General features: G+C 36.0%; 2 protein-coding genes and 2 long non-coding RNA genes across 8 annotated transcripts in view; 2 read left to right on the forward strand and 2 right to left on the reverse strand.

The window, feature by feature from the left end:
* Positions 1-7,773: 7,773 nt before the first annotated feature.
* LOC136832909 (melanoma-associated antigen B4-like) lies at positions 7,774-8,472 on the reverse strand. Its single transcript, XM_067094567.1, has one exon. The coding sequence runs from the start codon at positions 8,470-8,472 to the stop codon at positions 7,774-7,776; it is 699 nt and encodes a 232-aa protein (XP_066950668.1).
* Positions 8,473-11,050: 2,578 nt separating this feature from the next.
* wus (TM2 and DnaJ domain-containing protein wurst) lies at positions 11,051-41,230 on the forward strand. 5 transcript variants are annotated; one of them, XM_067093666.1, is made up of 8 exons: positions 11,051-11,071; positions 22,744-22,846; positions 23,999-24,145; positions 25,422-25,569; positions 27,604-27,799; positions 31,064-31,331; positions 32,734-32,816; positions 36,267-41,230. In XM_067093666.1, exons 2-8 carry the CDS (start codon positions 22,757-22,759, stop codon positions 36,418-36,420), a joined length of 1,086 nt encoding a protein of 361 aa, XP_066949767.1. In that variant the 5' UTR covers positions 11,051-11,071; positions 22,744-22,756; the 3' UTR covers positions 36,421-41,230. The 5 variants fall into 5 exon arrangements, with proteins under 5 accessions (XP_066949767.1, XP_066949765.1, XP_066949766.1 ...); XM_067093664.1 differs by lacking the exon at positions 11,051-11,071 and adding an exon at positions 16,415-16,625; XM_067093665.1 differs by lacking the exon at positions 11,051-11,071 and adding an exon at positions 16,745-16,780.
* Positions 41,231-45,376: 4,146 nt separating this feature from the next.
* Positions 45,377-51,035, forward strand: LOC136832585 (uncharacterized). The gene is made up of 3 exons (XR_010851264.1): positions 45,377-45,468; positions 49,981-50,025; positions 50,811-51,035. It is a non-coding gene; the product is annotated as an uncharacterized lncRNA (long non-coding RNA).
* A 908-nt stretch (positions 51,036-51,943) lies between these two features.
* LOC136832586 (uncharacterized) overlaps positions 51,944-72,089 on the reverse strand; it is a 20,917-nt gene continuing 771 nt past the window's right edge. Inside the window, exons 2-3 of the long non-coding RNA XR_010851265.1 lie at positions 53,909-54,018; positions 51,944-52,074 (exon numbers count right to left, since the gene is read on the reverse strand). This is a non-coding gene — a long non-coding RNA (uncharacterized lncRNA). The remainder of the gene's footprint in view (positions 52,075-53,908; positions 54,019-72,089) is intronic.

Below are 72,089 nucleotides of genomic sequence, written 5' to 3' on the forward strand. Positions count from 1 at the left end.
TACAACCCTTTAGCCTCAGTAGTTATTATTTTATTTAAGGTTAAAGTTAGCCATAATCGTACTTCTGGCACCGCCATAGGTACCAACAACACGTGCCATCACCGGACCGAGACTGAGTTTCATGGGCTGCGGCTAAGAATTTCATGGGCCATGGCTAAGGCCACCACTGGACCGTGGCTGAGTTTCATGGTCCGTGGCTGTACAGAAAACTCGATTGCGCCGAAGAAACTTCGGCGCATTTTTTACTTGTTTCTTTTGATTTTGTTCTGAAATTGTAGCACAGAAAATTTCCAATTTAACCAATTTTATTTTTGTTACCTTAAGGTCTTTTTGTCAATAAGTTTTTGGCTGTCAGAGTGTTAATGGAATCCCTTAAATTACTCTGGCACCCAACATATCTGACACCCAGCATATCTCACATACTGTAGAGTGACCCTTATGCGTTGAATTGCCACCATACTTTGAGTAAGGTAGTTTTTAAGGAAATCTTCTCTTTAGCTTTTGTTTTCATTGATTTAACACTTGATGTCTTTTGAACTTTGATTCCAAAAGCTTCAGTAGATAGTGACAATTTCAACTCAAGTTGAATTTTTCTTATAAGAGACCCTTCCAGTTGTCTCGAGCTCATTTTCTTGTTGTAGTACTTCATACCTTAATTTCAGTTGTTTCTGTTACTTGTAATAGTACATACATCTCCCACTTTTAGTTATGCCTTAAAAGTAAAACTGCTATAGTTGTTGAACGTCGGCTTCAGATTTAATTTCTAAGGAGCTTGTGTAAAGAAGGTACTACCACGGTCAGTTTCAGTAATGACCAAACGAGCTGATTGTCAAAGGGTCCTGGGCTTTAGACCCCGGACCGTACAAGTCTGAAAGAAATTCTGAGTTTATGAACAAAATGCCCGGTCCTGGTCGTTTCGGCCGTGGGTCATTTAGGCATTAGCATCCAAAGCAAGGTAAGACGTGATGTTTATGGTATTTACTGTCATTATTTTATGTTTTGCGTACATCCCCAAGGGGCTGGTACTAAACACGGCGCCCATTTTACAAGGAAACGTGCTTAAGGTCTAAAGACAATTATAAAGACAATTATAAAATATAAGAAGCACCTTATTTTGACGACGGAGAGGGAACCATCCCTGTGGAGGGCTGTACATAAAACCAAACAAAGTGAAACAAAGTGAATGACTTACAGGAAAAAACCTCAGTTCTGCTCTTTTCTGGTTTGTGTGCTGACAGTGCTTTTAGACATCGCTTTTCATATTGTTTGCCTAATCCAAGTTACTGGAGAAGAAACTTCTAATTTTCTGCAATTTTCTAGCATTCGTGAAATCACCTTTAAATGCTGCTGTAAGTATAATGTTTCCTTACAGCCACGGCTTGCCTATGGTTATCAGTATTGTTTAGAGGTTTCGCGCCAGCCCTAGGAGAGCTGTTAATCAGCTCAGTGGTCTGGTAAAACTAAAGTATACTTAACTTATCATAATGTATACCAACGTTAACACGCACGGTCTGCCTTTTAGACGTTCTTTACAATCTATTTCATCGACGTGTCTTGACACCTTAACCTAATCTAGTACTCTCGTGCGGGGCACTGTAGGCTTTACTTAAAAGGTTCTTTGCAGCGTGCCTTCGGCCCCTAGGTGCAACCCCTTACGTTCCTTTTACTGTGCCTCCTTTGATATTCTCTTTCTTCCGTCTTACATTCCACCCTCTCCTAACAATTGATTCATAGTGCAACTGCGAGGTCATCCTCTTGTTACACCTTTTAAACTTTTACTGTCAATTTCCGTTCCAGCGTTGAATGGCCTCATTGGTCCCAGTGCTTGGCCTTTGGCCTAAATTCTATATTCAATTCAATTCAATTAGGTTGGTGGGTAATCTAGAGTGATTCATTGAATCATTTATCGTCTGAACTGAGGTAGAAATATGTCCATGGGCTCATGTCAGTCCAGTCATCAAATGGAAGGTCTCGGGAGCGCGTGAGCGCACAGGTAACAGAGACTAGACCTCTGTCAATCCATCCCTAGTGCATATGAATCACTGAATGAACATCACCCTCTGAAGTCACTCCGCTCAAGGGGAAACAAATGCTAGCCTATTAAGTGCAGTTACAGAGTTAATAGAGGACTTTAAAAGTGTAAAGGGACAAGATTATCTATTGAGTTTATTGTAATGCATGAAAGGGTTGTGGAACCAACTCTCCTTTATGTAAGTAAAGTTTAGTTGTTGCATACGAAAGAAAGAAAATCGTTTGAATCTGTTAAGATGGACTGTCTTTATAGTATAAGAGTCTCAGAAGAATTTCTTGGGGCGAGAAATGTGGCGATATGTAGGGTATGTGGTAAAATGTTAGCATAGGTGAAAGGTTGGATAAGAGTATTATGAGATGGTTCACTCATGTGGACAGAACATTTGATAATTTGTTGGTGAAAAGAGGTTGAGTATTTAGACATGTTAACGGCCTGCAAGAAAGAGAGACCTGAAAAGGGTCAAATAGATGCAGTGGAAGAAGTTTTGATAACGGTATTCCTTAATTTCCAGGAAATACAAGAATGTACGCAAGATAAAAGGAGAATGGCCAGTGTGTGTGTGTGTATGTGTGTATGTGTGTGTGTAAGGGGTTGGGTGTGCTTATGAACCCTCTCAGTAGGTGTATGAAATATAAAATATATGTTTGTGTTTGCGCGTGCACGTTTGTAGCCAGTATGTTATGTTGTTCCGACGTCAGGTAAAATGGTCGTATAATTTTGTGAGATCTCCAAATGAATATTGTATTAATGCAAGTTTTGATTGGTCATGAAATGTACATCAATATCTTAATGCCTATAATTTTAAACTATGTATGTGAAATACTGAGATTTAGGCTTAATTGGGCTGCATTTTTGAACATACATCTAGATAGTAAAAGAGTTCCCTCCCTCGGTCGTTGACTGCGCTCCTCTCCTTGTCACGGCAGAGTGAGTTATGACTGTTGAGAGGAAGGGGTCCCACGCGCCCCCACCCCCTCCCTGGAAAAAAGAACAAAAAAAAAAAAGAAATAAGAATTGCATCTCCCAAATTTCTGGATCCCAAACCAGCGGCATTCATCTTGACTGGAATTAAAAACGCATGAGAGCGAATTGTTAAATGACCGGATCAGAAGAGCCGGCCGAAAAATGAGCCCAAGATTTACATTATTAAATGAAGCAGCCCTGTTTCAACATCGTTTGCATAACACTCATCAGAAATGGTAAAGTTCCCGCATAGTTAATGAAGAAACCGCAAGTCCCTGATGAGAGAAAACTGGCGGATGGCGGGGTTGGGTCGTGGGTTGGGGAGGGCGTTCTAAAGCTGAGGACTGGGAAGGGGTCGGGTTCTTGGGTTGGCCTCTGGATTTTGGGGGCGGGAGGAAAGAAATACTAGATGAAATGGATGTACAGTATGTCAAGTACTGTTATGTATTTCCGTGCTATGTCCTTTAGCATTTAGGTGATGTGCCTTTAACAGAAAGCGTATTTTTTCTCATGTTCGTTTCCAGCAGATTCCTTTCTTCCCCATTCTTTTCCTAATTATGTTTTATAAATGAAAGATTACATTTCAAATGAAGAAGTGCCCTCATCTATCTTCCACTGTATGAGTGTATTGAACATTAAGAGTGAACGAGTCCTTTATGTCGAGTATTTTGTTAATAAGAATGGTGCTTGAACATATTTTTGACGGATGCCTGATAACTAATTACACCCAAAAGTTAAAAACCGTAATTAAAATCAGTATCAACATTCATTACCTAAAAAAGATCATGTGAATTATATTTATTAATTAGTGATGACGACCACGTCTGTTATCTTTATTATTTAGTGACTAATTTTCCATAATGTAAAGTGACTTGACATTTGTCTACTCTTCACATATACTTGAATTTGTTTTTATTCATGAGAACGGATGCTGAATAATATACTATGGCTTGATTACGAAAATGTTTGACGTTTTAACGAATGATACAATGCCCCTCACTGCTGTATGTGTGCTGTTTTCACATTTTTGAAAAACATTTTTTTTTTTCAGTCAAGACCATGAGTTCAACTGAAAACATCGCTGTACATTTTCAAAATTCGTCCAATGAAAGATTTCTAAGGATAGTAAGACCGCAAATAAATGCTATTCATCGAATTTCCAGGCAGTGGTTCGCTGGAGTTGCACGTAAATCTGTTATTTATTTTGCAACTATTCACAAACACCCTTGATATGAAAACGAACAAAAACTGAAATTTAGAAAAGAGAAGCAATGGTTTGATATTTTAATGAAATTAGGTCCAGTTGTTTGCGTTTCGTTGCATCTAATTGTGACATTTCAGAAGTTACAAAACCACCTACTGATACTAAAGAATTAGACATCTGTTTTTTTTTTTTTTGATAATTAAAAATATGAGACGAAATAACAGTTTTGAAGGGGGCAAAAACAAATGGGTAGTCTCCCCAGTTTTCGTTTGGACTAGAACAATGGGGAACTTACCAACAAATCAGAAATTTGTTTATTTTCGTTTCTGTTTTACTGTATTTTAAAACAAATTTGTACAGCAAGAGTCGATGTCAACTGAAACCTCTGTCGATAGCCAAGAGGTCAAGACGACCATTTGTCACTGCATCCAAAGCAAAGGCCCAGGTTAGACTCCTGGCCGGGCATATGCACCTAGCAGTGGTAATTCCCTTTGTGTGTAAGTCATTCTTAAGATATAGTTAATTCGATATGAAGTGGTATTTGTGGCTTAACATGCAGTGTTTTGTGTGTTGCACATTGCTCATACACTACAAGAACACGCCCCCCTCCCCCCATCCACAGCCTTCCTATTGCCAGACGTCTGGCTACACCACGACCTTGATCTTTTCGGAACCATTGCATTAATGCATTCAAAAGTACTTTGCAAAGTTTCATTCTCCATTAAGGTCCGTTGTTTTAGCTATGTTTATTGACCAGATATCTAACATATTCACTGACAAGCTAACAAATGCCTTTGCAGTGTATTGAAATTTACTTAAACATGATCCAAAACGAGATAACCCACTCACAATGTTGCTTGTTTTCATATAAGGCTTTTTTTTTTTTAGCTTCCTTCACAGTACTGTCAGGTAGCACAGCCGTACAGAAGGTCTCACGTTGTTTTTACACCCTGCTTTGGCTGATGCTACTGTAATAATTGGCACGCCTGTTTCCGGTGGCATAGAGGAAATGCATATGTATAAAATTCAAGATGAAATAATTTTGTTCAGAAAGTTTCGCTAAAAGCTTGTGGTATCTGTGTTCCTCTTTCTCAGAAAATATGCACGTATTGTCTCCCTGTTTTTATACACTGCATTTGTGTGTGTGTGTGGGGGGGGGGAAGCATACAAGGTGAAAGCCAGTCCAAACAGAGTTAAGCTTCGTCAAGGAAGGACAAAAATAATCGAAGATATTAAGATGGCCAACATGCACCTTGATGACCTACGGCCGGAAGTTGCGGGAAATAATAAAAAGACGAGAAGTTCGAACGTAAAAGTCAAAAGAGGCGGGGGGTAACTTTGTCACCATTTGAACACAATGGATATTTGTGTGGCTGGACTATATATGTTGACAAAAAAGAGACAGACAGAGATAAGGAATGTTTAGAATGTGTGTGTGTGTTTGTGTGAAGTGGGAATGACCACTTGTTTGTTTGTATTGTTTGTTAAAGAATATGCTCTAGAACTCTGTGTACCCCTAACAAAAAAGTGAATGGAAAGAGAAACCCACAAGATTCCTGTGTATAACTTGTTTAATTGTAAATATTTACATATTACTTGAATCTCGAGTACTTTCAGGTCCTAATTGTGACCCTTTTTTCAAGAGAAGTGAAGGTGGTCAGGCTGGTTCAAGGCCCAGGAATCTTCTTGAACCAGCCTGACCACCTTCACATCTCTTGAAAAAGGGTCACAGTTAGGACCTGAAAGTACTCGAGATTCAAGTAATATGTAAATATTTACAAGTAACAAGTTATACACAGGGATCTTGTGGGTTTCTCTTTCCATCTTCAGAAGAAAACTGAAAGAAGTTTTCGTTTGGTTTAAAAAAGTGAATGAGGTTCAAAGAAGACTTGAGAGCTATAGCAAGATATCCGGGATTTGATTATTCGCGGTGTAGAAAAGAAATGAGCAAAGCGTACAAAAAGTTGGATTAATAGTTAAAGAGGGGTACCTTCGTTCGAGCTTCGGAACGGTACGTATTGTCCCTGGAGTTGGGATTGGCCGTCCCAACCTTTTCATATGGTGCCGCCCTTTTTAGCGATATGGGTATTCTGGTTATATATAAATATCGTATTCACGATTTGGAACAAAATAGTATCATACTGATCGAGAGATTTCTCTCTCTCTCTCTCTCTCTCTCTCTCTCTCTCTCTCTCTCGTAGTCCTGGGAAGTTGATAGATTTTTTTCGTCCCCTATTTGTTTCTTAAATTATAAATTGTGGATGAATTTTTTTGAATTGCTAATCATACTGATCGTGAGATTTCTCTCTCTCTCTCTCTCTCTCTCTCTCTCTCTCTCTCTCTCTCTCTCTCTCTCTCTCTCTCTCTCGTAGTCCTGTGAAGTTGATAAAGATTTTTTTTCGTTCCCTGTTTTTTCTTAAATTACAAATTGTGGATGAATTTTTTTAATTGCTAATGATGTTGCTCCTATTTGCATATCAACACACTATTTGCTGGATAACGTGTTTAACCCAGTTTTATTTTTTAGTAAATCTACGAAAGAGTGCAACTTTTCAGTTCACATGCAGGCTTCGAAATATCTGAAGCGTCATCCAACACATCCGCTGATATGTTTACGATAAGATTCCAGAAATAAAGGAATCTTTGTTTGGGACGATAAAGATTTCCTTGGCATCAGATATTCCTTGTGTTTATTGTTCAAAATAATCAGTGCAAGAGATAAGTCTTGTTTTAATGAATACTGAAATTTATAGTCATTTCCCGTGCGGAAACATCAGGTTTTATTACGTGTTTGCGTAGGCACAGGTAAGAAGAACGATTGATTTAACTGAGTATCGACATTGTGAAAAGTGCTTGTTTACAGACACGCTGAATAGATGTAAAGAAACAGTGTTTCCAGAGGGAATTGTGAGAGATTACTCTTAAGTTATATTGTTATAATATCTTTATTGTATAACTTTCCCTTTCCGTTTTAATAGAAAAGGTGTAAATTGGGAGACACACCTTCTTTCTTCATTTCCTTGCGTTTGCAAATCGGGTCAGTAAGTAAAGGTCGGCCATGATTCTGATTTGGACGGCTGAAATGAATAAATCGTTCACTCAAACGCATTCACCGTTTGTTCCTTATTCATCTCCATTTGTCTGTTAGCTGATTTATGTTTGTTGTCGCAGTCGAGCAGAACATGAAAGCAATTTTGTTCATTTCAATAACGGCTTTTGGTTTCCCCCCCTGCCTCGCTTAACCATAACTCTACGGGTTAAATTACAAGCTATATATTTCGAGCAGCAGCTCGGATACCAAATAAAAAGGTATTAGATGAAAGGCGGAACGTCATTCGTGAACTCCCCGTCAGAGTGTTCTATGTGGATGTCTGCTCGTGTTTTGTTTCGCGCAACTATCCCTGAAAATAATTTTGTGCACGCCGGAATGCATTTGATTTTATGGATCCTTCAGTGAAAGACATCCCCTGGAATGCATTTGATTTTATGGATCCTTCACTGAAAGACATCCTCTGGAATGCGTTTGATTTTATGGATCCTTCACTGAAAGACATCCTCTGGAATGCGTTTGATTTTATGGATCCTTGAGTAAAGACATTCTCTGGAATGCATCTGATTTTATGGATCCTTCAGTGAAAGACATCCTCTGGAATGCATTTGATTTTATGGATCCTTCAGTGAAAGACATCCTCTGGAATGCATTTGATTTTGTAGACCCTTCAGTGAAAGACATCCTCTGGAATGCATCTGATTTTATGGATCCTTCAGCGAAAGACATCCTCTGGAATGCATTTGATTTTATGGATCCTTCAGCGAAAGACATCCTCTGGAATGCATTTGATTTTATGGATCCTTCAGCGAAAGACATCCTCTGGAATGCATTTGATTTTATGGATCCTTCAGCGAAAGACATCCTCTGGAATGCATTTGATTTTATGGATCCTTCAGTGAAAGACATCCTCTGGAATGCATTTGATTTTATGGATCCTTCAGTGAAAGACATCCTCTGGAATGCATTTGATTTTATGGATCCTTCAATGAAAGACATCCTCTGGAATGCATTTGATTTTATGGATCCTTCAGTGAAAGACATCCTCTGGAATGCATTTGATTTTATGGATCCTTCAGTGAAAGACATCCTCTGGAATGCATTTGATTTTATGGATCCTTCAGTGAAAGACATCCTCTGGAATGCATTTGATTTTATGGATCCTTCAGTGAAAGACATCCTCTGGAATGCATTTGATTTTGTAGATCCTTCACTGAAAGACATCCTCCGGAATGAGTTTGATAAAGGAAGTATGGTGTGGATTTAAACAGGGAAGGACTTGTTCGGATCAATTTATTTTATGAAGAAGTTACGTGAGAGAAGTTTGAAAGTAAAGGGGAAAAAGCGTTTATGTTGCCAACTTCCAAATGAACCATAAAGCATTTTTATAGCAGGTAACACTTGCAGGCCATTTTTTCTCTTGTTTAGTTCGAATTTCTGTTGAAATATTTATTTTCACTGGGTTCCGTTTTCTCATATGCATTTCCATATACCATGACTGAATTCACACCTTCATAACAGTGATGTACATATTTCAGATCTGTCTTGGCTTAAAATTTCAGGTAGTTTGTGTCTGCCAGTAGATGCAGGAAACATGTCGTAAACACACGTCGGAAACTTACTGCACACACATTACAAACAGGTTAAATACAAGTCAACGACAATGATAGTTCTAACCTGCACTTCATACCATTATCCAGCATTTGCCAAAGGCTTGTTCTCCACTGACGGTTATCGACTTGTTTTCAACCTGTTTGAGGTAAATATGTGACAAGTTGCCGACTTGTGTTCATGACACGTTTTACTATAGTGTGCACTCCAAGGCTGCTTTGTCTTTTTCATTTTCCTCAACACAAGACAGAAAAATTTCGATATGCAAAAACATCAAAGTTCAACCATTCTCTGATTGAAAGAATGTCATAAAAATACATCTGAAAGCAGTGCTCTCTCTTTTTTTTTTTTTTTGGCCTTGTGTCAAAGCTACGATTGCCACTTCAGTTTAGAAAGCACGGAACAATTATGTCAATTAATTCAACAAAGAGTATGCTGTAAACCCACGACTCCAAAGCGAATTCCCATGGCCTTTTCATGGTAGTCTTTTTATCTTTAGAATACAATACTTTTTTAGTTTTTTGTTACTATTGCTAAAACAAATGTATTCACAGAAGTGTGACAATTGATGCAACAAAGGTATTCACAAACGTTGTCGTCATAATTCGTATTGCACTTGAATCGGACAGGTCTTGTACAGTTCTCGCAATGTTCTGCTCTGGCAGAAACTTCCTGCCTTAGTTATTATCAGTTTTGCCAACGATGTCATTACAGTATAATGATGATTCAGTAACGATACTAGTACTGCAGTTACTAAGGAAAGTCCCGAGATGGGGAGGGAGGGGTGGTAGGAAGGGGAGGGAAGGGGGGAGGAAAGGGAAGGGGGAGTGAGGTGAACCAAAGAGTTTTGAATAGTGAAAATGTGAAAAATAAAAAAGAAAACAAGTACCTTAGACTTGGCATTTTTAATTTGAGCAGCGGGAATGCCTGATACTCCTCGTATTTGTATGCACTATTGTAAATATCAAGTCTTTCAAGAAATAATGTCACTGCACAGTTGCTTTTAGTACAAACTAAGTAAAGGGTTCATCAGAGCGCCTTTGGTAGAATAGGCCCAGATAAAAAGTTAACTGTAAATAGCTAAATGTAATACATTTTCATATTGTTCTGTCGTGTTTTAAGGCATGAAATGTTCATCGAGGGTGTGTATGTTTCGGGGAGGCTTTGCTTGAATTTTATGAATTGCTTTATTAAGAAATGATGTCAGTCAACAAAAAAAATTGTCAGAAATGCCCCCCGACGGACCATTGCTTTTGCCTCATATTGCACATTACATGACTGCACCTACAACTCCCAGTATGCCAAAAATTTATTGGAATTGATACAGATATCTGTACAAATATATTCCTAAAATATCTGCTCATATATTTTTAGCGTCATCTAGTATTTTAAGCTGTACGTATACCCCAGTCTCTACATATTCAAACAAACATTACAGATTGAAAGTATTAACTAATAGCGTCTGGTTGAAAGTATTAACTAATAGCGTCTGGTTGAAAGTATTAACTAATAGTGTCTGGTTCTCCAGTGCATACCTTTTGTACCAACTATCGAATAGGAATGAGGCGAGAAATGAAAGAAAATACTACGCAGTTTTAAATATTAATTAGTTTTTTTAGTTTTCTGTAAAAGAAATCTGTTGTGCCGGCTTTGTCTGTCCGTCCGCACTTTTTTCTGTCCGCACTTTTTTTCTGTCCGCCCTCAGATCTTAAAAACTACTGAGGCTAGAGAGATGAAAATTGGGATGTTGATCATCCACCCTCCAATTATCAAACGTACCAAATTGCAGCCCTTTAGTATTAGTAGTTTTTATTTTATTTAAGGATAGGTCACCACCGGGCAGTTGTTAAAGTTTCACGGGCCGCGGCTCATACAGCATTATACCGAGACCACCGAAAGATAGATCTATTTTTGATGGCTTTGATTATACGCTGTTGCGGCTGTACAGAAAACTCGATTGCGCCAAAGAAACTTCGGCGCGTATTGTTATTTGTACGTTATCAATGCAGATTTTTGGTCTTTAACCTATTTGTTATTTTTAACGTGTCATCCATTATGCAAATAGACAAGGAGTATAAGTAAGATTTTCCTTTTCAAAATACATCGATGCTGAGTGAAACTGATGCCTCTCTCAAAGGAAGAACTTTGGTCGAGTTGTCTTCTTTAGAGTCAACATCTCTTGCAAGACATATTTCTCACCAAGATCATCGAGGTAAGTCCCCACTCAGCAACGCTATATTATTTGTAGCATATAATGCATTCCATATTTCATCTGTTATATATATCTCCTTTACCGCCACTCGTTCATAATTTATCATGTGTGCTGACAGTGAGTTTGACTGATTTTTTTCTATTAAATTCTCTAAGGTCAAGAACAAAAGATTCAGGTAATAAGCGGAATTTGATTTATCCGGATTTTTCATTTTGCTGGTGCATTTCCAAGAGCTCCCGCTTGTCATTTAGAAATTTTATTTAATTTGACAAGTATTTATTAAGAAGGAATGCGTCATAACCGAACTTAACCCAACCTAGAGAGGCGCGCCCAACCTGGGACCCGTTTGGTGTTGATGTACCCGAGGCTGTTTTGGATATCCTTGGCATCTCTGAACCGTAATTGTAGTTTCACACGAGAGAGAGAGAGAGAGAGAGAGAGAGAGAGAGAGAGAGAGAGAGAGAGAGAATATGCGTGTATTCCTATCTCTTCCAAAACCAAATCCCTTATTGACAGTCAAGAAGTCCATCCGTTTGTAAAATTCTCATACAAATCCACATATAACTAATTTTATAATCCTGTTAAACAACAGACTTGAAAACAAGCAAACAAACAGTTAAATAAGCAAATTGATAAAAAATAAATAGCCTCTTTCTCCTCTCATTTGTATCCTCAGCATCATTTGCAGAGAAGTAACACAGGCTGCCATCTGCAAATGACTGGAACTTCACCCTTTGTCACTGTAGAACATAAGACAGTTCAGTTGCATATATACAAAATAGGATTGGGCCTACAACCTTCCTTGGGGTACTCCACTTTTTAATGTTTCATAAAACGAATGAGTTGCCAGTCTCTATACAGTACTTTTTGTCATGCGAGTACAGTAGTCATCCACATACTCGATAATTCCTGAGTTATTTAGAGGTAGTTCATGCACAAGCGAATCAAAAGCTGCTCTGAGCTCGAGTAAGACCAGGAGACCACATATGTCCTCATCCATCAATGCCAATAAATCATTTACAACAGAGCATATAGCAGTCTGTGGTATATAATTGTCTATATGCTGAATTACTCTTTTTGATAAAGCATTAACCCTTTACAGATGTATAATTAGCTATTGAAGAATCACACGTGCTAGCATTTTGGATATAAATGATAATTTCAAAAAAGGTGTGTGTGAACTTAAGTTCTAATAATCAAGTGCACCTTTCAAATCTTGTTTAACAATAGCCACTTTCTTATATAAATGAAACTGGACTCAGAAATACTGATATTTATAGCTATGACATTAAGGTATGAAAATGATCTTCCTCAGCAAATTGGCATCATATCAATACCATGGTTCGTTTATTTTGTATTTTTAATAATCCTACTAGTATCTTAATTATTTTTTTAAATCGAGTACAGCAATGACTTGATATGGCGTTTCAGCGAAAGTCTTATATTTTCAGTTTCGTTAAAAAAAAACAAAGAAAATTATAGCTCGATCTTGATTACTTAAACCAAAAACGGTATACGTAGAAAGTCTTCCAAGATTTTTGGAGACCCGTCTATCCCGAGGAGATGTTTTGATTCTTGTAATGTGTCTATGTTTTGATTATTGTTCCCCTGTTTGGTCTTTAGCACCTGACTCGATCTTCAATTGTTGGACAGAAAAAAACAGATTTCTATTTTATTTTTGTACCCCTGGTCTTGAAATTAATCTCTGGCACAGTCGTTCAGTGGTAAAAAATAGTTGATAAGTCTGATCATATTTTGCATTCATATCTTCCTAAACTTTACCATCTGCTACGTAGTATTATATATGCAGGTAATTCTGCTTTTTCAGCCTGGGGTGTAGTTCAGCTAATAATAATAATAATAATAATAATAATAATAATAATAATAATAATTGGTGTTATATCCGTTTACCAACAATTTTGTAAAGTACATTTTCTTATTTTAAACGGCCTCGTTTTCTTTTACGTCTATTTGCATATACTCAAACAAATGAAACCGAGTTGCTAAATATACAATTATAAATATCTGACACGCTAAATCTCAGTCACTAAAAAATATATGTTGCCTTAAATATGATACCGATAAACTCAAATGATGGTCTGTAAATATTGAGGAAAATTTATTCACATTTCTGCAAAACTAAATTGGAATATTTCGTTTGATATGATGCAGTTTATGGAGGTAACTGACAATTGATTTGTTAGGCCACGTCATTGTAAGCAAGGTGAAGGACATTAAACGAAGATGAGATTCTACCAGTTCTCATAATGAAAGAGATAAGTTTCCACTTGTCATAAATTTATATTGACAACGAAAATAATGTTTAATTTTCCAGTTGTCATAAATTTGTTTTGACAACAAAAATCATTTTAAAAATCACTATGCTTTTGTGTTACTTTTCTCTGAGAATGATTACTAGAAATTAGCGCACATTAGTGACGGATTTAGGGGGTGGGGGGGGGGATTCAGCTATGAATGGCGCCCCTAAGAGTGGATCATTATCAAACATCAATGTCAGCAAAAATCAAAACTTATATATAATAATAATATTAATAGTAGTTGTTGTTGTTCTTGTTCTTGTTGCTGTTCTAGCAATAGTAGTATAAAGAACAAATTTTAAAAAATCGGGTGTAAAATAAAAAAAAAAAGAATCAACGATGAAACAACGGGCTTAGAGGGACCAAGAATGCGAGAAAGAAAGAAGAAAGGAGGGGATGGGGGGGAGGAGGAGGAGCCTTTCTTGAAACGGACGCGTACAAGTCAATGTTTATAGTAAGTCTTTGTTAGATATCTGACACACTCTGGACACACACTGTTTGAGTTTCCAATTTCAGTAATTTTTAAAGATTTGCTTGTGCCTGAGGATTTGTTATTTTCTTCTTTGAGCTAATAATGACGATCTCGGTATTTTTCTTTGTACTTTACTGGTAAATTATGCACATTGCTTCATTTGCTTAACTACTAGTATGCAACAAATGCAAGTGTAGTAGAGAATTTAACATTTGTGGTAAAGAATGGTATGCATCATCTATATTTCAGTTTGGATCAATAGGTATTCTCTAACTATTGAAACTGGAATGTATTATATATCCCAATTTCAGTCAATCAGTAGAGATCTGTCACTGGTTTCCATCTAACAAGAATTATTGGTTACAGGTTATACATATTAATCACCATAAATGTACCAAAACTTGTCCCAAAATGCTTGTGAAATGTTGTAAAGCATTTTGCTCCGGGGGCTCCGCCCCGGATCCCGCTGGGGAGCTACCGCTTACCCCAGACCCCCTAGTTTATTGCCTCGCTCCCGCCCCCCATTCCTAAATCCTGGATCCGCCACTGGTGTACATTCATTATCTTTATCAGCATAAGTAACAAAATGACATTCCATACAGTTTTTGGGTCAAATTAAAATATTATTTTGAAGAATCTGAAGCTATTTGATTTAAAAATATAAAAGTAGCGAAAATTCCAACCTTTCTGCAAATAGCCCGACCAATTCGTTGAAGAAAAGCAACATTTTTTAAAACTGAATGCAAACAAATAGTATATAGTTTCCAAATATTTCCTCATATTACATAAACCAGTGGCGTATGGTGGTTTTGTCAAGGGGTTCACTTTGCTACCGTTCTGAAACTCTTTCACATGACATAATTACAACTTAAAAATAACGTATACTATAGACTACTTTATTTTCTTTCAACATTATGAATTGCAGACTGCCGGTTATTTGAATTGTCATGCATAATTAAACTGAATTTCGTCATTATATAAATTGCTAAATGGATGAATTTTACATGACTCATGAATAAAATAAAAGCACCAGATTTTTCTTTGCACAATTGATTTGCATGCCAGTTTATTCTTCATTTTTAGATGTAATGTGTTCTGTAACCATATCAAAGGAGTCTGTGCATCAGATCACGTTTTTCAAAAGAGTTAGAGGAAGCTTCTTGATTGGATTTTATTTTAATTTTGGTGAGGAGAAAATATTAATTATGTGAGTTAAGTAAAATTTATAAATAGACAGATGCTCTTTGTCAGTCAGCTTACTTAAACTTTAAGTTGGCTGCTTTCTGGTTCCACTCCTCCGAAGGCGCTCGGTGGGACCTTCGACCTCATTTGTCCTACATACAGCGTTGCTGAGATTGTCTGAGAGTCATATGGCATGCTACATATTAATTGTACCATCCACACTATCATAACACTTGGAAAATGTCTTCAATTTTTCTCTTGAAAGACTTTATGTTTTCAGTTCCCCATATTTCATCCCCGTAGGGGGGTAGTGGCATCAGTGCCCCTCATGCGGTACACTGTAGGCGCTACTCAAGTTTCTTGGCAGCGTCTCTTCGGTCCCTAACTGCAACCTCTTTAATTACTTTTCCTGTACCTCCATTCATGTATCTTTCTTCCATCGTACTTTCCACCCTTTCTGAACAATTGTTTCGTAGTGCAACTGCGAGGCTTTCCTCCTGTTGTACCTTTCACACCTCCTTTGCGCTCAGTTTCCATTTCCATAAGTCCCAGTGCTTGGCCTTTGGCCTAAATTTCATAATCCATTTCCAATTCCCGAGATATATCACACGAGAGCTTATTTTGCAATCTTGGGCCTGAAGAATTAAAACCAACATTCAAGGTGCATCTAAGCTCAAAATCTTAAAATCATCTGTAGCTAGTCTTGTGTTGGCTCCATTTGTCGGCTGTATTATGTGTAGCAAGTCTCCAATATTGTTGACGTCTAGTCTTGATAGTTTGATGAGTCATAACACATATTTTAAACATTAGTCTATCTTTGATAGGCAAGTGGTGCAACTCATGCAGGTGTAATCCTATCCCGAGATGCCACACCCTTTATTAATTGTGATGTTCTCTTTAGTATATTTTGCAACATCTAATAGGTAGACTTTCAATAGTCCAATCTAGTATTTACACGATTAATCACAAGTTTTTTTTTGATAGAACATTCATCAAAAAATTTTAATAGCAATATTTTAAATGATTGTAAAAGACTATTTTGTTCGAAAGGTGGGAGGTCTTTTCTATCGCCTCCCATGAAAATGCCTCGTGTTTAGTTGATAAGTGGTAAACATTCCAAATGAGTGTATTATATTACAATAATTATCTTTTTTCAATTTGAATTATTCAAGGTACTTGAGTTACTTAGCGGTGGAACGGAAAAACGCTATCTCACAGGAAGATTCTAGTAAAGCAACAAGTAGTGTTTGGTAAGCGTTATGCAAATACCCCGACTTCCTCCCACCTACGTTCTCTTTCCGCTCCAAGCCTGCATTTTTTTGTGCAAATTGCAATGGATAGTCGATAGCAAATATTCGAAATATGAAGTGCTCACATGTACGAACGGTCTGTAAGCTTTTGCTTTCAAAGCTACAGTGAGATTCTCCATAATACACACAATAGTGTAATATTTTTTGTTAATAGATAAGACAAACATAACCCAAACAGATAATTAACACGCCACGTTCTTGTGATTATGCAAGATAATTACAGCACGGTCGAACAGCCGGGTCTGACACTGCACCCGCCCACCCACGTTCAGGTACGGCACAACTTTCGTAAAGTATTGAATGACGAAAGGTTATTGTATTGATTGTTTTGAATGATTAATTAGCTTCCCTGACCCAAAGCTTTAGTGTTAAACAAGCTCTTGCACCGGTGCGGGGATCCTTTGCCATCCATGCAGTGTTGATAAATGTTAGTAGTTGTGTTGAATGACACGTATTTTGAACTGTTTACATTTCTTCTTCTTGCTAGAAGTGAATAACCTGCCAGTCGCAGTCACTGACCCTTACTGTCAAACGCGGTACCGACGGTACCGTTAGCGGGTTTGTTTCCTTGTGCAAATTAGCAGTTAGGTCGTCAGGGAATTGTTGACTGGAAGTTTATTGCATCACATATGCCTCAGACGACTGAATTTGAAGTAGTAAACCCAACGGGTTACATAGCCGGAGGCGATTTAGATTTCAAGAAGAGGCCGAGACCAAGGTGCGGTAGCCTATAGCGTACAACTAAGTCTGTTCGGTGTATGTTTGTTCAATCCCGGCAGACTTGTGCCTTTTAAATAGTGTTAAGATAACCATAAGTCTTTCATATGAGATTAATTTGCTGTGTGATTTAATTTGGGGTGGACTAGGCTAGACAGCTAAGCTCATAGACAAGTAGCTTAACCTGCTTGAGCTATATCTGTATGTTTGTACTATAAGTAGGCTATACCCTTTGGAATGCTTAATTGTTTAGCTTGTTTTGTTTTGAACTAGGGAAAATTTTACCTTATACCGTTATTACATTCTGGACTTGAAATTATTTTCCTATGTTTGAATGTAGGCTTTGAACATTTCTGATGGCCGTTTCACTTGCAAATGACCCAGCCAACTACACATTATCATGCATTTGGGTAAGGACCTGATACCCTAGGTTAGGTTAGGTCTGATGTAGTTGATTAGGTCATTTGCAAATAGAACAGATGTCAGAAACATTCAAAAGCACACACTAAAACAGAGGAAAATGATATTTTGAAGTCCTAATTGTGATAATGGCTTAAAGTAAAGTTTTAATTTGAATGACTTCCATTTAAAGGCAAGCACTTATCTAATTTGGGCTATGGAAGTTTAATGTTAGCTCTTCATGTTTTAACCTTGATATTCCAGTTATGAACCCTAGGCTAGCCTAATAAATATGTAAGAGGGAATTATCAAATCATGTCAGTAGATAATAACCCTCTATTTCTGTAGTAAAATTGTGGAAATTGCTAAATTATTCCAGCATTAAAATGGGGTTTATCTGACAGGTGGTAGTTTTTGATGTTTCGGATGATTTTTGACTGTAGTATATTAACTTCTTGTTCCCAGTGATGCTTGACATGAAAGGCAAACCAAACAATAAGCAGGCTGAAACAGATTTGGATACTAAGGAGACTGAAATTGCATACGAAAGTACGATGATTATACACAAGCACAGAACAATCTGTTTTGCCATAAGCAATGGACATGAGTCATGGTATGACAATGGAGCTATATCAAAAGATTTTGTAGATTTGAGAATGAAACTTTTGATAAGAATTTTGGGAGTCAGATGAAAAGATAGTTGGAAATAATACCATGATTGAAGTTACTGAAATTCATTACATAGATGAGATAATGATGACAAGGAGATGGAGGTGGGTTGGGCATGGTCTTCGCACTACTTGTGGGTGCAGAGTAGGCTGTATGATAGCGTCAGCTGGACACCTGAAGTTAGAAGATCCAGACCTACTGGGATGAGATCCTTGAGATTTGACACCGGAGATGAGGGGAAATTTTTGGAAGATAAAAGCACAAGTGGTGGAATTTCACGGAGACCCTTATGTCACTTGGTGCTGGAGGTGAATACAGGTGCAATGATACTATAATATTAGTTAGATATTAAATATTTAATATCTAACTAACACCAAGTATCATAACAGATATGGTTGAATATAGGTCATTTGTTTCTCAGGGGCAAGTAATTAACGAGTTTGATGTTTACCTGTAAAAATATACAGGCTTGCATCAGTTTTCTACAGTACAGTTTTTTTGCTTTGAAGGCATTCCATTTTTTGTTCATGGACATAGAAGGTGAAAGGTGCTGGTATATAGTTTATGCGGTATTCATGAGCCCTTGTGGAACCCTTTTTTATTTGGTTATGTAATAATTACCTACCATTTTTAGGAGGTTTTTTCATTTAAACAATGGCTCCATGTCATGTCAGAAGTGTTGAAGATTTCAAGTAATATATTCAATGGGTGTAAAACAGCTTTTATGTATCTGGAAGTAAGTCAATCCCTTCCACTGATAAATGTCTCTACAATATAAACCTTGGCTGAGAGAGCCAGTTACCAAGATTTGGAATGGGACAAGAAGACATTGTACCTTCCAGCTGTGTACCCCCTTACCTTTATGGAAGGAGTGTGCTACCTCCATACCTTGAGGTAAGGAGTTAGACAGGGATGCCTCCCTGGCTAGTTAGGACCTCATTTGTAAGGATAGGCTGAGATGAATTTCTTTATTTCATTTTATTGATATGTTGTCTTCTAGGTTAAGTTAGGTGTGGATTTTTTCCCCAGCTAGATTGGTCAGGTTAGGTGGGGGACTCAGAGATGAGTGAGACTCCCAGCTAGTTGAGGATTCTGAGTCCCATGTTAGGTTAGGATGCATCCTTTTACCTATTCCTGCTGCATTAGCTGCTTTGCATATGTCTGCTTCAGTTGGACCACCTGCAGAAAGCTGCTTCAGATTGTTTTTTTTGTTCATATTTCAACAGAGGTATGTAGAGGAAGATGCAGTGCTATCTCCTTGCACAGCACATGCTTGGTATCCAGATCGTGTGCTTGCATATTGGGAGTTCATGCAAGATGGATCACCGCACACAATACTGTAACGCAACATGCATGTGATCATGAAGGCCCTCTGAATGTTCCTAGTTTATCCAGAACTCCCAGTGTACTCATGCATGATAGCGAGCTTGAGTGCTCACTTGTCCCATCTACTAGTTTTTCTTCAGTCAATTGTAGGGAGTCCTAAGGAAGGGTTGACATGGTTTGAAGCATGCTTGTTGTGCTCATGATTTTAACTCAGGTGGTGGTTCAACAATTGGCACCACCAGGTCCAGTATTTTGTGTCGGCTGTTCCAGGAGTGCTCACCAGGGTAGACTGATGAGTCGGCCTATCTTTAGCAAGAAGATCTAACACATTCTTTTGGGGGATCTGTTAAGACCTAGAGGGCTTACCCCTTCAGACCCTCTTCAAACTCATTTGTAGTGGCACTTCCAGCAGGTTTTGTAACTCATTAGTGAGCACATTGATCTCAGGGAGGCAACTATAGCACTGTCTTTGAAACCTGTCTTGTTGATAGAGTGTGCTTTTCAGTTCACCCCAGAGATGATTCCATTGTCCTTACTACTGTAGTCTTGGCTTCTCTGTGGTGTTTATGACTGAGTGAACAGTCTGGTCTTCGGACCAGAAGGTTCTTGTATAGCATGATTCATGCTTTTATAGCAATATAAATTGTATTAGACATGTATAGAGTAATGTTACTTTCATATGCAATTTCAGTCTGTTTAATTTCCTAATCTTACTACCCATTATTTGATTTTACTTTTTTTCAGTCTTTCAGTAAATATGAGCTCAGGAGAACCTGCACAGGAATATCATTGTTTCTAAATATTTAAGAAATTGAACCTGATTAGGCTAATCCTTCCTCCCTAATATGTTATTTTTTTCCTTTGTGCATACTTGCTTCTATTTTTTTAAACAAGTTTTGTAGATCTTGTGAAAATAGTAGATTAAAAGAGCACCGTTTTTTTTTTAAACAAGTTTTGTAGATCTTGTGAAAATAATAGATTAAAAGAGCACCATTTTTATATTCTAAGTTAAGTTTCTATTTAATTCCAATCCAAATCTTCTCTTCCATCTCCAACTGCCTTTTTTATTATGAAATTATGAAAAGGATAAACAGAAACAATGAATAAATTCGACAAGATCCCATCAACATTAACTTTCATCTACCTCAAACATGGTAATTTCAGTTTACTTTACATATTTATTGTGAATACTATAGTGATGCAAGATCTTCCTTAGTAATTATTTCCCTTTGAATGCTGTGAAGTGACTTTTTTAATCAACAAAACCCATCAGAAGGGGATTTTTAAATTCCTTTCTCTGCTGTGCAATTTATTAACAGAAAATATTTAATTGGGCAGCTGCTGCATTTTCTAAAACCAGCCTGTTAATTTCCAAGCATTTTGTCAATCTTTTTCCCAAGCCAGTGGAGAATAATCATACTGAATATTTTTATTAGACATACAACTAACATAAGTACAATGCCTCAATAGCTGCCACATTCAGGTCACATATCTTTGATGCCTCCATGTTTATGAAGAAAGAGAGAATGTTGATAATGATTACCCATAGTTTGAAGGCATTTCCTTCACTGCTATGTCTGGGAGATAGGAATCTTATTAGTCTGACTCACCGCAGTCTTTAGGAAGGTGTTTGATTGTTGAAATCTTATAGTAATCAATCTACAGGAGGATGTGTTACAGTAATCTGTCTACAGGAGGATATGTTTGATGCTTGAAATCTCAGAAAAAGCCATTTGTTAATTTTATGGCTGTGTACAGTATACTGTATTTGTACTATGTTGATGGCTGGAATTTGGATGTTGATGAATTTTTTGTGTGTTGATAGTTGTGGTTCAGGCACTGATTGCAGAATTTCCTTCTTGGGATTTCTTAGAATAATTGATTTTTCTTTGCCAGACCATTCCCTGAAAATTTCTCAGGTAATTTGTTGTACCTTGCAAAATTGTTCGTGCTGCTAAACTTCATGATTGTCCTTATTTACAATTGTGTATATTTCCTTAGCCTTTGTTTGCATGGTGCCCACACTCATAGGGACTCATGCTGATTTTGTTACGCATCCAGTCATTAAGCTTCTGTTCTATCTTGTTAAGGACAGGAAATCACAGTGCTTGTTTTCATGTCCAAAGATGAATTTTTGGCAGTGCCTGCCTCAGTCTTGTCTTTAGCTGCACAAATCATTTGTAGATTTGTTTTGGATACACTGGTGTCTGCCACAATACCTGCTGTGCCCTACCTTTCATTGCCAAATTACAGTATATCCATTTTCTGTTTCAAAGATATCGCCTTGGGAGACCTCTTGGCAGCATTGAAGGCTTGGGATTTGGAAGCAGGATGTTTGGTAGACATTTTGCCCAATGCAGGAACACAAACCACGGCAGTATGGCTATTTAAAACAAACTGAACCTTCATGCCATTTGCTATTGGCTGCTAGCAAACGCAGAGCATCATGGGAATGGCCATACCAAAATTTTACTGTTTTTATTTGGCAGTTGTTTGTTGTTATTATATGAATTGCTCTGTAAGTTAAGAAATTTATAATGTTTCTTGACATTTGGACATTTATTACTTATGTGTTGTACCAATGAAATCTCCAAAAAAATACCCAGTAAATTTGAGACTGCAATAATGTATAATGTTGTAATATGTGATGAGGTATATTACAATTGTCTTCTGGAAAGTGTCAAAAACTTTCCATCTAATAAATGACTTTGCTTATAGCTACTACTGTGTATTCATTTCAGCTTTGTTGTGAAAGCCATCTCCTTGCGCTTGTTTGCAAGATTAATGCAGGAACTGCTGTTAATAGCTTGTTGATTTTATGCCTCTTTCATACTCTTGTTCTTGTATGCATGTCAGGTTTCACTGTCCCAGAGATTCCATGTGGAAGTCAGAAACCTAAGTGTCAGCGCATGAGGTTCACTTCCAGTGTGGAAAATTATGCAAAGTCTTATAGAAATGTTGAAATGGCAGTTTAATTACACTGATTGTTTTACATGTTTCCACAAAGTTTCATGGTACTGCACATTTACTAATAATGCCCCTTTCATTTATAATTTAGCTAAAGTTGCCGTTCAACTTTATTGGCTTTTACATTTTAATAGAATATTGGAAAGATTTTTTTGTGACTCAAGATAAATGTAATGTAACTATTGTCAGGTGGAAAAAATTAGGTCAACTCAGAGGTTAGATATGGCATGATAACAAGTACAGATTTTAAATGATCAAATTGAAGAATTTTCATTTGTAAATTAATCTTTTGCTCTTGTGTTTTTCTTATAGAGGAAGAAGAGAAATGGAAAAAAGTCTTTGTGTTGCATACCTTGCATGGCTTTTTGGTGGATGGCTTGGACTGCATCATTTTTACCTAAGACGTGATAGACAGGTAAGTTGATTAGCCTATGCCGATTTGATATGAAATTTTAAATAATGATAATTATTTAGTGTGCCTTGCATTGTGTGAACATTTAGGATGGTTTTATCGAGATCTTGATAGACTAAGTATTTAAAATGTAGCATAAGTAAGGAAATCCAGTTTCAGATTTTCCAGCTTGATGATCGTGTTCTTCTTTGAAATATTTTAACCAAAGTAGCCTATCAGGAGACCATTTCAATCTTAAACTTAACATGCACTTGATAATCTATTTATGCCACTGGAGATGAAAACTTGAAAAGAGATTGTCCATATATAAATGAGTTTTGCTTTTGACTTGGCTATACTACTAGAATACATTTGGACTTGATAATTTGTATTTTGAGGAATCCTTTTTGCAAATGCATTTTGTCAGAACATGAACGCTGTTCATATGGAACAAGTCTACATGAATAGGGTTCATGTTCTGACAAAATGTATTTTCAAAAACTGACTTTTTCATTCAAAAATAATTCAAAATTTGGTTGAAAGCTAGATTTTAAAATATGTACGTAGTGTATAGTACATTACTGATAATAAAATTTATGACTAATAAGTGACTGATAGTGTAAAAGATTTCATTTTCCTCATTGAGATGTACTTTTACTAATATTGCCGTTGTTGTTACCACAAAAAGGGATTTAGTAAATACTGTGTATGCATTATTCTTTTGAACCTAGGAATGTCAGTTACCTCCTAATATAGACTTATATCTTGATAAAGAAAATATGAGTGCTTGCAGTGGGAATAATTGAAAGATGGAAATTGTTAAATTTAAAGTGTTGCAGAAATAAGTCCAATGCAACACAATTGAAAATGAGTGGACCATTTTCATATTAAAACCTTATCTGTATTGTTAAATTTTATTTATACTTTCAGTGCTTCATTATATCTTATGAAAGTTTGCTAGTTTTCCACTCGCTATAATTACTGTATATACTCTACACTGCAACATTTGAGTTGAGGCAGTCGTTTGAATATTGAATAAACGTAACCTGAGCTTTTCCAAGCAATATACTGTATATGGTATTCACCAAATTGTTTGCAGACTGAGAAGTCTTTTAAGTACAGTTCAGAAATGTTTCAGTACCTTGTAATGGTTTTATTATCTTCAATTTTCCTTAGGCCTTCACTTGGTTTTGCACTCTTGGGGGTTACTTTGGAGTAGGTTGGATGAGGGACTTCTTCCGACTGCCATCCTATGTGAGAGATGTAAATAATGATGATAGGTACGCTGCAGACCTTGCACAGCTGATGCTTCGTCGTTCAAAGGTATATTTAATACAATGTGTTGTATTTCTAATGTATACTAGTGCTTCTTTGTTTATTATATAAGGTACAGTATGTTTTGCATTAACATATCCCACATTATTTGTCTTCAGGTAACTGCTTGTCTCTGCAGTTAACTAAAATTGTCTGTATAATGAAAAAAAATTCACTACTGTATACTGTACTAGTTCCACTGAATAGGTTTAGAGGAGATGGACAAGGGAGCTAATTGGCAAAGGTGATTGAAGGTGATGCAATCTAAAATCTAAAAATTTATATACAAATAATTTTATGCAACATTAAAATTTGCTCAGTGGATAAAATTTAAGTCTTAATGACCTTTCCAGTGATAAATTTACCCTTGCACTTGGATGAAAACATTTTTAGGAGGTAATTTTAAACAGAACAAAAACAAACAAAATCCTTAAAATGGTGATATGGACTGTCAAAGATTTGTTTTAAAATCATGGTTGCCAAGTGCCAACATGTAAAAACACACAAGAATGATGTGGAGGGTGGATATTTTAAGATGAAGGGAATGATATATATGAATGAAATTATTCATGAGGTAAAGGCTTGGGACGTTGTAAAGATCCGCAACCCCAGAGTACCCATGTAAAGATTGGCTATCCTCAGAATGAACTTGTTAACATCAGCCACCCCCCCAGTACTGAACACGGCGAAGGGACATTCCATTTGGCCGACAACAAACAGATGCACCGCCAGTATCAGAATGAGCTTGTTAACATCAGCCACCCCAAATATTAGCTTGTTAAGATAAACAACCCTCAGGTACTCTTGGGTTGCTGTTCTTTACAACGTCCAAGGCTTGAATTAAACCCATAGGGCACAGGGTTTCCCCCCCCCCTCCTTAGCAGTTTTAGCTGTTCAGTTAGCAAGGGTATCAGAAAACAATATATTTTTTTTTATGGATTTAGAAATTCCACACATTATGCCATATCAGCATTTTGTGGTCTCTCATTATGTCAGTTCTGCTCCATTGACAGTAAGTCCATGTTACCAGGGCCTGTTTACAGAGGGCTTGCATTTTGTGCCCCTGTGGTCACAGCAAATGCCGATTGGCATTCACTTCTGATAAGTGTTGAGTATAGCTATGGTCTCATTAGTCATCTGTATAGAAGCACAGTAAAGATATACAGTAAAAGGAAAAAACTACAAGCTTTTAGTTGCATCATGAAATACTGAATTAATCTTTTTAATTTTTTGTTATTGGTAATTTGTCTTGATGCTAATTACCTAATTATTATACTTTGAACAGCCTCCTTTCAGTCCAGCAAGATTTACCGGGCAGATTCTGGTGGCAAATTCTTGGAGTTACCTTATAGCAGCTGCAGTCCCAACGGAAGAAATTTTTGGCTACTCAGTATTATGGCTTGTATGCTTAGCTCCAATTGGCACAGCACTAGGTAAGAGATATAACATTTACATTTAAGTTGTGAGATTGAAAGCTTTCTTTAGTTCTTGGTTCATTTTTGGTCAGTACGGTACTTTCACTACTGTTTTTCTCATGTATACTGTAACCTTAATTTTAGCAATATGCAAGATTTGTTGTTGTAATATTCTATACATTTGCACTACAGAAGCCTGTAGTCAGTTGCTACCTATTTTGTGCCGTACCTAACCCATTGTAGAGGTTTTTAAAGGTTATTCACAGCATTCCTTCAGCCTGAGCTGCATTGCTCTCTGCCTTTTACTTTACATATGTTCTCATTGTTATCTTCTTGCATAGCTGCCCAACTTGTACTTATAAGTTTACTTTTTTTCTCTGTGTTCAGTTCTCAGTTAAGTACAAAGCCTTCAGGAAAGTACTGCAGTAGTTTAGAAATGTGGGTCAGTGGTCTTCTTAATTATTTTGTAATATTGTACTATGATAATAATAATAATAATAATAATAATAATAATAATAATAATAATAATAATAATAATAATAAAATAAGATATTGCAGATATATTTAGAATCAGTGATTGATATTTAAGCAAGTTATTTGACATTCAGCATTTTAAGATTATTGTATTACAGAAGTACAATACTTTGAAAATTCAGATGATATGGAAGTAAAGGTATCAGTGTTTTTCCATAAAATATACTCTGAAAAGTCAGATTACAGTATATGGAAATAAAGGTATTAGTGTTATTTCCATACAATATACTTTGAAAAGTCAGAATATATGGAAATAAAGGTACAGTAATAGTGTACTTTAAAAGTCAAATTATATGGAATAAATGCCCAATTAGCATTTTTCCAGAGGGGAATATTTTTTAGGGAGAGTTAACTTTTCGTGTCCTGTGGAGGTCAGCATAGGTTTCTGTGTTGTTTATCACAGTAAAGTAGGAAGCTTGAAAGGAGTGCAGTAAGGAAAGCCATGAGAGATGTTATTGTAAGCAAAACAGCTTATGGTGACCAGAAAGAAAATAGTGTTAAAAGATCTTATGTTGATGTTGTGGCATGGTGCATTCAGTACAGTGAAGTCCATGTTATTCTGATACCTCAGCATTTAAGAGTTACAAAATAACATTGGAAATTTGGGTAGTAGAGAATAAACTAGTTGTCTGTTTGGGAGACTGAAATATGTTGTGTTTGTTTCACTGTTCATTCTGACAGTGATCATTATATCAGTATAATTCACTAATTTTATTTTCTGTGATGAATCCATTTCGTTGTCACCAATTTTCATTTCTCAGTGATAAATAACTAGAATTAGGTTGAAAGTATAAAAATTGTTCAAACTTCCTATGGGATTTCATGTGAGGTGAGGATTTCAGGTCAGCTGACTGGTTAAATATATAATAACATAAATAGTGTAGCCTGAAATAGGCTTATCTTTCCATCTTACTACTAGCATTCATCTTATAGCTTTATTCTCACATCAGCAAATCTTTAGATCTGGTTTCATTGGCATGCCATGGTTTGTATTTGCATAGCAATGAAGTTGTAATAGACTAATGTATAATTTTACTTTCATATGCAATTTCAGTCTATTTGGTTTCCAAATCTTGTTCAACCTGCATGTTGCTTGATTTGCCTTATTCAGTCTTTCACTAATTCCATCTCAAGAGAACCTGTTATTTATCTAGTTGAAATTGCCTCAGTGACCTGTTCTTGATTTCTTCATGCTTTTTGGATATGTTTTTCACTACAATTCTTAAGATGTGAATAAAAAACTGACTCTAGTAGCTGGATTTGAACCCGCATCAGATATGATAAAATGAGGTTAACATTTACCACTAGACCACAAAGATGGATATAAAATTTATTCCATTATAGTAAGTTGGTTAGCATAGCTGATGAGCTTATGAAGATAATGCTGAAAAAGATGTATATTCTGATGTGTTCCAGTTTGAATTGTCATTGTTACATTACCATTTTGTTGGTCAAAAGCATAATTTAGACTTCAGTGTACAGAACTTCTTCACAATGTAATCTTACATATTTTTCCAGCTGTGTGGAACATAGGAAATATTGGTCGGGAACAAGGGAGCTTGAAGTCTGCTATGGTAGGGGCTTTCCTAGTGTTCCCAGCTTCTTTGTTTTATCCTCCTCTGGCAAACTGGAGTGCTGTATCATCCACACTTGTTTTTAATCAGTGGGGAAAAAAATGGAGAAGACATCCATATTCCAAGAATTCTGTATGTAGGTAAGCAAAGTTGTATTAATGTAATTGCTTCATTTTTATGGCACCCCTGAAGTAGATTTTTTTTCTTTTTTCAGCTTTCACAATCCTACTTTATAAAATGTATTGTGTATTGTTATGTTTTAGTGTATGACTCCTCTAGTATGGTGTACCTCTGTCTCCCACACTGCTTTTATGCTTGGCAGTAAGCCTCTTTGAATAGTTTACGTAGAGTTAGTTTTCAAGTTAGGATACTAATTTTTTATTATTTTAAAGCTGAATAGTTATGATTTAAAATTTTTAGAAAGTAAGATAACAAAAATTAGATAATAGAATGATCAGTTGAATTAACCAAACACAAAATGTTTATACTTTACAGTAACAAAAATAACAAAAATAAAGTACAGGATTAGAGTACACAGTAAACTGATTTTTTGCACCATGCAAAACTAAATTTCAGTTTTTGATATTTTAAAGCTGTTTGTAAGACTGTTGCACATTACAAATAAGGAAAAAAAAAATTTCTCAACAGAGAACTTACTTTTTGAGATTTTCTTAGTTTGGCCTGTATAAAGTTAGTTTTCATTCCAGAGTACACAATTTTGTGTCATTTTAAAGCTGAATAGTTTTATTGCTGTTTGGTAAAATATGCAGAATAAGAGAGATATATGGAACTAGTTGAAATTATGTGAAATCAAACAAAAAACAGGTTTTGACGTAGGAAAAACATTTTTGGTAGTCGCTGTTAAGTCCTCAAGGAGTTACCTTCCATGGTCTACCAGAGCTCCATGCATGGAGCTCTGGTAGACCATGGAAGGTAACTCCTTGAGGACGAAACAGCGACTACGCTATGAAAAATAGTACATATTGTCTAAAGAAAAATATCTGCCAAAAGTTTGAGTAAAAGACATTTGTTTTTTTACACCAAGCAAAATTGGTAAATTGTCCTTCCAGTAATGGAAAATGCATTGCTGTTTATGCCAGACAATGCATACTGAAGCATATCACTATCATTTTTGTTGCTGGTGTTACATACACATTGTATGTATATATATACTGAATGTTTTATATTGTGTATATATACACTATATATATATATATATATATATATATATATATATATATATATATATATATATATATATATATATATATATATATATATATATATATATATATATATATATATATATATATATATATATATATATATATATATATATATATATATATATATATATATATATATATATATATATATATATATATATATGTGTGTGTGTGTGTGTGTGTGTGTTTGTATGTATATATATATACAAAATGTTTTATATTAGTTATGTTTATTTTACTGGTAATTATTTTTTTTATAAGATTTGCTAAGGCAAAGGATCAATTTTACCTTTACCAGATTTTGTACATATATACATTAACAGTCAGCAAGTACCAAATTTTAAAAAGTAATGTACATTTGACCTATTAGCATGGTGCAGATGTTAAAATGATTTTACTTAAAGACGTGACTGTCATTAGCCTAGCCTGTGATCTCTTGTCTTCTGTGTTGTGTGGTAACATCAACCTCTGAAACGCAAATATTAAGCCTGTTAAAAACGTTACAACAGTATTTATTGCTATGTGGTATGGTTTAAAACTTTTATCAGTCGAGCATTAAAGCACATCACAAGTACTTGACTAGCGCAGTTATACAATATAAACAAACTTAACCTTACAAACTAACTGATCTTAAAAATTTTTTCCTTCATTCCCCCATTCACATAAATTTAAGCCTGTCAGTGGTATATTGCACCATTGTTATATATGGACTTACATAGTCTTACAAAGCCTTTCTTTCCCCTTCATCTCGTGCAGCTATAATGCCAATACTGTACAGTAATGTTAAGTCTGCTAAAGATATTTTACAGTTAAGTTATTAAGTGGTATGCTGTAAGAAAACTTGGGTCATCATTACTCTGTGCAGAACATGTTTGGCTGCCAGAATTTGCAGGAGTACCAAACCAAATTTTGGTTAGCCAAGAATAATTCTCTCCCTCCGTATATTACTGATGCTGGGTTTTAAAAGTACTGAAGATACTTTTTAACACTTATACAACTAAAGCCAACTGTAAGGAACTGCTGATAGGTTATTGACACTAATCCAGACAAAAAATGTATTGGAGGCAGAAGTTGAAGCGAAAGAAGGAACCATTGAAACTTAATGAAATGCAACGCTCAGCAGAGACACAATAACCATAGTGATTGTGCTTTACAAATGAATCTAGTTGCTTAATATGTTGTTATATACTGTATATAAAACCCTAGTATGAAGCAGAAATGGCTGGCTTGTATTGTCATTTTAGATAATGTCACAGTGCAGTGTTCAGTAGAATCATGATGGCTGTTGTATAATGACTGCAGTTAAAAGCTGTGGATCCTGTTAATGTTATTTGTTTGTTATGTATGAAGAAAACACTACTGTTATGTCTTTTTACTTTATATATAATAGTTGTTGACTACTGTTTAGTGCATTAGTTACTAATAAATTTCCTTGTGATATGGAACTAATTGATTTGACTTGACTTTTTCTTTGATTCCATTTAATTTTTTATATACCTATATGAAATTGGAAATAGAACATCCCAAATTTCCAAGTGATGTGTGTCATTTCGTGGCTTTTATACCCGTCAAGCCTACCTGTGCTTTAAGATACTATTTTAGTTTGTGTTGACATTTGTCACTGGAGCCAGTTGCTCATAGTCTGTAAGTGAGATTTGTACACTTGACTTTCAACTTATAAGACACTATGAATTTCCTTGACATATTTTTATCAAAATATGTCTCTTCTATGCCAACAAATCCTTACACATATACTCTCAGCAGTATGCTGTGCCTGTTTATGTAAGCAATTTGAATTTCTGCAAATTCTGAGATACTTGTGGCAGCAGTCATGGAACCAATGTCCTGCGTGGAAAGACTAAGTGTAATATAAGCTGTTGTGCAAATAAACGAAAGATTTAAGTTTCTTTAAAAGTCTTTCGTGGTGCAGTTTGGATTGACAGCCACCATTGACTAATAAGTGTCTCATTTGTGATTTTATGATTATGAAAATGTCTTTGAATTTCATTACTATTTTTAGTAGATATACTAATTATTTTGGAAGGGGTTACAGTGATTATACTATTTCACAGCCATGAAAGATATGCTTATCTATGAGCTTTTTATTTTATTAGAGTATCAGAATGTATATTCGATTGTCCTGTCTAATCTCATGTTTTGTTTTCATCAACTTGCCAGGCGTCTGCTGGTTTTAGGATTGTGCGGTTCCATCTTCTTTGGACTGTGGTTTTCCTTTTTGTACTTCAATGCCACAGTAACAGATAAAACTGGTGAGAGAATTAAACTACGGGATGCAGCTGAGAATTTCCTCAATTCTCCCATGTTTTTGGAGTTCAAGAAGAATATGAAAGAACTCTACAACAGTATAATGGAAGATGGTTGGCAAAATGCTTGGTCCAACTTTGTTGAACTGTTGGATCCACTTGGTGAAAGACATGCTTTAAAAGTAAGATTGCAGATGATTTTGTTAGTAGATAGATGATATGACATAATATGTTAATACGTCATTACTGTACTTACCAGTAGCATTTAGGATATATAGCTGTTCTCCTTGTCTTTGTCAAATTCTCTTTAAGGGGATTTTCACCTGTAGAATTCATTGCATGGAGTAGTGTAGGCAGCTAACAGAATTTGCAGCTTCTTTCTGCCCTCCCCACTCACTCATCCATTTCCTTTGTTAGGACCAGTCTCCCCCACATTGCTGTCAATCTACTTTAATTTTACCTGGTTTTAATTTTCACCTCTCACTAAAAAAGAAATCTTGTAAGAAGGCCTGTGAAATTCTAGGAATGGGACTCAGTTGTCTTTTGAAATGATCTTGATAATAATTGATACTAAATTAATGTGACAGCCCTATTCCTTGATGATTGATAAACGGATATGATAAACCTTTATTCTGTAATTAAATGCCATTGTGTTTTAAACATTGGAAAGGTATGCTTAAGGAGACTGGGAAGGAAGTAAAGGAAAAAGTACTGGCAGGTAAGTAGCAATAGCCTGGATGAAGTGGAAAGAGATTACAGAATGAATAGTAAATAAGTGTCCCCTTTTTCTGCAAAGCTTTGTTTACTCAGGTAACTTAAGACAGTTTTCTCCTTTTTGCCTTCCTCACAAAACTGGTAAGTTGTGTATCCTTTTCCTGAACCCATTCTCTCCAGTTAAATGCATATAAAAACCCACATCAGAACTCTTTTTTTTTTTTTTTTTTTTTTTTGGACATTTTCAGCATTTTTTTAATAACTCCAGATGCTTCTTCAGTTTTTTTTCTGTTATCACCACTCTTCATTTGCATAGTGAAAATTAACTGTTATACCTTCATCACTTGCATGCTAACTTTTAATCTAAACAATAAACAGATGTAAAGAAATGGTCCTCGAGGAAATTGTTAGTTCAGTTTTGCTGTTATTTTGTTTCTAATACTGATGAGCCACCTAATATTATTCTATATTTAGACTTGGAATTTGTACATAATGCATTTTGTGAGTAGAAATATATTATTTGGTCACCCATGGCAAATATAATTAGGTGTAGTTTTCATTATTACAATTTTTATAATCCCATTCTAGTTATAACATCTTATTTTCATAAGATATTTTTAAGTAACATTAGAAAAAAATAATTTTTATTTTGTGCCTCATGTATGAAAATTAGTATAGCAATCTACGTATATTTTACACTAAAAATAAACTGCATATTCCCTCTTAATTGTTTTTTTATTATTTTGGGACAGTTTGAAATTTTTATAAAGTACTTTGTATATTTAAAATTTTCCAAGATGATTATCTTAGTCTTGTCCTGATGGAACATAAATTTCCAGAAACCTGACTTGCCTTATTATTATTTTTCAGATATTAGGCCTAGAGAGTGGGGCCTCTCAGGAAAATATCACTTCAGCATATCGCAAACTGGCTCGAGAATGGCATCCTGATAGGTGAGTTCTTAGATTTTTTCCAAGTATTTTTGTCATTAATTATAGTATTTTACACACTTAACTTTGTTAGTGTATAAGATTAATCATTAAGCTATTCATACAGCCTTTATGATGATACCACCTGTTTTAAATTACATTAATATTTATGTAGCCAGCAGCAAAGGTATTGTGCAATTATTTTATGTAGCCAGGAGCAAAGGTATTTTTGTATAATTATTTTTCCATTAACTTAAGTACAGTACCAGGAAAGGGTAAAGCTGAATACTTGATGTTTTTACGTGCTTTTATTTAACATGACTTCTGCATCTGTCTGTCTGTGTGGGTCAAAACTTGTAACTTGATTTTCGACTTGTTCCCTTCGTCTGATGGTTTTGAAATTTTGCATGGTTACTTAATCCCAGTGACAGTACAACCTTACATGATCAGTAGGTCAGCAGTGACCTTTCCTAGTATCCTGGGATTTGTATGAAATTCTTCGGATTATTAATACCTATTTTGACTCGGTAGAATAAGTTGATAATTCTATGGATTTTTCAAACCTTCTTGGGCTCGACAGGATATCATGCTGAATTTTTTAGTTACCATCATAAGTTGGTTACAATTTCTGTCAAAACAAAAGGGTATGAAATAAAAAATTTTAAAAATTTATTTTTCAAACTAGCTCTTATTAAAATGCACTAAAAAGTAAATAATTTTTTGAGACACACCAGGATTTTCTTACAGTTAATCATATCTGCAAAAACTTGGAAGACAATGCCACAAGAAATAAAAATATATTTCTTTTCTTGTAGCATTTTCTTCCATGTTTGGTGCCCACGCTTTTACTTTTGTATACATGATTAACTGTAAGAAAATCCTGGTGTGTCTCAGAAAATGATTATTTAGTACATTTTAGTAAAAGCGTGTTTTAAACTTTTTTATATTTTTCTATAAAAGATAATAGGAATGCCCCATCTTTTAAAGAGGTAACCAGTGTACATACTGTAGAGGTAACCAGTGTACATAGAATTTTGCAAGCTTATAGAGCTCAGGATTTTTACCACTTGTCAGAAGTTTCTGAAGTGGTAACGGATATGCATTAAAGTTCAGAAATTTTAAGGCTTAAGATTAATATTATACTCACTCTTTCTGTAATGATTAAATATTGTATTAACTGTCCTTTTTCATTGTGGCCTTTGGATGCTGCCAAATGCCTTCTCCTAATCAACAAAAGCCTTCAGGAAGTAATTTTTAAATTCCATTCATTGCTGCACAATATGTCTTAACAAAGATGTATGGTATGTGTAATTCTTGCCTTTTCTAAAACTAACTTGTTCATATCTAAGTACATTTTCAGTATGCCAACACCAGTGCAGTACCTCAGGCCACCTTTTATACCTTTGCTATGAATTCCAATTCTCAACCATCAAGCTTTGTTTACTCATTACCTATTTTGCAACACATTAGTTAACGTACTAGGTGTCATTTAAGTTTCAACTAAAATTACCTCAGCAATGATTTTATCTTAATTTTTTTATTGTTTATTCTACATAAAGACTGTGAATTCATTTATAAGCACATTCAGGTCTTCGTCAGCTTGTGGTATATCAATCAAATTATCTCATTCATATTTATAATTCATGACCTCACAAAAATATTCCACCCAGCATTGTCTTTATTCATCTGATGTTATTGACCCATCCATCCTTTTGGCAGACATTTTCCTCGTTTTCTTTTCATCCCTGTACAGTATATTTCATTAATAATTATGTGGGCAACCCTAACAGTGATGTCACCCCCTGAATTCAGGGCTTTATCAACATTATCAGCCTTTTTGTCCGCATATTCTCTTATCTCTTCTTGATCGTTTAACATCACTCTTTAACACATTCTCATTTGCCATCTTCATGTCCTTTGTTTACACGTACCATTTGTCTTCATGTATTCTTTATTATATCCCAGGTCTCATCCAATATCCAGGGTTTCCATCTTGTTACCCCATATCCTAGCTACTATTCCAGCAGATTGATATACATTCTTGATGGTAAGCCATTCCTCAGTTAATTGTTGGCTCCCCCTCAGATATGCTTTTTGGGACTGACAGTTGTTTCAGCATTCAGTTGCAAAACCCTTCTAGTGTTCAGCTTTAGTTTTGCAGTATTGTTGCAGATTTGGTGATCTCTGCCAGTATTTGCTCATCTGTGGTGCCTAACATGCATCAGTGTTCATTATCTCTCTAGGACAATAGCTATGTGACGTGTTTGGTTTCTGTGATAGCCATGTTCTTGTATTTGGAAAGAGTGTTTCTAATGACCAGTTTATTTATAGTACAAAAGCTAATAAACTGCACCCTGTTTTCATTTGCCAGTCTCTCCCTGGGCCTTCCTTGCTCATTACTGTACATCCTTCATAGTGTCATGGATTCTACCAACTTTTGTATTTATATTACTAACAGCAGTTTACATAACTCTTTCTGGTATTTCATATATAACATTTTGCTGTTCTGTATAAAGTTCATCTTACTGTTTTGGAAAGTTCATTGCTTTGATGCGTAGCTCATTGCAATACTTGCAGGTATTCATATTGCACTGTTTTGACTTGAATCTCGCCGGCATTAATCTCCTGCTCACTACTCTTAGTGCCTTTTCTGCATTTGGTGTCAAGATCATATCTATTCTTTTACCAAATCCACCCGCTTGTCATAAATAGGTATACACACAACCCCCCCTTCCAATTTCTTTGTTCCCACTTTTTTGCATTGTGATTCACAAACAGCTAAGATACCCAATTCATCTCTTGAATTAATTTTCTACCTGTTCTGTCTTTCCAATTTTGTATATGGTTCTTATATTCATATCTTCAGTTTACCTTTAGTACAGGTACTTAGCACCCCTATATGCCCAGGACCACGAGGCCGTGCCTTAATTGCGCCTTACCAGTTACAGCTTAGTTTGCAATAATGCATAGTTACCTTATATCACTATTATTATTACTCCCAAAGCTGCAACCCTAGTTGAAAAAACAGAATATTGTAAGCTCAAGGAGTCCTGTAGGCAAAGCTAGCCTGGTGTGGAAACAGGGATACATAAGTGAGGAGTAAACTGCATCAGAGAAATTACAAAGAGAATCAGGTGGGAAAACAATCTAGGAAATGAGGTTCATTAACTACAGCACACTGTTTTTACAAGGTTGTTTTTATTAATACCAGCATACATTGCATAACTAATACCATTCCTGCTGTAAATTACTGTAGGATTGCTTTTTTGGTTCTGCTTATCTTTACATGAAATTTCTTATCGTAAGAATGGTAAATAGCAGCTACTGGGTATTCCTCATTTTGAGAGTTTGTCGATGCTTGTAACAGAGTGCTGTGCATCTGTTAATCTTTAATTTCATGCTTTATCTGACTTATACTGACAGGTGGAAGCCACTTAGACATTCGTTTTGTAATTTGTTTATTCATTGTTTCAGACATCCTCCTGATAGGAAAGAATCAGCAAGTGCCAAGTTTATGGAAATACAAGAAGCTTACGACAAGCTTTCTACCATCAAGAACCGTAGGTTAAGAAAAAACAAGTTGTCGGATGACCAAAACCGAGAGGACTATGTTACCCAGAATGTGTAGTGGTTAATCTTTATGACTTGGTGTCATCAGTGAGTAAGAGAAGTTAGAGCTGAATACATGTTATAGTACCACAGATTTTTGAAGTGTGTTTTGAGCTGTAGTATATGAACTTGGGTGTGGTTTACAATAGTAAAATAATATTTTTATAAAACTAGAATCATTTTTTAAAATTTTATACTTTTTCTGACCTGGTCTGTGGTGAGCTTTGACCATGTAGTATTATTAAGTGCACGCAAAATTAGGTGAAATGTTATGTAATGGAAAAAGTAGTGATGAAATTTTCATGGTAAAGTGATGAAAATACCCACAGAATACAAACCTTGGTACTTGTGCAATAGACAGATCATACACCATTTTGCATTACCATAATAATAAGGTTTGCAGTTTAGATTTGTTTAATTAATTCTTCATATCCTAAGCATTGAAAGTGTCGGTTTAGTGGTTCTTGTTTTAAATTTTATACTTTGGTAATTTTTGTTACTAAAATATGGTTTATCCTTGTGGGTCACCTATATTAGGGGTTCATACTATATTGCTGGTTGTGAATAAGCAGCTTGAGCAGAAATTGACAATGGATATGTTGAGTGAAATCATTGAAATGAATGGTTATTGAATGCCAGTTAGTGTTAGGTCACTGTATAAACTGAGTCCATAGTGGTTGTGAATTATTATCTTTATTGTACTGGACTCAATAATAAAAAAAAATTGTGTACTTACTGCTTCTTGATAACTAACTATTGAGTTTTGGTGTCTGAAGCTCTAGTAAATCATGAGAACTAGATGATTGTTTTGCAGTCAATGCCAAAGTGGTTATATAGAGGTAAAGAGTATTGACTTCTTACATGTATTTATTTTAAAATTTGTTCGGGTGTTTAGAAGCAGAATTGTGATGTGAGGTACAGTTTTGTGTGGTGCTTATTTGGAATGAATATCTATTCCAAGATTTATGGAATGGTTTTACAATCATGGCAGTAATGTGGCTGTTCAAGTCGACTTAGCTGACACCAGTTGTAAATCTAATGCTAAACTTCTGGTTATAGAAGGATAAGTTTCTCAATACTGTGTATTTGGTTTTATAGGCTCAGTTAGTAAACAGATATATGAATTGCACTACCATATACGGTAAAGTTTGATGTTTTGCCAAAATTTAAAAGGCATAGGAAGAGGTTTATAAATACTTGTAGCTTCCTTGCTCTCGCTCTTGAAATTCTGGAGAGGGAATGAGCTGTAGTAGTATATTGTATGGTATAAAGGACACATACACAGGTAAATAAGACTACCCCATTTTACTAAGGAATTTTTTAGGAAATTAAAACTACCTTAGAAGCCACATGCTTAGATTTACTTGAGCAAATTCATGAACTTCGATTTTCAGGCTTATTTATTGCAAATTACTTCATTTTTACTTGGAAATGTTTTCCAAACTCAGCTTGTGTTAACTTGACAAAAAACTGAGAAACAGAAAAAGATATTCTAAATTATATTTTTTGAAGGGAATATGCCACAGTTTATATTATGATGTGATAGGCTGAAGGTTTTAATGTAATGTATGGTTTATAAATAATAGGAAAGTTTATGCTTAAAATATTAATATTAGTTATTACTACAAAGATATTTCATGTTTGAGCAGCTCAAGTTGATGTTTTTAGCCATTACTAAATGCCTTTATATGTTGGTAGAGAGTGAGAGTCGTACCTCATAGCAATAATTGACATTGAAAAATGCTGGTTTCACTTAAATTGCTATTATGAAATAAACTGTGTGCTTATAGATATTAAGTAGCTTAACCAGAACAATAAGCTAATTTATATAGCACTCACAGGCCAGCCTGGCCAAAGCTATGAGGCACAACTTGCTTCACCAGTATTATATTGATTTCATCATTATTTGAAAGAATAAGTTGAACTTTGCAAAAAATTTGTTTATGCTAGTTAGCCGTGATAATAATATTAGAATATCTAAATAAAATACCAATTTTTATCAGTTATATTGATTTCAGTTAGGATGTAACAGATTTAGGTGTCTGCCTTTTGCATAAAATATACTTGGTTATTATTTTGAGAATTTTTTGTACATGTGTCCTGTATGCCATGTTCTAGACTACAGGAATTGCTTGATGAACTGAAAGTTAATAGAATGGATCGTTTTATTTGGGTCTAAATTTCATCTACTGAGGAAAATTTGCATTATATGTATTATTGGGCATTTTTCAAGGACATCATGAGTTTAGGGAGAGGACAGTTTTTTGTACAGTTTTATGTGTGTATGACGATAATTTGAAAAGAAAGAACTGTATTCATGATTTTGCTCTGACATATATGCCATTCTTTACTGAATGCATCAACTTCATATTTTTGGGGTTGAATACTGCATAATGAATTTTGTGTGTAAATATAGTAATGGAGAAGTGCCTTTTTTGTATTTTGGTAATTTATGCCATTAGGGAACACTAGACTTACTAGCAGTTTAACTTTAAGTAAACACGTTAAATTTGTAAAGTAAAACGCACAGTAAATATATACTCATACAGGTGTTCACCACATTTGTTGTATAATTTTGTACAGTTTTACAAGTTTCTCAGCGCTGAGCACATATGCAGGTACTTGGCACAACTTTTGTCCTTAAACTTTTCACAAAAATATAAAAAAATTAGATACCTGAAAGTGCACAAAGCAAGTGTAGTAGCTATGGCTGCTGATGAAGTCTTCATAATAAGGAATTTGTTTTAGGGATTTCCAGTGAAACCAGATCTTCCTTAAAAATTGTCTCTAGGTTCCGCAGGGATTATATTGAGGTTTTTGTTTGGTGGTCCTTATGTCAAACTGTAATTTAATATTCATTTGGGTTATGAAACCCTTGGATGATCCATACAGTTCTTACTTTATAAAATTGAAATTTTAAGATAAGGTTAACCTCGTTGCTCTTGCCATAGAATTCTCTTGTTTTAATGTATAATTGATAAGATTATCTGGGTCCAGAATTAAATTTTACAAATAAATCATATTACCTGGGTTCAGTGTTGACATTCCATTTCTTAGTCTTATATGAATGATTATTATGTTGAAAACAAAGGCTTTACTATTCACTTTCATAAGGTGTTCTCGAATACAATTGTCCAGAAATGCAGTAGTCACACAGTTAGCCTAAAAAGCCAAAGTAAGCTGCCAGTTTTATTATTTCAAGGCTTCATGAGTGTTTTTCGATCTTAAGTGGTCCATACATTGAGCTGGTCTTATTTAAATGTGTATTTATGCATTGTCAGTCTGTTCGTTAGTTAGTTATAAATGATTTGTTTAACCAGACCTCTGAACCCTTTTAGGGCTCTCCTCGGGCTGGATGTCAGTCTGTTGAAGAAACTATACATTCCTTATGTGATATTTTACCAGTTGCAGTTTAGGTATGTTTAGTAATCTTGAGTAATTAGATGCTATTATTACCAGTAGTTTAAGGAAAGAGTAATGGGAGGTAGCAGAACATTTACAACTCCTGGAACATTTTTTAGTATGGGCTGCAGCTTATTTTCTATGAAAAATCTGGCTGTGTGCATGGATTGGAAATAGGTTTTGTTGTGATTTTATCTCAAGAAAGTTTGCCTTTTATTTTCCATTTAGTTTTGGGCATGATTTCTGGAGGGAAAATACACTCCAGATAAAGATGAAACTAAATAAAAAAGAAAAAAATTTGTACACTGTATTGGGGTGTTTTAGCTTTAAGAATAATACTGTCTCATGCAGAGTTAAAGGATTTTTGTAATTTTTAGTTGGGCAAGCATGGTAGTGTACATCTTTATTTGCAAATGTAATGAAACTGATATCAGAATTAACATTAAGATGGTCAGTCAGCCCTCATTTTGCTGGGGAATTTGGTTGCAGGACCCCTGCATGAGTGAGGAATAGTCCAGATTCAAAACCCTTACATAAAATACATTTCTCTATTTGCATACACGTACAGTACGTAACATAGGCATATTGTCTTTATACAGCCCATATTGTATTTGAAATAATTTTTAGATTATTTATACTGTAATACCTAAAAACAATGTAAATGCTCTGTAAATACAATTGTTGTACTGTTTAAGGAATGATAAACCTAACAAATTGTACACGTCCAGTGCTGATGTATAAAGAGCAACCTAACATTTTGCTTTATTCACATATAATTTTTTTCCTTCAATTATATTATTGGCCTGGTAGAAAGAATTAATTATAGAACTGAAAAACATAACTTGAGAAAATAAAGTCTCTCTCTCTCTCTCTCTCTCTCTCTCTCTCTCTCTCTCTCTCTCTCTCTCTCTCTCTCTCTCTCTCTCTCTCTCTCTCTCTCTCTCTCAACTGGACTGAACTAACTAAGCCAGGCATTACCTCTCATACAGTCAGTATCTAGATTACACTGGTAAGGATAGTTTTAGTTCCAGTTTCAAGCCATGGTTATCTAACAGAATATGGAAAGATGACATAGCTGCGTAAATTGTAGGATGCATCATACAGTAGTTCTATTTTCAGATCATGGTTATGTTACAGCATATTTCAAGTAAGGTAGCACAAGTTTAATCCTAATGATTTTATGTATTAAGATGAAATATTTTTATATTCTTTGTTTATGGTATGTGCAACATTTAAATTTTAGGACTAGAACTTGATTTTTTAAATATTTCTCAAGCACATTTTCAGATTTGCCTTAGTTGGGCATATAAGTTGAGGGCTGATTGTAGTTTATGGAAGTGGACATCTAACCCAATGGGAGTTGAGAACATGAAGTCAGTAATCTTGTTAAATTATATAATGATTATAATAATAACGAAAGTGTACTCCTGGGTTGTTTTTTTTCAATTCCAGTAATCTGTCAAGGTATCCTTGCTAGAAATATAGCATGGAAATGACTCTTTTCTACTTTAACTTTGATATTCGTGATCCACAAATGGGCTTTGTTTAATTTTGTGTAATGGTGTCATTTTGAAGCTAAATATTTGGAATTTGATAACATGGTCTGAAGAGCAAAACAACAACAAAGTCAGGATGACAAGATAAAGTTAATTACAACAGAAATAACTATACTTTGACTTGAAAAAATGTAAATAGAAAATTAGGTAACAGATTTTTAAATTTTTTGTACCATGGAGAGCTACAGGAAATACCTTTTTCAGCAAAAGAACATAGTGTTATTTATGCCAACTATTTGCACATAAGCCTAAAGGAAATAATGAGAATTTTTATATTCCCAGGAAAAAGCCCAGACAATGCTGTCTGATATTTAATTTTTTTTCTGCTGATGATGATGATGATGTCAGAATCTCAATGTTTAAGAATGACATCCTCAGAAGAATTAAGTACTGTATGTAGCCCCTTGAAGGAGGCAAATAGATGTTGAGTTATTAATCGAGGTAAAGTATGAATTGTTCATTGTTAGGTAACAATCTTCTTTTGTATCTTAAGCTTCTAGTAGTATTAGAGTAAAAATAGCTTGTGATTCTGAATGTACTTTATTATACAAGAAGACCGCTAAATAGGAATACAAGAATTTAAAGTAATCCTGTGGAAATAGCTGTGCTAGTAACTGGAATGTGGCCAAATAATCCTTGAGGAGGGAGGTCACCAGCCCAAGTTGCATTTAGTATTTCTACTGTACATTTGCTTATCTGGCAAGAACATAGAAGCTCAAGGCTCTGCTGGTCATAATTTCCTATTCCAATGCTTTATCTATTTGACTTAATAGCTCATAGCAATTATTGGTATTGTCAGTGGTTCTGTTATTTTGTTTAGAATCATTAATAACTTGTAATACTCATCACTGTGGTATTTCATTTACTGTATACATAGTCTTAAGTACAGTATTTCTTGCCATTCCAGCTTAATTACTATATGCATGAGGTTATTGGTATATTTCTTTAATAAATTCTTTTATTACTACTTAGGAGTATGTTGTGGTATGATTTCAGTGTAACAAGCATCACTTTCAGAACTGGTCCGTTTCCTTAATATTTTTTTTTTATTAGACTACCAGTCTCTGTTCAGTATAAGGTTAAGAGGAAATTGGCAAAAACAAAATTTAGTGCAGTATATTCCTTCTACAATAGTCTCCACAGAAGCCAGGTAGGTTAACACTTTTTCAACATTAGTGACCTATTATACAGTATATGTGGGGTAAAAGCAAGTCACTTCTTCGGAATAAATCATAGAAAAGATGTAAACTCGAAGCAGTAGTGATGTTACGGCATATATCTTGCTGTTGTTATTGGCTAATTAGTTGAAGTTGGGAAAGGTATGTGTGTGTGACACTAAAGTTTTATTTAAGATGGATAGATCATTGTTATCCTTAAGCGTTAAGAGTACCTCTTTATCCTTTAGAATACTTGTTAGAGACCAGTAACCCAAAATTGGCCCCCCTTGTTGAGAGTTTTTCTGCACCATGGTCGTTGTACTGACTACATTTGCAGACATGCTAAGGCTGCCAATTGCTATTGCTATGGGATACGTACATGAGTTTAATGCAGTTACCAAATACTGTATATTGTTTTTCCTTTTGAATTTATTGTACTGAAAATGCTTTTCCTTTAAAATTTTTTATCTTAAAATTTTGCACTGAAAATGAAAATTTGCTTATTTTGCAAGTTCTGCATAATTTTAATGAACAAAACTCAGATCAGCAACCATCTTCAGCATAAGGCAAACTGAATAGGTTTGCTGCTTTATAGACCGAAAGTGGTGCATTTTGAATGAAATATTCCAGTGACCCTTTATCAGAGTTTCTTACCAGGTGCATTTTTATTAAGGCATTTTGCTATGCTATCTTTGGTTGAGATGTTTTATGGAATTGCTGATGGCTGTGGAATAAATCTTGGATGGTGGTTTATTTTATTGGTTTGTGGTTGCTAATCAGATTTTTTCCACTTGTAAGGAAGACAGACTCCTAAATAAAGAAATAAGCTGATGATATTCGTATGTAAAAAATTTATCTGCTTCACGACAAAAGTATTTATATTTGTTCAGGTATTCAGTCAGCTGAGGGCTAAACGACAAATTTAGGGACAAATGATCAAAGAAAAAGTGCTTTTTCCTTTTGTAAGGATTGCTAGGTTACCCCTTCTCCACCTACCCGATAGGAGATGATTGCTGCAAGTAGACCTCACTGGCACACTGTAGACATTATTAAAAGGATTCTGCAGCATCCCTGCAAGTACTGGTAGCATCCACTTTATAGCCTTTTACTTTACCTATATTCATACTTTCTTCCAAATCTCCGAACATAAGTTTGCTGCAATAATCCAGTGTACTTAATTTCATTTATTTTTTGGCTCTCTTTTCTTGTTGTCCAATCATCCCAACTCCTTCCACTTTTAACTGCTGAAAGTGGCCCAATGCTTGGCTTTATTGCCAAATCTTCATGCTTCATTTATTCATGTCTTTTTCACCTACTTGAACCCTGGGGGAGCAAGACAAATGGCTGAGGACTCCATAAGTAGATCTGTGCACCCCTCCCAACCCTGCATCTATAGCTCACAGAGACATTAATGGTGTTTACCGAGGAAGGTCAATGAATAGAATGTAAATAATTTGCTTTCACCCTTTTAGTCTTAATTTACCTCTGGCCTATTCTCACGTAACTACACATTTTCCTATTTTTTTTTTTCCACCACTTTCCCAAAACAAGACCTGGTAACCTTACATAGTGTGTGCTTGAGGCGATTTGCATTAATTACACATTCCAGATTATATATATATATATATATATATATATATATATATATATATATATATATATATATATATATATATATATATATATATATATATATATATATAATATATATGTATGTATGTGTGTAGGCTATGTATAATGGAAAAACCGTTATTTCCGGTTTCATTGTAAATTTGTTAACAACATGCTTTATGAAAATGCCCCTCTTGTTACACAATACTTAATGAAAACGTAGTTTTTAATAATTAATCTAGAAGTGGGAGATAGTTTAGTTACCCACCGAGCGTCGTGCGTCTTGTTTTGTTAGTGATATCTACCGTGAAATGAAACTTAACTCATTAACCATAATACAGTTGACAGAAATTGAATCTTAATGTTTTTTACCAATATATATTTTACTTAATGCATGTGTTTTATGTAACAATATGTGTATGGGTAGGCTACATAATGCATAAATATCTTTGGAAATCAGCTCACAATATCATGTGCAGTAGAAATAAACCCCGCCTCCCTGTGTGTGTGTGTGTAGGTGTACACGTTTTTAAACACTTCCCGTCATAAGGTATCATGATAACTACCATTACGAGTATAACACGTAAACACTTTTTATGAGTAATTCATTACTGTAATTTGTATATGTACTCTGATTAACTTCAAGTCTGCAGTCTTTTACAGGAAATAAATTTACATGTTTGTTCACGGAAAAACGTTCATTTCTTAGTACGCTTTGTTTTTTATTGTTACTATTAATATTATATTGTTATGCATACATGGTACTCTCATTCTGAGTAAAATTTATCTGAAATATTTTTACAGTTATAAGATAAAAATAAAACGGACCCCTGTAATGTCGCCGGTCACTAAAATCCGTAACCTGCATCTCAGATCGAAAAGTTTTGCATGTAATTATTGCAAGTGCACCATGCAATGCCAATACGTATGATCCAGGGTGTACCATCGGGTTTGCTTGTTTGGAATGACTGGACAGCTTTCACTTTTATTTTACTTTGATGTTATTGTTATTTATGATTTTTTTTTTTAGGAAATTCATGTAAGTATTTAACATTGATGTACTTATGATGCTCCAAGAAATATCTTACGAAAATCCGTTCTAGTCCCACTAGCCAATGGGAGACTCGCTCTCAAAGCCTTTCATCCTCCAGCCAATGGGAGAAGGCGTCAGGAAAGGGTTTACTAGTTTGGGTAGGTGGACGTCTCTGATTGGCCAAGAGGAAAGCTTGGGTGATTTTTTTACCAGTTCTTAGGTAGCCATTGTGGGTGTACTTACGATTTTGGGTGGTGCTGTCTGTTTATCAACATAAATATTCCTTTGACCAAGGCTTGCAGTATTTCGTAAGTAAATGTTTGTGTTTTATCAGTGTTGTGCACATGAAAAGTCGTTGATTTATTGGCTAACGATGAATTACCTCAGGCATATTGTAACTGTTGCTGGGAGAGATTACCTGACCTCCTTAGAGATAAATGATTGCTTGCCAGTCAATTTGGCTTATTTTGGGGCTCAAAGTGGTTTCAGCTGGTTAATCTTGAGGATTTGAATGTGAACATCAAATTTGAAATGGTATCAATTGCATGACATTTCAAACATAAATCATATCACAGAAATAATGAAAGTCTATCTTTTTCTATCAATTCATTCACTGTATAGAAATAGTTGAGAAGGCTAGAGGCTATGGTACATCCATGGGCATTATCGCGTGTGTTGGGTCAGTGAAGCTTTCAGTCTTTGATTGCAAACGCGGGTCAAAGGAACTAGGTAACGTGGTTCGGTAATTCTAAGCTGGCTGTCCGCGGTGATCTAGACTATGGCAATTGACGTTTTCCTATGTTATTTTACTTGCTTTACAAGAAGTTAAAGTCATATTTTATCGGCCGGCTGTAACTAAACTGTAATCGACCTTTGAAGACGACACTACCGACAGGGTAGATCTAAGCCAGCATTCCGCGGCGAGCCCCACCCCCCTCCATAGCCAATACGGCAAAATTGTAACCAGTAAACAACCCTAAAAATACCAACCTAACGTACCGTAGCGGTGTTCACTGGTTACAATTTTGCCGTATTAGCTATGGAGGCGGGTGATGGGCTCGCCGCGGGATGCCGGCTTAGACCTACCCCGCGTTAGGTAATTCAAGTCGTGTAGTCTTCAAAGGTCAATTACAGTTCAGTTACAGCCGGCCGACAAAATATTACTTTAAATTCTTGTAAAGCAAGTAAAATAACATAGAAAAACGTCAATTGCCATAGTCTAACTAACCGCGGACAGCAGGCTTAGAGACAAATCGCTGGTTACCGGTCAATTTGGCGTATTTTAGGGCCCAAAATGATTTTAGCTAGTTAGTCTTGTGCATTTGAACGTGAACATCTGCTTAGAAATTCTATCATTTGCATGACATTTCTGACATGACAAGAAATCACAGTAATTATAATGAAAGGGTATTTTCCTGTCAACTCTTTCTTTGGTTAGAAAAAAGTGATAGGGCTAGAGGGGTATGCAAGTTACGGGCATTATCGCATATGCGGGGTCAACGAGGTTTTTCGTCTTTGATCGCAAACACTGGTCAAAGAAACTAGGTAACGTGGTTCTAGCCGATATTAGGGTCAAGAACTACCTTGGCTGGCAAGTCCCGCGTGTAATATTTTTTCCTTGATGTTCGTTGATAACACTTGTCTTAATGCAGTCTTTTTTTTTTTAATCGCATTCAGTGAAATTTTCATCTTTTGCCACTTAAACTTATTGTGACGCTGCAACCACGCCCACTAGTTAGGTATTTGAGGAAGACGTGGATTCTAGTATCAATATTTCTCAAGTGATTTGGTGTTTACTGTATATGTGCACAATAGGCTATACATTCTCTCTCTCTCTCTCTCTCTCTCTCTCTCTCTCTCTCTCTCTCTCTCTCTCTCTCTCTCTCTCTCTGAGTACAGTTAATTTATCTCTGCAGATTTTCCCTCTTGATGTTCTATAGGTAACCACAGTAGTTAACTCTAGTGTCCTGCCCGATAATTTAAGCGTCACTTGACTGTATTTTGGGAAAATACAGGTTGCACTCCAGAAGTCACTGTAACGTCTGTATAATGCGTATCATTTCCCGTGTGTATACAGTTCACCAGACCCTACACGTGGCGTTGGTGACTTATCAACGGGAAATGAGAGCAACCTTATTTCCCAGAGTGACCTTTCAAATGACGCCCAGAAATTATCGGGCAGGATAATTATGTAGTTACCTATAGAATATTAAGAGGGGAAATTTTGCAGAAATAAATGAGGAAAGGGTTTAGTGTCACATGATGAGAAGAAGGGTTTAGTCACATTTTAAATGCAACGCCATTTCACTCACTCATTTTGGTTGAAAAACAAAGAATTCATTTTGAATGGGGAGAAGATTAAGTTTAGCAACCGACCGGCGGACCTCAATGCCTGATAGTAAGATTGCACCTGCTCTAAACCTTCCCTGGTGTTGTGAGCTGCTCTGACTTGAAAGATTGCGTAATCTGATTGACTTTGACCTATGGCTTTACTCCATCATACGGTGAAATGATGTATTTGGTGTGGGGGTTGTTTTAGAGGGAGCAATTACGTTGTCAATTTGCTGCTTCATTTATAGATTGGGCATTTTTAGCGTTTTGGGAAGGTGATGCTATTTCTGAGAGATTTCTTAGCTGTTTTAGCTATAAGTTAATTTGACGTTTGTCTTTGCTAAAACTATTAAAAGGGTATTCTCTCTCTCTCTCTCTCTCTCTCTCTCTGTGTGTGTGTGTGTGTGTGGTGGGTTTAACCCTTTAAATAGGTCGAATAGGTTAATCACCAATATCCAGTATAGTTTTTTGGTGAAAGAAAGAACAAAATTATGAAAATTTCAAAGAATTGGTGCTCCTTGTGAAACGTTTTTTAGCCGTCAAAATGTTTATCGTGTAGAATATATTTTAATACCATTCTTCGATTTTTTTTTTTTTTTTTTTTGCTCAGTTTATAGTGTTAAGGGGTCAGTTAATAATTCCTTTTCCTCCTCATCATCATCATCGTAGCGTTCAAAATTAAGGAGGACACTAGGAAAGTCATTCTATAACCGAACTGCAAACTTGTCCTATTTACATACGAGCTTCTCGTGGATATTGAAACCGTATATCAGTAGTACATACGAGGCCGTTCAAAGAAAACTGAAGTTGTGATGCTGTCAGATTAAAATTTTGTAGGTAAAGATCCAGAGAGTTCTCGAATCTTCGTCGATAAGGGACCTCGATGATACCGTGGCAATGACTGCTGACCCAAACTATTCTAGAGTGGTTCTTGCTTAGGGTAGCATGTATGTAGACTTTAGTTTTCCTTGGGCTTACAAGTGTTACCAAGGCTTTGGACAAGCTTTCAAGACAATGTGGTCTCTCTATCTTTTGCCTGGAATGCTCTGAAGTGTCGAAGCATGGAGCACGGCTGAAGGTGTTTCTTAGATGTCCCACTATCCTATGGACACTTGATATTATTATTATTTTATTATTATTATTACTGTTGTTGTTGTTGTCTAAACCAGTCATCCCATTCGACTGGGTGGTATTTATAGTGTGGGGTTCCGGGTTGCATCCTGCCTCCTTAGGAGTCCATTACTTTTCTCATTATGTGCGCCGTTTCTAATAGCACGCTCCTCTGCATGAGTCCTGAAGCTACTTCAGCATCTAGTTTTTCCAGGTTCCTTTTCAGGGATATTGGGATCTTGTTTGTATCCTCTAGAGGTAGTTGTAGAGCTTTTCACTGAGATACCTGTTAGTAACTAATACATTATTGGTAGGCAGGTGATAGGCCTGTAGTTACTTTCTGTATTTCTCTTGTTCCTGTCTTTCTGGGTATTTATTTATATTATTATTATCGGGTAATAAGAAAGAAATATAGGCTTTGCAATTCAAAACCTAAGGAAAATGTACCAGTTTATATGCTCATTCATACAGTAGGTGAGTAGGCTATATTCTCTCTGGGCTGGTTTTAGTGTTTTTGACCATTTTTATGATGAGATAGAATTCTTACAAAATATATATTTCCCGATAGCTATTAAAACGCAGGTGTAGTCTTCAGCATGATAATTGAAAGTCAGCAATTTTAGCAGTCATTAATAGAGATTATCACAGCCTGAGAATTTGTCGGATTCCTTCTCTCTCAGATTTTTAAAATGTCGAGTGTTTTTTTTTTTTCATGACTGAAAGTTATGACGACGGCGGGCGCAGGGTCCCCACACTTAGCCTCCTGCTGTAGGCATTGTATACTCGTATATCAGTGTTTCCACAGGATTACGCGAAATGTTTTGTTTCAAAAATTTTACCAATGATGAACCTTGTAACTGGCAACAACAGTGAGGAGAATTTAGGATTGATAGGATGTAACTTCAGTTTATGGTCGTTTGTGTTCGAGCCTGCCTCTCTCTCTCTCTCTCTCTCCATACCGTACTTGCCTTTAGACCGCAATTTGCGACAATAATCAAATAAACGTGGAGAGGTTTATAGGTTTATAGTGGATATACAAGCATTTAAGCATTTTCAGGCTGTTTTCCGTTGTGTACTGAGACCTTGCTCTAATAAGCAACAGTAGTGTAGTCAAGATGTATTAGGATTGATCAGGTTTCCTCCGGTGGTGAGAATATTGTGGCAGTACCGTAATGTCAGATTTGTTCTTAATGTTGAAAAAAAAGTACAAATAATGCATTTAATCTAACTACATGCCTTGGATGTTTGCGATGAAGAATGAGAAACGGAAACATTTCGTAAGACCCAGCGCATAATTAATTAGACTATGTATGAATACAGATTGAAAACGCCAAGATACTATTAGGTGGTTTTAATTTTTTTTTTTTATCTCCCTCCAGGTGGTTGCGTTTTTCCCATGGTAATATTCAATTGGCTACATTTTGGTGAGTAACTGAAACGTCTTCGGGTTTCAGTATTGTTAAGTATGCTTAAAACATCTCATAATGTATTCTATAATTACATTTTTCATAGGTTAGTGGTGGGGGCGTGTTTCCTACTTGAAATTCAGTTATGATTTGAAATATTGCCGTAACAAGTTACAGTATGTTTCAAGACAAATGAACTCTGTTGCGATGCATTAAAGTCGTGCACATATTTTTAAATTTTGGTTAAAAAGTGATCAATCCTGATCAAGATTAGTTGTGAAGAATATTGGACGAAGGGATGATCAAATATGGAAATAGCTTTTTGAAGGTGTACCCTTAAGGTGAAATCCTTCCATTTTCTCACAATCAACATCGTCTGTGTTTAGTTTTAGAGGTCAATTTATTTAGAAATTACTGATTTGTCTTAAAAAGCTTTTCATACATGATTTATGAGCGGCAATTTGAGCGGTTATCTCGAGTCCGATACAATTTTTGCCCAATGCATATCAAATTCTTTTCGTAGGGGGGATTCTGAACTATTTTTAAATTGCAAGAATCCGTTAAGAATGCTTGGTTGATGCACCATGTTTTTACTAACTGCCATGCAGTGCTGGAAGATATTAGTGAAATTACAAATAATTCCTTTACAGCATTCTCTGTAATATTGCCATGTACACTAGTTACATGAAGTGACTACACAATTTATTCATTATTTAAGAGTATAATTTGGACCAGATGATGTTTAAATAAAAAAAATTGTGGTCCGGCGTTGTAGAATATTAATTATATTAACTTCGTTTCAGAACATAATCCATGTCCGTCATTTAGAGAGAGGAATCAGGACGTCAAAGTAATTGGGGAGTCATCACCAGGAAGTTTCAGATCATCATCAGTACTATAAGGAAGCTTCAGAACATCATCCATGTCCGTCATTTGGAGAGAGGAATCAGGGCGTTACCACCAGGTTATTTGGAAACATCCATGTCCGTCATTTAGAGAGGAATCAGGACGTCACCAGGTTATTTGGGAACATCCATGTCTGTCATTTAGATCAGGAATCAGGACGTCTCCACCAGGTTATTTGGAAATCATCCATGTCCGTCATTTGGAGAGGGAATCAGGACGTCAAAGTAATTGGGGAGTTATAGGGAAACAGATCATCATCAGTACTATTTAGAGCTTCAGAACATCATCCATGTCCGTCAAAGGAATCAGGACGTTACCACCAGGTTTTTGGAAACATCCATGTCCGTCATTTAGAGAGAGGAATCAGGACGTCTCCACCAGGTTTATTTGGGAACATCCATGTCTGTCATTTAGAGAGGAATCAGGACGTCTCCACCAGGTTATTTGGGAACATCCATGTCCGTCATTTAGAGAGGAATTAGGACGTCAAAGTAATTGGGGAGTTATCACCTGGAAGCTTCAGAACATCATCCATGTCCGTCACTTAGTGAGAGGAAGCAGGACGTCGTCACCAGCAGGTTATTTGGATTAGTACTATATAAGGAAGTTGTTTTTTCTCAGAAACAGCTTATCATAATGCTGAACTAGAGGAGCCCACGCTCTTACGGCTAATTGTTGTCACCAACGAAAACTACCTTAACTCATGCCGTTAAGATATCTACAGTAAATCACAAAACTGATGAAGTAACTTAGCACGTATTTACTAATATATTTAAATATATATTGAAAATTATGCGATACCATTTTACTGGTGATGATGATATTCAATGTCAGGGTGTCAGGTTACTGGAAAAACAAAGGCATATTTTATCAAGATATTTTTTATTTACGCATTGTGGACGAAAAACTACTTGTCGCAGAAGAAATTGTACCCTGAAGCAGCTGCTCGAGAAATTTTCACAAAATCTTGTACCAACTGCAGATGCCGCCGCCTCCACACACAAAAAAAAAAAAAAAAAAAAAAAAAAAAAAATAGTATTAGAAATGTGAAGCGTCCAGAAAATTTCTTAAAACTGCCCTGGATTACCAGCATATTATTTTAGAAACCTGCCGTTCGACGATCCTTCCTCTAACGTACTCCACCATCCTTTCTTTTCTTCCCTGGAAGAGACAAAAAATTTTTTAAATATACATAATGTAAACATGCTGTAACTGACTAATTTCTAGAATAAACAATTCCATAATATTACACTGATATTTTTACTTCTACCATTTTGCGTGAATTTTGAAGATTTATATAATTTCTGAAATTGTACAATAACAGTTTATTCCCTATAATTTATAATGAGCAAGGTGCTCTATTACCCGTATACACACATGTGATGTCGACCCCATCCCAAAATTGACTATACAAAAAGTAGTGTCCCAAAAGAAAGAAAAATCAAGGTGTGTATGTCAATTATGGGGAGTTTCTAAAAGTGTCATTTCATGATAAGCATTCACAGTTCAGGCTATTTTATGCAATGCACCATACTAAAACTACTACAAAGCTTGGATTCGAACGCTTCTGGCATTGCTGGAAGTAGGTCCAATTTCGCCCCTATATAAATTTTGAAATTAGGATCCAATATCTGCACTGTACGAGTAGGATCGTTCACAATAAATACATACAGGAAAGCTATTATGAAATGTCATATCAAATAACACATACAAAAATAAGACTAGGTTAACCTAAAAGCCCTATTTGGAGGGTGAGAAACCTAAAACCCTATTTGGAGGGTGAATGAAACCTTTCTCTTCCAAATTCCTAAAGGAACAGTTCTTGGGCGCCACAGTGAACCTTCTTAATAATCCACTCTGCTTTGGTCAAAACCGCCAAACAGCACTCATTCAACTGACGGCCGTGGAGTTGACTGAATTTAAGAGATTAAATTAATAAATCAGTGTGCGCTTATTTATGCAGTGAAATACTAAGGCATTGTGCATGGAGGCGAATCCGTTGGTAATGTGAACTCTGGCCTTTATTTGACTATAGCAGTCCTGTGATATTAGCGATATCACGGCTAATTGTATTCCTGGTTAACTATTGACTCCAGTTACCCAACTGACTGATGAGCTATCAAACATTTACGTTGACAATATAATTCGAACTGACTGTACTTAACTTGATATCACTAAACTCGCTAAAGTATACTGTGTGTACTTAACTTGATATCACTAAACTCGCTAAAGTATACTGTGTGTGTGTGTTTAAACCATACCAAGAAAAGCTATCGGCACTGTCGACAGTGTCCTATTATTTAAATAACATGGAACTTTTACAGCATTTCATTATTAAAAGTATTCATGATTAAGACTATACACACTGCACCAAAGAAAAACCACACTAGAAATTCCCATATGACTAAACGATAGACTGCTGCCATTCCTTTTGGAAACCTACTTTTTTATCCTATAATTAGGGGGTCGAACATTACACGCGTTTACACGATAATATTAAAGCAACTGGCCCCTCCTAACAATAGTGGGAAAAAATTAGTATTTTATCAAAACGTTACAATGCATTCTGAAATAATTGCATAATTGAAAACCTTCAAATTCACGCAAAATGAAGGGATAGTCTAAAAATCAGCATAATCACAGAACCAAGTGCAGAAAATCATTTTAAGTTAAGCTGTATCTAAAATCTATGACAGGAAATTTAAATAATTACCATATTCATAAAAAGCTGTATTCTAGAAAGCTTTATAAAAAAATTTATGGCCTAAAAGATAAACTAACGATCTGGAATGATCTAAAACACCCAAATGCCTGATAATCAAATTTATTCTGTAAATGAAAGGATGGAAGTATCTACATCCTCATTCTCAAAAACCAAAAAAAAAAAAAGTTTTACAAAGCTAAAATTTGCTTTCGCAAAAATATTGGATAAAAGTCTGATAATTTTTAATCAATAAACACTCGGAACTTGAAATTTTAAGCGCAACAGACTTACAATGCTGGTCAAAAATGTGGAGAATTCACCCTTCCCAGCCAGTTCTAAGAAAGTCTTGCAACTTGAGTCTCCAGCTATCACATCACAGATTTCCAGTCATATACAGCACCCTAGAGAGAAATAACTTTTAGTTCAAGACTGTAAACATTAATATAGTTTCTGTGAACAGAAAAATCACTTCTCAAATCACTTTACCAAAGCAAACTTAACAGTACCAGTGCTTTATTAATAAAACACCAAAGGAATGAAAAAAATTTTTGACGAATAAAATAAATTCTACTACAGTATACAATCACAATAAAAATAACCTGAATATCATGTTAGCTTGCCTACACATTCTAAAATCAAAGCTTTGCTTTCAGGTTCAAACATGGCCTTAACTCTATATTCCTATATTCCATTCCGTTACCCATAATTGCATTAACCAACTTTTCTGGAAATATTTTATCTAAAACACAAACCATTGTTTTACTGTATCCCTAATACTACAATGCTTGAGAGGGCTTACAGATTAAAATCTTAAGAGGACAGAGGCCATCCCATGAGAGCTTAGGTAACGATCTCTCATAGGTGATGTCATGAACTGGAGAACATGAAGGACTGCCAGTTAGTCGAATAGCCAGCAAGTTTCCCTACTACCACCACCAAAGGATCAACAAATAATTTATTTGAAACAGGAAGCGGCAAAAAACCATTAGGCAACAATGAAGTAGCCCGCGTTCATTTGTATTCCGAATTTCTCAAGCCATAATGTGAAAACTGTAGGCTAGACGACTATGACACTGCTACGAAAATGAAGGTCTGGAAGTATGGAAAATATTGAGGTGAGTCTTGGGTGCTAAACAGTATTCGGGCTTTTTCCAAACCTAACGGAGGAGAGGAAGTTACACTCTCGGTCACCTGTGCTGAGCACTGCTAGAGAAGATATGGCAAAAGGTTCTGATGTATGATTTGGACAACCTAGTTTGTCATTTGGGGTTTACAAAAGGCTAATGAGAACCCAAGTCAAGATCTGGCCTCGGTCTTAATTTTGGTAAAGTGTAACATCTATGAAATGAAGGGCCAACTTGTTTCACTTTTCAGTGAAAAATATTTTTCCTACTATCTCTTGTGGCATACTTTGCTGTGCTGCTTAAGTTTTTTTTTTTTTGTAAAACTGCCATTATCCAAAAGATACAATTAACAGTGTTGTAAAATTTAAGAATATTCCAAAGACAAATTACATGAGATTTGTTAGTAGTAATTAAAACATTTACATAAATGATTTAGGACTAACCGTTAATGGCAAATTTATTATTTTATAAACTTTGTTGTAACAGTGTTCTGAAACCAAACATTAAATCTGTCCATAAAAACACCAGTTTACCAGTCCAGGAAATTTTGTTACAAACACCTAGGTAATATGGCCTGTTTGGTTGAGTTGAGGTTCTTGACAGTCATCAATAAAAGCCAGTCTACTATAAAGCAATTAAGAGTTTAACCAGACCACTAAACTAGCACTTCTGGTAAGTCTCCCATGTATATATCTGATACAAAACTCCTGGAACCACTGCTGTAACAGTTAGCAGCAGTAAGAAAAGGTTTCATATCACTTTTCGAGGCCTACTCAGCTGATAATTGTATGCCAAGTGAGATTCAGTGCAACACAATCACCCTCTATTTACCTCAAGAGACAGAACAGAGGAAAGGCATAAACTTCCAGACCATCAACATTACCATGGCTTCCTACTTCCAGGATTGTTATTCCAGTCATGGAGGAAAGTAGTTAAGTCAGAAACAAGTCCACAAAGGACCAAGATAATTAATAGCCTCATGCAAACATGAATTTTGGGAGGAAATTAGTTACAGACTTTGTGGTTCATGCTGCTTTGTGGAACAACGTATAGCATTAATGATGTTCCTAGACTTGGTCAAGCAGAGAATTTGTAACACCAAGTTGCTTTCCTGGGATCTAGTTCCACTGATTTTTGCTGTCAAAGCTTGACCTGCCATGATGTCCATTTTAAAAATTTTATTCTGGAATACTTGCTGTCGGTCACAAACACTGCATTCAAATCATACAAGCCTGTCCGCTTGCTATCCAAGAACCTAAGTTATCCTGTTTAATATACTTGCTCCCTAACCACTTCATGAGGTACAAAAAGTTTTGTGACTGGAGATAGGAGGCGTGTAAGCTCAAGGAAATTTATAGCAAGTCCTACAACCACTAAATGAGGGTTTCATCTGTATGGAATGTCTCCTGACTTCTAACTCACTGAGGCTGCTTATCATTACCTATTGTAAACAGATGATTAAAAATGTAACCTACTCGAATGTGACAACACTCAAGTTGCAGGCTTTTCCAATCTTTCATCCAGAGTGTGATGTACCAACCCATTGCTTTCTCTATCCATTACATTCCAGCTCAGCTGACTTTACTCTCCTGTAATGTTTGCCTGTCATTCGGTAACAAATCATTTAGATTCATTTAATGAGACCAAGTCACATTGCTAGATATCAGTAACAGCCACCTTGAGACACTGTTTTTAAATGAAGTGAAAATTAGAGCCGAGTGCAGTTAACTAAATAAGTTGGGGACTACAGTAAATAATGAAAAGTAAAAGGCACAAATTAAGTGCCCTAAGTTAGGTTAGGTAGGGGGTAAAGACCCACCCCTGGCCAGGTATGGACCTGGTGCCATAAGCCAAGCTGAGATAGGATACATTCTTGTCCCTCATTTTTGTGTTTGCCTCTACCAAAAAACCATTTTCCCCACTATGGTACTGCATGGTTATAGATCTAAGGGGTCCAGTATCTCAAACGCCATTTATTTCGAATGAAATTTTGCAATACAGGCAAAATAATCAAAGGGAACAAGAGTTGCACGTCCACATCAAAGTAGACATAACTGAACTGACACAAGTTTTTTCATGCAAGGCCTGAATTCCAAAACCCATTTGATTGATGAAACATGTGAGAACCACAGGTTTCAGTACTACCCGAATACCACTAATTTCATAATGCATCAGGCAAAAAAAAAAAACTCCAATCTGGTGCTCTGCTCGAATGTAAATCAACGCAGTGAGCTTTTTAAAGTTGGACAGGATAACAATTAGGGTAAACATCTCACTAACAGTAAATTTGTGATAAGTTCTGTATGATTTTTATACTAAGTATTAAGAAACCTTGAGAACATACCAAAAAAAGCTCCAATGTTGTGAACTGAAATGAAAAAAATACCCAATTCTATGTACAATAGAGCCAGCAAATACCAGGCTAGTCTTGCTTCAGGCCATTCAACTTTTAATCATAATAAAAACTTTTAAAACATGTCGATTTAATGGTAAAGAATGAATGACTTCTATTATGTCAAAGTCCTGTGCCCCTGCATCTCACATTTTTAGCACCAAATATAGATTGTAGTTCAAAACTGAAGAAGAGTTATTCTGACTTTTATACCAGTCTCCTAAATAACTGCAAAGGTTTATGCAACACGTATAGTGAAGGTTTAGTTAACTTACAACTCATAGGTTATATTTCAATTAACAGTGCCCTAGGTTAGGTTAGGTCAGAATACATCCCTGTACAACTCTGTTATAGGTCCTATTTCAATTAACAGTGCCCTAAGTTAGGTTAGGTAGGGGTCCAGGGGGTGACCACCTCTGGCCAGGTAAAGAACCCTATGTCATAAGTTAGGTTAGGTCAGAATACATCCTTGTATTTTCTCTTGTTTTCCTCCACCCTTAAACCCAGTGTCCCACAAGTCTGGGTTATATGGGGGGCAGGGGGTGCAGTATTTCAAAAACTTTTAATTTGCTGCTAAAATGGCCATATGTTCAAAAAACTAAATTTTTATTTAAATTTTGCAACAGAGCCAAAAAAATGTAAGGAAAACTTTCTCAACTGCAACAGAAGAGCCTAACTAACAAAGTACCATGCAAGGCCCTAAAAAACATGCAGCAAAAAAAACAAAAAAAAATCAGCACTCTAAAAGCTGCACTATATCCTAGACTTATGTCTCCTAAATTGTGGAAAATATGTACGAGTTTAAACTCTAAAAATTATCCCTGAACTAACCATACCTAGGCTATCACCTATTCACGGATCCTAAATATACACTGGACAAAAAGTTTTATATACGTATGTCCTTCCCTCAGTAAGTTGCCACGTTTGGAATTTTAGAGAAACTTCATACCGAACACCACGACGATCAGTTGCTTCAACCACCTCAGAATTTTCTCGTGTGGAATCAATTTTTTTTTTATTAGCTAAATATCAAAGGCAATAAACCTCATTCGAAAATGGTCAGATTAAAAAAAATCGAATACCAATGATCCCTTTCATTGGCATTTTTTGTTTGGCCAAATAATGGTATCATTTTATGAGTTGCCAATAAAAGATATGATATTGTAACCTACATTTTGAAAAGAGCTCTTCATTCTCGTTATTTTGAACCCCATAAACACTATGAAATGATAAAAAAATTATCAAATTACGACTTATAAGTTAAGACAATACAACCCACTCCCTTCATAGCTAATACGGCAAAATTGTACCCAGTAAACACACCTGGTTTCCGTTAGTAAACATCATTTAGGGTTTTCATGAAAATGGCTATTCTTAACGTATAAAATTAAAAAAAACAAATAATTGTTCATAACGTTTAGTAAAAAAACTTGAAACTTATTTCTTAAACTTCACAGTTTCTTAAACTTTATTTAGTCACTGTGTCCGGAACAGCCCTAAACTAAGTCCGAAGACTCCGAACTCCGAGGAGGCGAGGAGCTCTAGCAAAGAATAGCTTTAGCCAATCAGAAGCCTCCACCGCTCCCAACATTCCTATAGTACTCTTTCATTGGCTGAAATCATGGCGTTGTGGCTTGAACCACTGTAAACACTTTTCTCATTGGCTGATTGTGAAAGAACCGATTTTCAGGTGTTTGCCAAAGGATTACAGTGCGTTACCTTCAGCATTTAATGTATATGGAATGATTTATAATGATATCAGTAAACGGATGACCAGGAAAAAATATATTGATATATACTTCAACATATGCTGCTTTGTTTGCCCATAACTGCAGTTTCCTCGCTCGAAAATAACTTAATTGGGCCAAACATTTGAAGGCATTTGTGCAAGAACAAAGCACCATAAAAAGTAGTCTTAAAAGGGTACACAAATAATGCTCTGCCATTCCTTGGCTTAATTGGTCAAAGTCCGACATAATCCATGTTAATAACTTTACCCAAGAAAATATCATACAAACAATGTTAATTATCTGTACAAACGCTCTGTTTTCCATCAACCCTAGGTCATCATCTTTAATTAAATGTCTTATAATTTATGAGGTCAACAAGAAACTGACCTTGTTGGAAGTAAATACGATGTACCTGTCTTTTTTAATTAATTTCATTGAGAGTCTGACGATATCAACTAAATGAAAGCACTAGCTCCAATCCAGTTTATCAGTTTTTATTTAGTCTGTCTGTCTGTCTCTCTCTCTCTCTCTCTCTCTCTCTCTCTCTCTCTCTCTCTCTCTCTCTCTCTCTCTCTCAGCAACTTCTTTATTTAACGATAAATGGCCCTCACAAACAATAAAATTTTGTATAGATATAAAAGCAATTGAAAAGAATTTTTAAAAATCTCATTTCATAAGCTTAATACTGATAAAACTAAAGTTCTACTGAAAAAAAATATTTTATACTCAAGGCATGACAGTCGAATACGTAACAAGGGACTTTTGTATAAAATGGCAGGAATGAACAACCGCCTACATTAAATCTCGCTCAAACAAACTCAGTGCCCCCTCTTGGGTCGAATTAGCAGATAAAAAGTTAAATACAACAATATAATATATAAAAACTAACAATTATGAGCTTTTGAAGGCGTACTAAAATTTCAACACGATGAATCATTAATGCGGTTTTTTTTATCTTTGGTATACAGCAGTTTACCATAAAATCGGCTTAGTACGTTTTCTATAATCTTTTAACACCATTTTCTTTGACAAACAGATTCTTGTATAAATTCTGGCGTATATAATATTGTTTCCATTACCATTCAAGTAATTAGTATTGTTTCCATTACCATTCAAGTAATATTATGTTTAAGAGAAAGTTTGCCTTATAAGGCCATAATTATTGCATTGCAAACTGCTACCAGTGATGAGAACACTACCACTGAATGAACTTACGGTATAAGACTTAATTTTTCAGTGCGTGATATATTTCCAAACGTTAGAATTAATTGCTACAAAATGTACTAAATGAGCAAAGCTTTTTCTGAACCATGAACATCCTTGAGTTTAGTATCCTTAATTATCATCCTTCAACCATGAAAACCAGTGTGGGCTGAAGAGCCAATAGGTAGGGGCCATTAACCCGAAACTTACAATCACTCACACTCCCAGGACATCAATGCCCCTTCCAAGGCCTCATCCACCCACCTATCTAGCCCTTCCTAGGCCATCAACTCCCCCATACCCCTAACACTTCTGAATTTTAAACTCATCAACGTATCTTCATCAATTCTACATATCTGCACATTTCTCACCTTATCGATTCTTACACATGTATCACACAAGCAGCTCATCCAAACAGCTTCTGTCTTGTTTCTGTCATTCACATTCAACATCCACACTACACGTCCCTAAAGCAGAGTTGCTCAATAGCTCTCTTTTATACATTTCTACCTTGAAATTCAAGTTTCTTTCCAATCTTTGCAGCACGTTAAATTGCCGTTCTTGCTTCACTTATTGTGTGTTATGGTAATAGTGTTCTGCTGGGTGGAAGAGCCTTCAAAGTCCACACCAGGTTTTCTACTCCTTACACATATTATTGCATTTACGGTTGGCCAAGGGCACATTGCCATTACAAGTAAGCGTACTTTGAACCAACCAACCTCAGTTGGTCAGAAAAGGCCCTAGTGCCATACCTAGAACTGTACACAGCTGCACCCACAGCTGGCCAGTGTTCTTTGCTTCATATGTTGCAGAGATGCAACTCTAATACTGATTGTTAAATCCTGCAAGTCCTCGTCACGTAACGATGAATCCAGGTACAGGGGCATCATCTACTGTGTTCACTGACACTAATGTTTGCCTTTGGAAGAACCAGTATACATCAAAATTTAAAGCCATCAAGAGACGACGAGGGTCGTCAGTGAAGATCGTCAGTTTAACTTGAAAGAAGTAGAAATGCTTGTTGTTGTGTTAGATAATTCAATACCCGTTGCTACAGTAACTTTTTCTGAAATTTGCTGGAAATGATCAGGTGGGTTGAAACTCCATAACCACTCCAAACTTACAGAGCGTAGTCACACACACACACACACAAAATGTTTTCATTTGAAAATGGCGTGAAAATTCTCAAGAAGTACAGACACAGAACCTAGACTAAAAACTGGGGAAATGAGATTACAGTCTTCCTAAAGTTCTTTAATGGAAATTTTGACAAGGAAGGTGAAAGCATTGTAAAATTTAATGCATCGCACCAGATTTCTCATGAATTGTAATGACCAATTTGTAACTGGCTAGTTGTAGCCATTTGAGAGAAGAGGGGCTTACACTAAATCCTCAACAGTTACTTCTGGAACAATCTAAGACTGCAAGTACAAATATCTCGCATAAATCAAGACACACACACACACACACAGGTGTCCCTCAAAGCTGGGCTAATACATTTAATTCGTATGCGTTCATTTTAAATCTGTAGAAATAAACTGTAATTATGGCAACAATTTTCTCAAAGAGAACATAGCATCTATCTAACAAGGTACATTGAAATTTCCTGGAGCCCTTTTCATTGACAACGGACAATCGCTGAGTGCAAGTTTTGAAAGTAGCTGCGCACAATTAAGTAACCATACGATACAGAAATTGGTCTATCAATAGACCGTAAGAAAAAGTTACTTAATTCTAATACATGCTAATGAAAGCTCCCAAGTATATCAAATAAACACCACAATAAGTGCGAGTGATTGTTTCCTAAGGATGTCTGAGGGCCAAACTTTTTGGAAGAATAATATATAATCATTTTAAACAACCTAATCACTTAACAGAGGATTTTAGTAAATAATAATCGAATCCTCCTGTGTGGTTCATGAAAGTAAACATACTATTATCATCAACTAAGTTCAATGGAAATGCTAAAGTCCTACTTACGGTAAGAGGGCTTTAATTAAAAGGAATCAGTTACTAATGTGGCTTTGGCAGGATAGACAAGACTTATTAACCGGCTTTACTCTATGTATACAAACCACCAACTTGACGGCGTCCGGTGTTAACTGGATTTCAGTTCCTAGAGCAAAAAATACTCTTAGATTTTCTCGTTACCCTGATATTAAGAACGGGCGATCAATACTGTCATTCTTGATCTTTTCATTTCAGGCTGCGAAATGCTCACCTGTAGCAACCATCTAGCGTTGATTGAAACATTAACAACTGCATAGTTAACGCTAAAAATTATCATATATCCAAGAATACTAGGCTAATACCTCTCGTTTTTTAAATCGAGGCTGCACGTTTGGTTACCATTGCAGTATTGGGGGGAAATGGGACGGCGAATATATATCCGTTATGGAAATCTAGAAAGTTGATTAAGATTAATTTCAGTATAACCAATAACGGGAATACTACTAACAGCCCCCAATCGCCTCGCCCATTATCACGAGAAACCCTTTGATTGCGCCGCTACGTTGGTCAATTTCTGCTACTACGAATTAATGCTTTTTTTTAGGCCTACTGAAAAAAAGGCTGGTAACAGTATACTGTATCTGCAAGTAACCAAATCCCTAATAAGTAATTAATTCCAATGATGAATACATTCTTGGATTGATGAAATCTTGCATTTCACCAGCAGTGTTGCCAAGCATGAAGGACGAAGTGCATAATTATATAGGCACCTTTAATATGTGCGTGTGTGAGTTGGTCGGTGGAAGGGGAAAGGCGCAAGACAGCACTGCCGACCTGTCTCGCTACTTCGTCGAAGAAGGTAAAGGCATCACTGAATGCTATATTTGTTCGTGTTTGTTGTGCGTCCTAAAAACTATTACACATCCGCTCATAAACGTAATAAAATCTGGGCAAAATGGTCACGTATGAGGTATGTATATCTCTCTTCATTGGCTTACAAGGGGTGCGAACCGTTTTCCCACGGGCGTTGCAGAAAGGGAGCAGTGGATCTCGAGCGCTTCTGTGAAAGCGCTGACTGGAGAGAGAGAGAGAGAGAGAGAGAGAGAGAGAGAGAGAGAGAGAGAGAGAGAGAGAGAGAAACGCGAAGGTAATTTAGCAGCTAAGGTTCGACTTCAATATGCCTGGCGATACATTACATCTTAACAGCGCGAACAATATAGGAGTGAGTCAATAAAATGAGATATGGAATGTGTAGTTGTGAAAATGCTACAGGCTATATATGTTAAGACAACACAATGGCATTTATTAATTCGGCTAGTAAAACAGTAATCTCAGCCAGAAAATGTCAAGATTAGTACCTAAATTAAGTTATTCTTCACGCATGTATTTGTATATGTCATCTCTTCATATATACAAATATTTAGATACGCTCACTAGACAACTGAATGGATATGCCACTTTACCAATGATCAAGCCAAAAAATGCATAGGTTCAAATCCTGGTCAGGGAAGACACATTTATATGCATAATTTCCTTTGGGTGTGAATTGAATTTGATATTTGTGGGCTCAATATTTGAAGTACAAAATTATCATGTGTATAACTAGCACGTTTTAATACTCTGACATTTAATTTCTCTTTTATGTGCCTGGAACTTATTTTTTTTTTATCCGTTCTTAAATCTTAAAATCGATCCTCTCTTTTTGACTCAGAACGACCGTGTCCAATCTTGTTCAGCATGTTATAAAATTACATAGTTTTTTCAGAATCCTCCATGTTTTAAATTTCGACTTGCACATTTTTAAACTGACCCAGAGGATTTCTTTACTAAAAAAAAAAACTGTATTAGAGGCCCTTCAGACACTTTAATTAAGGACTGGCGTGATTCTTATATTTTCAAGTCCACCGGCCTCTAAAATACCTCGATTTTTGTATCAGGTGATTAAAAACACATTAAGTAGAAAACAGAGAGAGAGAGAAATTTATTACAATGTTCACCTTGAGTTCCGATGTTTTCATCTTTCATGCTTAAGACTGGGTTTAACTGATAGGAAAGGTGGTGACAAAGATCTCGGACAATGAAGCATTTTTATTGTATATTAAAGGCCCCATAATAATTGGAATATATCTGTTTTAAGGTACTATTCATTTTCTCTAACATACATGCAAGTATAATGAAGTTTGGGTGTACCTGCACATTTTCTATGGCTTCTCATTTGCTTCTACAAGTCATTCGACATTTTTTTTTTTTGTATTTTTGGTACGGTTGGGTAGCCAAAACTGAATTGTCTAATGAATTAATAAATAACTCTAACAGAGCTCCGTGCACGGCCCTAGACCTCATGGTACTTGATAGGCTAATTGACGAATTGCCATTCGTTTGTGACTCTCATATGTTCCTTCAGCTCCCTTGCGTTAACGGAACTTTTTTTTCTGGATCATTTGAGAGCCTTAACACATTCGTCCAAGCTTCCACAACAGTGGAATAACTTGAAGATCGAGATTTTACTTTTGTTCACCTTGTTATGTCTGGACGACAGATGCTTTTGAAGTTTCGTATCTTAAACCTTTCATCTGCTCTTACTTTATGAATTGGAAAAATATTATACTCACAAGCTGATGGCTCTCAGCCTAATCTTCAGTGAACAAATGTGGCGATGGCAATACCCAAATTTTACAAACTGGTCCCTTTATGGGTCCTGTGGCCTTTACTTCCAGATAGCCACTCGCTGTGGTGTTAGCTTTGAGATGAGAGCGAGGGAACCATTACACGTTATTTTGAATTTCCTCATGAAAGGACTTCTAGATTAAGTACTTCTTCCCTACTAGATACAAATCTCTGGTAAACATATGAGCATAATTGAAACTTTAAAGATTGAAATATAGTTAGTTCTGGGGAATCTTAGAAAGTAATCCCTCCTACCAAGGAGCTGAAGTCCTTTACAAATTGCCTAAACGCCATTACCTTTGGGCTGATACCGTTCTGTCTCATTTCATGACTGGTCTGTATTGTTAGGTAAGAGCTCTGAGGTCCAAACCAAACCGCCTAATCCCTTTCAACTTCATCTAAACCACCACCAACTTACTGTCTGACAAAGTTGAACACTATCATCAACAAACTTATTTCAGTTTTGGTTACCTGCAGACAACTGGTGGCAAATAACGCCACCAACCTTTTAATATAATTGCAATGAATGGGTGTTTTGATCCAATAGGCCCCTACAACTTCCAGCAGTGGACTACTGGGAAGTCTAATAACCTACAGTTTACATCAGCCTTACCAACGAAACCTCATTATCAATTTCAATATATCAGAACAAAGTATCAAAGTTACAAGTTATGTCACTTGCTACAGCCAGACAGTAATCTCCTAGCAATGACATGTCACACTGATATCGATAGAAAAATCAATCTGTTTTCTATGTACGAGTACATAAAAATGGATGGATGGATGTATGTGTGTGTATGTATGTATGTTTGTATTTTCCAGCATAACTCTGAAACGCATTAAACAACTTCATCTGAACTTGGTAGACTTACTGTGGCGGTCGGACATCACTAGAAACAGGGCACCAAAGCAGGTGGGGGTGGGAAGGGCTTCGCTGAAATGGGTTGGTTCTGCCAGCATACTCAGTAATTAAATAAACTCTGTGGGTTTGTCATACTTAATTTTGGTATACATATGACTTACTATCTGGAAAAGAATACTGTGGGGGCAAGACATCACCGGCACCAAAAGGGGTGGGGGTGAGAAGGGGTGACATGTAAAAATAACCAAAAACAACAGATGATAGTGTCTAATCCATAGTTTTAGAGGTCGCTGAGTTGAATAGTGACACTCCCGATGCCCTTTAAGTCCAAATTCAGCCCCGATAGGAATGGGGGATGGGGGTGAGAAGGGTTGAAATATAAAATGTCAAAAATGCTGGGTAATGTAACTGAAGCAACTATCTTAACAGGAAAAGGAGAGAGGGAGAGAGTGAAAGTAGGTTTCACATTAGTTACCCGTTATACTACGATATCCTCTGACCAAAAAAAACTTTTCATATTTGAAATAAGACAACTTCCTGAGGGAGACTGGGCGTAGTAAGAAGTGGAACTACGAATGAAAATATCTTAGAGTGAAAATGGCAGGAATGGAGTACAATAGCACAATTCCTCGATAGTTAATCCCTTCACCAAAAATAAAATTTACATTCGGTACACGATTTTTCTTTCAGCTATCTAATAATCATATATTATCAAATACTCATTGCTTCAAAATTTCTACATGCGACTTGGCAAGCGGAAATTAAAATATGCAAATCTGGTGCACGATGTTAAACAAGATTTGCTAGAGGACAGGTAAGATGATACGCGAAAAATAATGTTATCCACATCCGTGACCAACCCACCCCTAGTTACCGGAAAATGCCGGGAAAGAGCAATCGACTTTTTTTTTTAGGCGGAAATGCTCAAGAGAAGTTCAAGACGTTCACAGTTAGTTTTCCTTTAAAAATCATGGTAATTCCCTTTACAGTAGATTCCTGAAGGTGGAAATTATTACGTTCTTCGAATTTCAAGTCTTCGCTTTACTGTGGAGTTATATAGATCATCACTATTAACTGAAACTAGGCATAACACCATCCATTCAGCATATGCAATGTTTCGTCACTTTTTGGTTTTTACTTTTAGCCATCACACACAACAGCCAACTTATATAATGTACTACCTTTCTACCGAAATCAGAAACTGGACAGACCTGTTTACTCCCCCCACAAACATCCCTCTTGTGACAAATATGCTAGGATACATTAGTCTATCGTTTTCCTAGTCTGAGTAAAACACCATCTCTCTCTCTCTTCCCACACACACACACACACACACACACACACACACACACACACACACACACACTCTCTCTCTCTCTCTCTCTCTCTCTCTCTCTCTCATTTAGTTTAGTGGTTATCGCAATTTCAAAGAACACCTATGTGATAAGGTTGCCTCCTACGCAACGCTTTCGAAGATCGACTCCGGATGAGGAAGAAACGACTTGCGCTAGTTTAGTATACAATGAATATCACCCATTTGTCTATGCAGTAAATTATATAACCGGTAGTTAATAAACGACGGTAGGTCGTTACCAGGGTGGATAGGAGCATGGGTCTAAGAACCTTATCCCAAAGAGAATTTCAGAGAACTGGAAAACGACCACATTCTGGAGCAATCACCCCTAAGGGAAAGGCATATAGTTTATATTATATATTAATCCTCAGGTGATGCTCATTTTATGATTGGCAATTCTCACCTGTGGATTTAATCTTCATTTGTGACAATGATGATGATGACGGGACCTCTTAAACGTACTTTAATTGCTGGCTGTAGTATATTGTAAGACCCTTGTAAAAATGCATACATTTAAACTTTACAGCATGAAAGCGCAGAGGTGCTGGCAAATCAGTCAGTTCGTTAACCATCTGTAACTGGACAATAAATAACTCACGTACCACAAGGAACAACACGAATTCCTTGCTAAAGCAACACAAAAACAAAAATGGAAGAGATATGTAATTGTGAAAAATTCTAGAAATAAGAATATTCTCTCTCTTTCTCTCTCTCTCTCTCTCTCTCTCTCTCTCCTCCTTCTGCTCACTAAGCTCCCTCAGGAAAGGGTGAAATAAGACACGGGGAGGCGGTGCGAAGATACAAGGGGAGTGGAAGTAAATGACGTGCATCAGAGGTAATTGTAACTGCAGTTTATGCAGGAAAATCGTGTGTATAGTAATTATTAGGGCTTATATATCTTAAAAGTTAGCCAGCGCATTTTTACATATACACGGCAGGTACAGTTCAAGTTGCATAGTACTAGTTGTACTCTCCTGCCACTTGTACTTTGCAAGACGGCTCCTAACCAGATATATCTGGACTACAGACAATAATTATGGTGTGATCAGCCTAAAACGGGAGCTCATGAATACAAATTTTTCACAAATCTTTCAATACCGGAGTACGCCTTTTTTTGAGTCCTTTCCAAAATGTGACTGCTATCTGGTTCGTGTGCATTTATTAAAAATCACGAGAAAAACAACATCCTAAAAAAACAGGGAATTGTGGTACTGGTGATCACAGTTTACCAAGGTCCGATATGTTGGTATTTTTATGGGTGTTTACTGGTTACAATTTTTGATGACTATGGAGTGATTAAGTCCGTCGGAATCGGGCCTTTGTGCCCATTATACATGCCCTAACCTTGTTTGAAAAGGGTCACCGGCATTTTTACCAAGGGAATGTCCTTGATGACCTTAGTCTACCTTTCGCTTATTGTTTATCGTGAATTTCTGAAGGTGGGGGGGGCGGGGGACGGGATCTTGTGTCCTCGGAAGGTGAGGATAATTAAGGGTGGCTTTAGTTTGAGTAACCAATTGGCTATAAGCTAATTGACCTTTACGGAGCCGTAATAGGTGGTCTACAGTGATCTGATTGCCTCGGAATGCCACAAGCAATGTCTTTTACACAACATCTTGAGACTAAAAAACTCTGACTCAAAAACACACTAGAAAGGACTATTACGTTTGGTTACCTGACTCCGATATTTCAAGTAAATTCATTAATTTTTTTAGTTTTCGTACAGTTTTTAACTTTCTCAAACCTGAGGACATTAACGTCTGATACCAACCCCTCCATGTTTCAGTTACATTGCCTCTTCCTACCAATTTACGTCATTCTATATTAGCATTTTATTACACGATTTACTACAAAATACTGAAAACTTATCTGCATTCATCTGTATATGCTAAGGAAAATGTCAGTTCTTCATTAGGAGGGTGGTTGGAGCTCTCGGCTAGCACGCTGTTGGCCCAGCGTTCGACTTACCAACCGGCCAATGAAGAATTAGAGGAATTTATTTCTGGTGATAGAAATTCATTTCTCGTCATAATGTGGTTCGGATTCCACAGTAAGTTGTAGGTCCCGTTGCTAAGTAACCAGTTGGTTCTTAGCCACGTAAAATAAATCTAATCCTTCGGGCCAGCCCTAGGAGAGCTGTTAATCAGCTCAGTGGTCTGGTTAAACTAAGATATAATGAAGGAAAATGTCGGTTACTGGAAGAAATCAACAACAGAATAACAATACTGGGGTATTCTGTAAAATGAAAAGGTTAGTCAAAAGATGTAATTCTGCCGCTGCTTAATATCACAAAAGAAAAATCTTTATGAGATCTCGAGATTTACAATGCAATGTATTAAAATTTATTGATCGCATATCAATAACTGTACTCAGGGTGGGAAAATGTTATCACTATACCTTCGGTGTTAAAATACTTTACAACACTGCGCCTACTATTGTGCATTTTAAACGGCGCTTATAGCCTAGGAATGTTTTCCCATTTCTCATATCCACTCTTCCTCAATTATTCACAAAATAATTCTCGTTCGTGAGCAATATTATACAGTGTGTTGAAATCCATACTTACAGCAAAACGACATTACAGAGTTAAGCCAACAAAAAATTTTTAATATCAGTTACTCAAGTCAGACTAGAAAATAAAAAGGCTGCTCAAAGGGATGGGTGGCTTTATACATACACACACACACACACACACAATATATATATATATATATATATATATATATATATATATATATATATATATTATTATATATATTATATATATATTTATATATATATTTATAAATATATTTATATATATATTTATAAATATATTTATATATATATTTATATATTAATATTATATATATATATATATATATATATATATATATATATATATATATATATATATATATATATACAATAATGTGTATATATATATAATCTATATATGCATTTATTTTTATACTGAATGTTTGCTAAACAAAACAAAGCCATTTTACACTTGTTGGAAGTCTTGTTAGGACAGTATAAACAAATCGTGGATCAAACACTGATGCTACTTTTCGAGTTTATGTTGAAATGTTTGTGTTTTGAAGAAGGCAACAATTCATGGTCTAATTTTTCATGTTTTCATTAAACAATTTAGCCTTTCGGTCTAGTAATAACGAGAAAGCTTTGGCAAGCCTGTGCTGGAAGTGTGGCTATTAAATTCGCGAGATAGTTAATCATCAGCACAACTTCATTCCAAATAAACCCAAAGTGGTTTTTTGCTGTAGCCTCCATTGAAATTTCCTACCGAAGTTACGTTCCCAAGCCTTAAAAGCCAAATAAACTGTCAGTTTTTTGGCATCTGTTTGTTCAATACGCACTGAGCATGATGAGATGAATCACGTTTAGAGCAACGTGGTTTCCAACAGTTCGGAAAACGCTACAAATGGCTCTTTAGACCAACGTGTTGAACTAACGTTGTTGGAGTCACAGGTGTGTGGCAGCCTTGAAAATCCAACCTCTTGCATCGTAGTCAGAATTTACAATAGTATTCAGTGATTTTGAATGGGTAGCTTAGTTGGAAAGGGGTTTATAGTCTACGCTAACAGTCTTCCAACCCCATCGTTGCAACAGAGGGGGACCCTGTAGGGAGTTAGGGATAGACCGGAGGTGGACCGTCGCCATTACTAACGGCTGTTTGCATGCAGCGTCCCTGCAGCTTGCAGCTCCGAGCTGCACCCGGTATTCAGCATTTTATTTTACCTCCCTGTTCCTTTCTTCCACCACGATGTCTAATTGTTACTTCATGGTGTAATTCCCGGGCTTTCACCCAGTTTGAACTGTAGGTCCTATACTCCATCTCATTTACTTGCGATATATTTTGCTGTCCAGCAGCTCCAACTCCCCTTTCCACTTAGTTCAGCGCTGGGGGTACCCCGATGCTTGGCTTTATAATAAGCCTAGACTTCACGATTCATTCATTCGTACAACACGACGAGAATAAACTACGATGTTACAACATGTAAGCGCTCTTCATCTGTTAGTCTATCAATGTACCCATATATTATTAATCTTATTATCGTCAAATCTCACTATTTTGCGTAACCGTTTTGCTAAAGCATATAGCATTACCTTTCATTTACAGCTTTCTTGACTAACCAACCCCTCCCTGATTTCCTTCTATTACGGAACCGTTCACTTAGCCTCTTATTTCATTAACCGGGCCGATATCATGATGTGGATTTATATTGCATATTGGCGTGGCAGTAACAATCATCACTGGCTCTTAATTAATCAATGACTACATTCATTTTTTAACTCGAATATAATTAACAATGCTGGAAAAGGCCATGAAATCATCTGAAAGTCAGTCATTAGATTTTCTCAAGTACAAGTAGAGAGAGAGAGAGAGAGAGAGAGAGAGAGAGAGAGAGAGAGAGAGAGAGAGAGAGAGAGAGAGAAACTGACGTTCCATATTATCGATTATTACCCTCCTTCGTTAACAACGCAAGTCATTCGGAAACCGAAGCATATGTTAGGCGAGTATCACCTCTGGAACACTTACTCGTTATCTGCTTAACTGACGGTGTATATAAAAGTTAAATTAACGAGATACCAAGTAGTGTAAATATTACATATGAAGACCTATTCTCCACACAAATCAGATTTATCCAACTACTTACTACGTCAAGTTACTTGGACGTCACTTTAGTGATGAAGATCTTCGGGAAGCGAGCCCACTCGGCTCTGATATTTTGCCCTGTCAATTTGGGCTGTTTATCGCATTTAGGATGTATTAAGTTTATATGCATTTTGTGAGAGAAAACTGTATCAGTGCTGCACATTTATAGCAGAAAAAATAGGACATGCCTACAGGATACTCGGCGATTATATAGTGCCCCAGGTAACATACTAAATTTTTAAAAACACAATCCTAAGAGAGGTATACAGGGCATATGTTACTTTAAACCTTTCATCATATATACTGTAAACAATGCGTCTATTGAAAACCATGCCTCAGTCAGTTCTGTGACTTTATTAATAAACAAATCCTCGATAAAACAATGTTACTAAGATTATAGAAAGGATGTAAAATTTATTACTTTTTTACGGACTTTTTTTACACAATGTGGGAGAGATACCCTATGGCATTACTCAAAAACTGCCGTTGGTAAGGGATATAATAGTTACCATTTAGTAGGAAACATTTGCTTC

The sequence above is a fragment of the Macrobrachium rosenbergii genome, chromosome 50 (genome assembly GCF_040412425.1).
Source record: "Macrobrachium rosenbergii isolate ZJJX-2024 chromosome 50, ASM4041242v1, whole genome shotgun sequence".
Taxonomy (NCBI): domain Eukaryota; kingdom Metazoa; phylum Arthropoda; class Malacostraca; order Decapoda; family Palaemonidae; genus Macrobrachium; species Macrobrachium rosenbergii.

What these genes read in the sequence shown, in the direction of transcription:
- LOC136832909 (XM_067094567.1), bottom strand. Translation starts at nt 8,472, where the DNA reads ATGTCTTTCAGTGAAGGATCTACAAAATCAAATGCATTCCAGAGGATG.
- wus (XM_067093662.1), top strand. Translation starts at nt 16,983, where the DNA reads ATGCCTCAGACGACTGAATTTGAAGTAGTAAACCCAACGGGTTACATA. An exon ending in TCCAATTGGCACAGCACTAG is followed by an intron (nt 25,570 to 27,603) that starts GTAAGAGATATA and finishes ATATTTTTCCAG; the next exon opens with CTGTGTGGAACATAGGAAAT. An exon ending in GTGAAAGACATGCTTTAAAA is followed by an intron (nt 31,332 to 32,733) that starts GTAAGATTGCAG and finishes ATTATTTTTCAG; the next exon opens with ATATTAGGCCTAGAGAGTGG.